Source organism: Peromyscus maniculatus, chromosome 4 (assembly GCF_049852395.1).
Source record: "Peromyscus maniculatus bairdii isolate BWxNUB_F1_BW_parent chromosome 4, HU_Pman_BW_mat_3.1, whole genome shotgun sequence".
Lineage (NCBI taxonomy): Eukaryota > Metazoa > Chordata > Mammalia > Rodentia > Cricetidae > Peromyscus > Peromyscus maniculatus.
The window spans coordinates 17,924,443-17,996,531 of NC_134855.1; the positions used below are offsets into that span (position 1 = coordinate 17,924,443).

Sequence of the window (72,089 nt, forward strand, 5' to 3'; positions counted from 1 at the left end):
TAAATACAACCCAGAACATAAATGGACATAAGGACAGAAACTACATCATTTTTTTTTTTTTTCAGAAAAGGTCTTTGACTAAACAGAACACATCTCCATTGTTAGGATCCTGCTCTTTTCTGTTTCCTCCCTGCTGTCTGCTCTGCCCCGCCAGGCCTGGCTTCTCCCTCCTTTCCCCTCTTCTTTCTAATAGAGCCCATTCTAACTCTGGTAGCCATGGCCGTGACTTTTCCACCGACCAACCAGCGCCATTCATCCTTTCATCCATGAAATAAGTCATGGAGAATCTAGGAGTACAGAGAGAATACTACAATTAATAAATGCATTATATGACAACACGCCCCCCCGGAAACATACTAAACAAAGAAAAACTCAGAAGTTTTGCACTTTTAAAGAATTAGATTTTAAAGAGAGAACTTGGAGTTAAAATGCTGAAACTCTTAAAAGCTGTGGGATTTATAAAGTTAAAGTTTTTTGAGTGCAGGTGAAAGCAGAACTGGCCCCAGTCCTTGCTGTCTGCTACACGGGGTGAGCTAGCTGGGGCAGTGCTAGAGAGCTCATCTGGGTAGTGATGATGAGGGAAAGCTGGCAGGCTAAACAATCCAGCTACCACCCAGGCCCAGACCAGGACTATGAGGTAGCCAACCCCAACACCCACCTTATCTGTGAACTGCTGGAGCACATGAAGGGGCCAGACCTGCAGGTCCAAAGCTACAGGACCTCCATGACACAGGACAACAATAGGCTATCTAAGAGAAGTCCCAGTGTGGGCCCGGTATTAATAGTGTAGCAGAAGCCAGAGGCCTCAAACCAAAACAATGACTCATTGCAATAAACGTTTCCAAGTAAAGATGTAGCCAGAATATTTCCTGTGTGCTGGCCTTCAGGTGGTTGGGACAACTGTCTCCTACTGCATCCCCCAGGTAAACACATAGAGGCTTGTATTAATTATAACTGCATGGCCATGGCTCAAGCCTTTTGCTAGCTAGCTCTTATATCTTAAATTAGCCCATAACTATTAATCTATGTATTGCCACATGTTCCGAGGCTTTACCTGAGTCCCATTACATGTTGCTCCTTTTGGCGGCTCGCTGACATCTCTCCCAGCCTTCTTCCTGTCTCTCTCTTTGAATTTCCCGCCTGCCATTAAGCTGCCTTCCCATAGGCAAAACGGCTTTATTTGTCAACCAATCAGAGCAACTCATATTCACAACATACAAAGGACATTCCCCTGTCATAAAGATGTATGGACTAATGGGTGTACTGTGTGACTCATTGGGCCACACTATAGCTTTCACGCTGATATTTTGTTTGTTTTTGTATTCTTTTGTGTTTTGTTTGTTTTAACATTTAAATTTTGTTTTGGCAGAGAGGTTGCAAGGGCAAAAGGCAGAAATGAGGAGACAGGGAGATGAGTCGGATTCGGATGAGTGATGAGAAATCTACAAAGAATTAATAAAAAATTTTAAAAAGATTGATTTTATTCTGATGCTTTGTAGTACTTACAGAGTATATAACAAAAAGCCATAATTCATTGTTTGTTTTAAATCACTACAGATTTGTTTCCCTTTCCAATGAAAGCATAGATGTCTCATATTATATTTGTTTAGATATTTATTCTATCTTTTAATACATATAAAAAGGGCAAGTAGTGATGTTAATATTAATGGTAATGGTTACTTTTGATTATCAGTTTGATTGGATTAGAAAACCTCTACATTATTAGCAAAATGTACCTCTGGATATATCTGTGATCATGAGTGCTTTCCCAATGAATAGATTAATTCCTTGAGAAATTTCTAATATGATGAAGCTGGTAAAAGACAGAGGGAAGTAAGTGGTCGGGGCCTGCTTTCATGGGCAATGACGACTTCTACCTATATTTGTCATTTCTCTGCTTTCTGGCTATCATGAGGGGAACATCCATTCCCTGCCCCATATGCATAGCACCGGGATGTTCTGTACAAGTTTTTGGGGTCAAGTGACCATAGGTAAACCAAATAAAAATTTCCTTCCCATTATGGTTTGAATGTGAAATATCCCCACAGACACACATATTTGAATGCTTGGTCCCCAGCTGGTGCTACTGTTTTGGGAAGCTGTGGAACATTTCAGAGGTGGAACATTGCTGAAGAAGATGAGTCACTGGAGGCAGTCCTTGATGTGTAGTGTCTGTCCCTAGTTCTGGTTTCCTGTTTTGTGCATGTGTAAGGTGACGAGGCCTAGACATTCTCCTGCTGCTATAGAGTTGCCTGCCACCATGCCATCTCTGCCAACATGAATGGCATCCTTCCTTCCAATATTAGTTACTTTTCTCATGTGTTTTACCAAACACTGGGCAGGAAAGGGGTGTTTTTGGCCAAATATAATATTGTAGACATTTGAATATTGTTAGGATGTTATTTGGCTATGTCTGCAAAAATGTTTAAATGTTTCTTGGAGTAGTAGTATGAATTTAAGTGACTAGGAAATGAAAAAGTAGGGCAGGCAATTACAGTCAAATCAAAGAATGAGGTGGGAAGTAACTATGAGATGGAGCTGAATCTGACAGGACAGTTCAGAGAACTATCAGGAAATACTGTAGTTCTGAGATTTGGATGTTCTTGGCTATAAATTACTCCATACTGTAATAACTGTTTTTCAGACTGTATTTGCCCTTAGAGAGACTTCGTTTTTGAAGATGGAAGATGACAAGGCACTTTGATGTACATATGAAAGGAAACATCTGTCGCGCACAATTCACATGGCCCAGACTGATAAATGACTTATTCCTGGAAGTACAAAGGATGCCATCCTGCAAATTTACCAGAGTAAATTGGTATTGTGGAAGCACATGGATATATTGAAAGAATACCTGGGATCTAGGCCCAAGAACTTAACAGACATACCAGAGTGAGGAAAAGGTAAAACTCCCTCATCATTACATAGAGAGGTAGACACCTACTACTATGATGGTGATACCTCCACTGATTCTTCATCTGACCTCCCATCAAGGGGTTGATAGGCAGAGAACACCTAACTATACCATGAACTTCAGCTTGGCTTATACTCTGTTGTTGACTTCATCTATTTCAATTGTCTTCCATCTTCTTCTTTGGCCATCTGTATGTACTGTCCATTCATATAAATCTGCCAATTAATTCTACTAGATCTGGTCCTACATTTCACCTCACCATACCCCTGAAGCTGAACTCTAATTTTATAGCCTGCCTCTTTGTCCAACAATCATATCTTCTCCAGCTTCTGCATCTGTATGTGGTCTGTAGCTCCATTCCCCTGAAGATCCAGTTGTGTATGCATCTGCTTACCAGCTCTGGTGCCTGAGGCTTTTGGAAAAATATATTTTATTTTTTATTATTTAAAATTTTTAAATATATTTTATCATATTCCTCCCCATCCTCACATCCTTCCAGATCCTCTCCTGCTTCCTAACCACCTAACTTGGAGTTCTTTCTCAAAAAATAAATAAAACCTTAACAACAAAAACGCCTTGCCGGGCGGTGGTGGCGCACGCCTTTAATCCCAGCACTCGGGAGGCAGAGCCAGGTGGATCTCTGTGAGTTCGAGGCCAGCCTGGACTACCAAGTGAGTCCCAGGAAAGGCGCAAAGCTACACAGAGAAACCCTGTCTCGAAAAACCAAAAAAAAAAAAAAAAAAAAAAACGCCTCAAGACCAAGAAAACAAAATAAAACCATGCCCCAAACCAAAACAAACCACCAAATTATAACTAAATAAAAGCAGGTACACCCACAGACACCACACACACACACACACACACACACACACACACAGAGAGAGAGAGAGAGAGAGAGAGAGAGAGAGAGAGAATTAAAAAAAGAAAAAAACCCAAAATAACCTTGGGGTCTATTATATGTTAGTCAACTACTCCTAAATATGAGGCCAGTGTCATTCTATTGGAGAAAATTGATTTTTTCTTGTCCCAGCAGGTGTAATGACAGTTCAATTACCAACATTTACCCTAGTGCCTAGGTATTCATTCATTCATTCATTCATTCATTCATTCAAAAATATAACAAAATAAAATATAAAACATTACCTAGCAGTGGGACAAGATAAACAGAAGGAAAAGAGCCCAAGAGAAGAACAAAATCAGAAACCCATTTATTTCCTCAGTTAGGGATCCCATAAAAACTAAACTTGAAGATATAATATATATGCAGTGGATCTGGTGCTGACCCATGCATGTAACTGTTTGTCATGACATGGGTGTGTGGGTTCATGCCGATCTGTGGAAAGAAGACTCAGAGGCATCTTAAGAGTGAATCTAGCCTTTCATGGCTGCAGGAGTGGGGGGCAGCCTCAAAGGACTGAAGCACTTTCCCTTCCCCTCAGGCATTTTTATTTCTCTTCATTACAATTTAGCTAGTTAATTTCCATATGCTCAAAACAACCTGAAAGGAGCTCCCAAAAATACAATGCCAAGTGCAAATTCTCCCATTTCTCAGGCACCACAGTTTTCTGGGTTTCCTGAACCAAGTTTTGCATACGGCTTTGTATCCTTGGGAGACTCCGAGAGAAGATTCATATAGAGGGCAAAAAGAGGAACAAAAGGTGTCTGCTAAACAAAAGATGGATTAGGGCTGGATGCTACTCTTTGCAGCCAGGCCAGGTGCAGCTCATCAGGAATGCAGCCACATGTGCAGGCTCTGTACATGCACTTCAGTTTCTGTGAGTTTATATGAGCTTCTGTAAGACTATAGGAAGCAAAAGGTACCTAATGGCCACCATCTACTGCTGGCCTTGTGGAATCATAGAGACAATAGCTAGTTGGAGTTTGCCTAAGCCATCTCCAGCTCATAGAACAGAGTTAAGAAATTCCACATACAAAGAGAACTGGGAGTTGACAAAAGAATAGGACAGGTAAAAACCAACATGGAGTATTTGCTGTGGGATGGTCTGTATGTCAAATTGCTCTGATTGGTCAATAAATAAAACACTGATTGGCCAGTGGCCAGGCAGGAAGTATAGGGTGGGACTAACAGAGAGGAGAAAAGAAAGGACAGGAAGGCAGAAGGAGACACTGCCAGCTGCCACCATGACAAGCAGCATGTGAAGATGCCAGAAAGCCATGAGCCACGTGGCAAGGTATAGATTTATGGGAATGGATTAATTTAAGATATAAGAACAGTTAGCAAGAAGCCTGCCTCGGCCATACAGTTTGTAAGCAATATAAGTCTCTGTGTTTACTTGGTTGGGTCTGAGCAGCTGTGGGACTGGCAGGTGATAGAGATTTGTCCTGACTGTGGGCAAGGCAGGAAAACTAAAGCTACAAGTATTGCTCAGACTAAGTCCAAGGAGACAAAGCAGTGGATCCACCCAAGATATGAAAACATCGTTCAGAGGCCAATGATTTAATTTCTTGTATTTTCAACAGTTCTCCTTTTCCACTACAGCTGCTTCTATCTATGTAATACCATCGGTTAATATAGCATATTAACAATGTTCATTGGTGTTTATACTTTTTGCCATTCCATCCCCTCTTTACTTCTCTTCTTTCTCTTTGTCTTCTATCTATTCTTTCCTTTTTCTTTCCTCCTACTTTTGCCTATCTCTTTCCCATATCCTTTTCTCCCTTACTCTTACACCTCTCAAAGTCCAAATCATAATATGTTTCCCATCTATGCTTTCTGCTTACCTTACTTCCCAGAGTCAGACATACAGAACCTCTATCTCTCCAAGGTCTGATTCCACCAAAGTTCACTCTGGAGAATCCAGTCAGTCCATTGGGCTTACTTACACAGGTTAGATGACGGATTACTGAGAGTGGCATCAGAGAGAGAGAGAGAGAGAGAGAGAGAGAGAGAGAGAGAGAGAGCGCTACACAGCATCCTTCCTACCCCCAACCATGCCTTACTGCATCAGTGACCACTGACCACTGGAGCCATAGGTCCCACTTGCAATGATTGTAGGAAGACCACTAGAGACTGAGAGCAGCTTACCACCGCCTCCCCCCCAGCAACTCCCCAGGCCTCAGCAACCCCTGAAGCTACAGGCCCCACCTGCACTGACTGTAGGAAGAGGAACCCTGGAGGCACAGTCTTTACCTGCACCAATTGGAGGAAGAGATGGGTGGATGGCAGTGCAAGAATACATTCAACAACATAAAGAATATTAAGATACCAGAAACTAGTGGTTCTGCAACAGCAAGACTTGAATATACTAATGTAGATGAAGTAGAAGAAAACAAACTTAAAAATAACTTTGTGAAGATAATAGAGGCCCTTAAAGAGGAAATGAAAAATCTCCTTAAAGAAATGGAGGAAAAGACAAATAAAAAACAATTGGAAGAATTCAATAAATCCCTTAAAGAAAGCCAAGGAAAAACAATCAAACAGGTGAAGAAAACAGTTCAAGACAAACTGAGGGAATTCTGGAAATGAAAAAAAGAGATGCACAGAAAAGTTTTTACTCAAGAGGAATATCCAATAACTTTCCCATAGCTTCACTGATCGAGCCCCCCACCCCACCCCACAAGTCTTCCTTGAGTCTCTATACCTCTCAAAGTGTTCCCTGAGCCTACGAAGTCTAGCCTGTCCCCAAAAGCCACATGAAATTTAGGGCTCAATTGCTTACAGCAGGTGGAATGCATTTGTGAGATAAATATGCCCAGCTGGGATGATTTTACAAGGAGGCACAAATGAACTCCCAAACATGAGAGGTGTATGCCTCAGAAGACAGTAATTCACAACAATGGGCACATACCTTTATCTTATCTTTTCAACCTACATTTAACTATCCTCCCACATCTCCATCTCAAATTTTCATTCTCCTCTATAATTCCCATAACTATGCATGGCCCTTTCCTGCTTATGTCAGAACATCGTATTAATCACTAATTTCACCATGACTGCTTAATGTTTCCTTTTATACCCATATGCTTACTTATACCCATATATCCCAGAGTAACACATAAAGAACCTCTACCTTTCCAAGATATGAGTCCAGCAAAGTTCACTCTAGAGAACCAATGAGTTTATTGGATTACTTACATAGCATAGATGAAGGGCTGCTGGTAGTGGTGTGGGTGCTCTGTATACATCATTATACAGAGGATTCTATCAGGTCACCATGTTCCCTGAGCAGAAGACATAGAAAACATTTTTAATTAAATCATAGAAGAAAAATTACAAAATCTAAAGTAAAACAAGACAATCTGAAACAAGAGGTACGCAGAAAACGAAGGACATTGGGCCAGAAAATAAAAATCCCCACATCATATTATAGAGAAAACACTGGATGTAAAGAACAAAGACAGTATTTTGGAAACTACAGAGGAATTGGGCCAAGTCACCTAGAAAGGCAGAACCATCAGAATAACTGCTGACATTTCAACTGAAACCAAAAAAGCAAGAAAGGCTTGAGCTGTTGTCTTTCAAAGTAAAAAATCACAATAACCAACCCAGTCAATGTATGTGACAAAACCCTCTATTATAGTTGAAGAAAAAATAAAAAGTTTTCATGATAAAAGCAGGCTAAAGAAATTTGTGACTACCAGGCTAGCCCTACAGAGAACACTGGAAGAAGTACTTGATTCTTTAGAGAAAGATAAACAGACTCAAGAAACAACAGGAACAAATAACAAATGATGGTAAGATACTCATTAAACAAAAGAGAACTAAAGAACTATCAAATACTACAAAGTCCAATAGTCCTAATAGGAATTATTCGAATGTAAATGCTTCTATTAATGTTAATATATGGATTGAAAAACAAAATTCTTCTGTTTTACTGCCTTCAGGAAGCACACCTTATGAACAAAGATAAATACTATCTAAGGATGGACAAAGTTATTCCAAGGAAATGGAACTGGGAAATAAGATATTCTAAAATTTGACAAAATCAAATTCAAACCAAATCTAGTCAGAAGACATAAAGTGCCCTGCTTCATAGCAATCAATGGAACAATACATCAGTAATAAATTAGAATTCTAAATATTTAGTCATTAAATACAGGCTTAACCAATTTCATAAGTGAATACTATTATATTTAAAATCACTGATTAACTCCAATATAGTAATAGAGGTGATTTCAAATACCGTAGTCTCACAAATAAGGTAGGTCAACTGGGTAAAAGTATAATAAAGATATATTGGACTTAAATAACATCAACTGACCCATCGACTATCTACAGAACATTTCACCCAAATACTAACCAATACATGTTCTTCTTAGCATCCCAGGGAATCGTCTCTAAACTACATCACATATAGGACACAAAGCAGAGAGTCTCAAGAAATATAACAAAATCCTGTGTTTGATCTGACCCTAATGGAATAAAGCTAAAAAAAGCAAGAGAAAATACAGAAAACTTACAACCCCATGAAGAATAAACAATGCACTATTAAATATTTGAGTTAACAAAGAAATTGAGACTATAATAAAAAAATCTTCTGGAATTAAATGAAAATGAAAATACAACATATCAAAATCCATGGAATACAAAAATTTAACCAAGATTAAGCAAATAGTTTAAACAGATTGGTAATAAGAAACAATACAGAAGAAATAATTAAAGATCCCCAAACAAATAAAAGGCCAGAGCCACGTGAATTCAACATAGAATTCTACCAGAACTTCAAAGAACTTACATCATTACCTCTCAAAGTACACTAAAGTTAAAAAGGAAGAAATATTTCCAATCTCATTTTATAAACCCAGCATTGTTCTAATACCAAAACCAGATAAAGACACAACAAAAAGATGAATTATAGACCAATTTGAACACAGACAACAATAAATGCAAACCAAGTCCAAGAACACATTCAAAAGAGCATACATTGTGATTAAATGAGCTTCATTTCAAAGATGGGGGGATGGTTAAATATAGACAAATCAGTAAACATTCCTCATTACATATCATGGAGAGAAAGCACATCATCATTTCAATTGACATAGACAATTGTCTTTGACAAATTCCAAGACACCTTCTTGATGAAATCTCTGGAGGGATTAGTGATAGAAAGAACATACCTCAAAATAATAAACACAATAAAACAGTATGAAATACTAAAACACAATAAAAATAAATTAAAGGCTATACATGACAAACCTAAATCCACTGTCATATGGCCCAGTAGTTAAGAGCGCTTGTTACTGTAATACTTCCCAGTAACCACATGGTGGCTCACAATCACCTGTACTTCTAGTTCCAGGGGATCTGATGCCTTCTAACCTTTATAGATATCAGATATACACGTGGTACATATGCATACATACAGGAAAAACACTTCAAGATACAAAAGTAAACAAATAAAGTTAAAAATTAGTAGCTTTCCTATATACCTGCATAATATTTCACTGTGTATGTGTACCACATTTTCATTATCCACTCATCTATTAAAGGACATTTAGGTTGTTTCCATGTCTTAGCTATTATGAAAAGAGCAGCAATGAACATGGTTGAGTAAATGTCTGTAGAATAGGATGCCAAATTCTTTCAGGCAATGCTGAAAGGTGGGATAGCTGGACCATATGATAGAGATATCTTTAGGTTTTTGAAGATTCACCACACTGATGTCTTAGTCACTGTACGAGTTTGCAATCTCAACAGTGCTGAGGGTTCCCTTTTTCTCAGCTTCTCTCTAGCATTTGTTGTCAGTTGTTTTCTTATCCTAACCATTCTGCTGGGGTTAGATGAAGTCTCAAAGTTGTTTTAATTTGATTTCCCCCAATTGGTAAGGATGAAGAACACTTTTGGAGCTATATTTTAATCTTTTTTTGTTACTTATTTGGAGAACTCTTTATTCATACCCATCACCCATTTTTTTCACTGAATTTTTTTTTACTCGCGGTTTTATGAGTTTGCTATAGATTCTAGATATTAATCCTCAGTTAGATATACACCTGGCAAAAAATGTCTCCCATTCTATGGGCTTCCTAATCACTCAACTGATTATTTCTTTAATTGTACAGAATGTTTTTAATTTTATGAAGTCCTACTTGTCCATTTTTTGGCCTTAAGTCTTGGGAAAATGGAGTCTCATTTAAAAAGTCCTTTCCTACATCTGTATCATGTAGGGTATTGCCTGGGTTTTCTTTTAGCAGTTTTACCATTTTAAGTTTCATATTGAAAATTTTTATAGTATTTTATTTTATAATTAACTTAATTTCACATATCAGCCACAGATTCCGCCATCCTCCCTCCTCCCACTCCCCAGTCCTCTCCGCCCCCCGAATCCACTGCTGTGGGATGTTCTGTATGTTAAGTGTGTTGCTCTGCTTGGTTAATAAATAAAACACTGATTGGCCAGTAGCCAGGCAGGAAGTATAGGTGGGACAAGGAGAGAGGAGAATTCTGGGATAGTGGAAGGTTGAGTCAGAGAGAAGCTGCCCACCGCTGCTATGAAAAGCGAGATGTAAGGTACTGGTAAGCCACGAACCATGTGGGAACTTATAGATTAATAGAAATGGGTTAATTTAAGATAGAAGAATTAGATAGCAAGAAGCCTGCCACGGCCATACAGTTTGTAAGCAATATAAGTCTCTGTGTGTTTACTCAGTTGGGTCTGAGCAGCTGTGGGACTGGTGGGTGAGAGAGATTTGTCCTGACCGTAGACCAGGCAGGACTGGAGAAAACTCCAGCTATAATCCACCCCCCATTCCCACTTCCTCCAAGGCAAGGTCTCCCCTGGGGAGTCAGCCCAGCCTGGTAGACTCAACTGAGGCAGGTCCAGTCCCCTCCTCCCTACACCAAAGCTGAGCAAAGTGTCCCAGCATGGGTCCCAGGCTCCAAAAAGCCAGTCCATGCACCAAGGACAGGTGCTGGTTCCACTGCCTTGGGGCCTCCCATCCAGAATCGTTTCAAGGCAACTGGCTCAGAAGATACAGCCTCACGGACTACTCCATGATCCTAAAATTTTCTTTGTGTCCCCATAAGATACAGCGCCCCCCTCCAGCAGGAAGTAGTAAGAGAAGCTACGCCCAAATTCCCAAATATACTAAGCTGATTTTGGAGATGTGTAAAAGTTAAAACCTTCCTTTTAAAAAAAAAGAAAGGGGAAGTGCTGTGGGATGGTCTGTATGTCAAATTGCTCTGATTGGTCAATAAATAAAACACTGATTGGCCAGTGGCCAGGCAGGAAGTAGGTGGGACAAGGAGAGAGGAGAATTCTGGGAAGTGGAAGGCTGAGGCGGAGAGACACTGCCAGACGCCCAACGTGACAAGAATCCATTAAAAACTGCTTGGCTTGGCGGCAGGTCCGCTTTCCCGCAAGGGCGGCAGGCGGCCCGCGGCGGCGGCGGCGGCGGCGGCGGCAGCAGCGGCAGCACACGGCGGCCGGCAGCGATCGGCTTCTTAGTCCGAGCTGCCGGCGTCCTAGTCCGGGTAGCAACTTCTAGCCCGAGCCTAGGTCTGTGAGCAGCTTGCCTAAAGCCGGTGCTACAAACAACTCAGACCTGCCCTGCCGAACAGGGCCCTGCCTGTAAAGCACGTGGTCGGAGCTTAAGGAAGCCAGACCCAAGCCTTGACTCGGCACAAGAGGGAACACGTGGCTGCATTTAAGCTTTAGCCGGCTACGCTTTCTTGTGCGTTCTCTCTCTCTCTCTCTCTCTCTCTCTCTCTCTCTCTCTGGATTTACACCTGGGACACTAGGTGGCTGCTTTGAAAATCCCCTCGGATTTCTACTGTTCTACGCAGATTTGGTAAGTCATAATATATCAGATATTTTAAAGGAAACTATCTAAAAGAGAATTTTTTTCCACATTAAAAAACAAATGGGTTTTATGTGTACATTGGAAGAAAATTGGTTTTTGTTCGAAATTTTAGGCAGTCTGGCAATGGAACAACTATATAATATTAGTATTGGTGGAATTATGCACCTTATCACTATAATAATCCACATTTTAATATTTAAAAAGATAGTCAATTTAAGTGCCAGGATAACAGCTTTAGAAGAACTTGTTAAACCTGTAAAAATTCAGACAGAAGAAATTAACAGTGAAGTTGTTTCAAGTCGGGATCATAAGGTTGCAGAAAGAAAGCCTGTTTTCACACAGTCACCCTTAATTTATCCTGTAACCGTACAGCAGATGCCTGATCAAATGGCTACACAAAATACTTGGGCTCCAATTGAAATGTTGGATTTAAAAAGGTTTAAGGAGGCAATAGTATCTTATGGCATGCATTCCCCATATGTAAAGCAAATGTTAAACACTTGGTCAACATATAATAGGATAGTACCACAGGACTGGCGGGACCTCGCACAAGGTGTTCTGGAACCCAGCCAGAGACTTCAATTTCTTACTTGGTTTAAGGAGGAGGCTAAAAACATAGAAAAACAATGGAGGGATAAAGGAGTACAAGTTTGCCAGGATCAGCTTATGGGCGAAGGCCAATATGCTTCAGCACAAGCACAATGTTTATATGATGTCCAAACCCTAATTTTATGTCGAACGGCAGCCTTGAATGCATGGGACAAAGTTGAGGAACCAGGAAAAAAATCTGAGTCATTTACAAAGGTGAAGCAAGGCCCAAAAGAGTCTTTTACAGATTTTTTACAAAGACTGGCTTCAGCAGTAAAGAGAACGGTCTCCGATTCAGACGCTGGTAAGGCAATAATTGAATCTTTGGCCTTTGAGAATGCGAATGCAGCATGCAAAAGAATAATCAGGCCATTAAGGGCAAGATCTGCACCTATGGAAGATTGGATTAGAGAAACAATTAATGTTGAAGCTGATGAGCATGATGATACATGGGTAGGAGAAGTAATTTCAAAAGGTTTGAGGAGTGTTAGATGTTTTGGATGTGGAAAGCAAGGACATTTGAAAAGGGACTGTAGACAGGTCATTTCCAGAAACAATGTTTCTTCAAGGAACAATGGCAACAGAATGCCCCTTCCTTCTGGAGTATGCAGAAGGTGTGGTAAGGGAAAACACTGGACCAACGAATGTAGATCAACAAAGGACAGACAGGGTAATCCTTTGCCTCAGTCTTCGGGAAACTCCCAGAGGGGCCTCAGGCAGGCCCCCAGTGCAAATCCAGTTCAAACCTTTCCGGCAGCCATAGAGGAAATGCCTGCTCTGGAGAGCGATTAAATAACCAAATGCCTATTGGAATAAATCATGCTGGTCAGGATGATGAAACAGAGAGAATAGAAAATTCAGGAGAAAACATAAAGAAAATTTTTTGGCAAACTTCTATTAATGAACAAAGACCAAAATTAACAATAAAAATAAATGGTGTTTTGTTGTCTGGTCTGGTAGACACAGGTGCGGACGTTACCATAATTGCACCAGAATTTTGGCATCCAACTTGGCCTCTTCAGGAGGTAAACGTTCAACTGTTAGGAATTGGGACATTATCTCAGGTGAAACAGAGTGCAAGATGGCTCGAATGTATAGGTCCAGAAGGACAGAGAGGAAAATTAAAACCATATGTGGCTAACATAACTATGAACCTGTGGGGTCGAGACTTGTTGCAACAATGGAATACTCAGATTAACATCCCTCCAATCTCAGAAACAAATCATAAACTAGCACATGTTACTGAGAGAAATATTAGAAGATATTGTTCTAATGAGTGGTCACCAGCCATCCATATTATACAAGAACAGGGCACAATAACTGATGATCTTCCAAAGACACCAACAGCTCTACCTTTAAAATGGTTAACAGACAAGCCTGTATGGGTCCAGCAATGGCCTTTAACAACAGAGAAACTCCAGGCTTTAGAAGAGCTGGTAGAAGAACAGTTAAATGCTCAGCATATTGAAGAATCAACCAGCCCTTGGAATTCTCCTGTATTTGTTATTAAAAAGAAATCTGGTAAATGGAGAATGGTAACAGACCTTAGGGCAATTAACAAAGTAATTCAGCCAATGGGTTCTCTACAATCTGGGATGCCTTTGCCTACTCTGTTACCAAAAGGATGGCCTCTCATAGTTATTGATTTAAAAGACTGTTTCTTTTCAATACCCTTACAAGAAAAAGACAGAGAAAGATTTGCTTTTACAGTGCCTACTTATAATAATTCTCAACCGGTTAAAAGATTTCAATGGAGGGTCCTCCCACAGGGAATGTTGAATAGCCCAACTCTGTGCCAATATTTTGTACAACAGCCATTGGAAGTGATACGTAAAAAATTTCCTAAATCTATAATTTATCATTATATGGACGATATTTTACTAGCTGACTCAAATGCAGATACTTTAGAAATAATGTTTGAAGAAGTAAAGAAAATTTTGCCTCGCTGGGGATTACAAATTGCTCCTGAAAAGATACAAAGAGGAGATTCTATTAATTATTTAGGATATAAAATAGAGCTACAAAAAATTAGACCCCAAAAGGTGCAAATTCGGAGAGATAGACTACAGACTCTTAATGACTTTCAAAGATTATTTGGAGATATTTCTCATCTACGAACTATTGTTGGGGTAAAAAATGATGAACTGACTAATTTGTTCAAAACCTTAGAAGGTGACAAGGACTTAAATAGTCCAAGAGAATTATCACCTGAAGCTGAGAAAGAATTAGCCTTGGTAGAAAAGAAAGTGCATGAAGGACACGTGAATCGTATTGATCCAAAGCTGGATTGCATTTTGGTTATCTTACCTTCTAGGCGTTCTCCTACTGGAATATTAATGCAGAGGGAAGATATTATATTGGAATGGATATTTTTACCAAATAAACCAAATAAAAAATTAAAAACTTATGTGGAAAAAATCTCTGACTTGATTTACAAAGGAAAACTGAGACTTCGTCAATTAGCAGGCATAGACCCAGCAGAAATTGTCGTACCATTAACTAAGGAGGACATTGAAAAATTATGGACAGAAAGTGAACCTTGGCAAAGAGCTTGCAGTAATTTTTTGGGAGAAATTAACAGCAAATATCCCAAAAGCAATAGAATTGATCTTATAAAGAGAGCTGAATGGATCTTGCCTCGAATTGTACGGCAAAAACCCATATCTGGAGTTCGTACATTTTATACAGATGCCAACAAAGAAGGAAAGGCAGGTTACAAATCAGAAAATTTAAGTAAAGTGGTTCAAAGTCCGTATAATTCAGTTCAAAAATCAGAATTGTATGCTATTCTGTTGGTATTAATGGATTTTTCAGAACCTCTCAACATAGTAACTGACTCTCAGTATGCTGAAAGAGTGGTGTTACATATTGAGACTGCAGAATTTATCCCTGATGCTTCAGAATTAACTTCACTATTTATTCAATTACAAGATACAATCAGGAAAAGGAATCATCCTTTATATATAACTCACATTCGATCCCATACTGGTCTGCCAGGCCCTCTAGCCCAAGGCAATGATGAAATTGATAAATTATTGATAGGAAATGTGCTGGAGGCCTCAGAATTTCATAAAAAACATCACGTTAATAGTAAAGGTTTAAAAAAGGATTTTTCCATAACCTGGCAACAAGCCAAAGAAATAGTAAAGAAATGTCCTACTTGTTCCTTCTACAATCAGACGCCATTACCAGCAGGATGTAACCCAAAGGGTACTCAGAGAAATGAAATCTGGCAGATGGACGTGTTTCACTTTGCAGAATTTGGAAAATTGAAATATGTACACCACACTATCGATACTTATTCAGGATTTCAATGGGCAACTGCTTTGAGTTCTGAAAAAGCTGATTCTGTAATCACTCATTTGCTAGAAGTTATGGCCATCATGGGTATACCTGCACAAATCAAAACTGACAATGCTCCATCATATGTCTCTGTTAAAATGAAACAGTTTTTTGCTTATTACAATATAAAGCATATTACAGGCATACCACATAATCCTACAGGTCAAGCAGTTATAGAAAGATCAAACAGAACTCTAAAGGATATGCTAAATAAACAGAAATGGGTAACAAAAACCCCCAGAAATAGACTGCATAATGCTCTTCTAACTTTGAATTTTCTGAATGCCAATGAGAAAGGAACAACAGCTGCAGAGAGACATTGGATAATAGAAAAAACTACAGAATTAAATCAGCCTATATACTTTAAGGATGTGCTGACCTCAGAATGGAAACCAGGGTATGTATTACATTGGGGACGTGGTTTTGCTTTTGTTTCTACAGGAGAAGATAAGCTGTGGGTACCATCAAAATTGATAAAGGTTCGATTTGAACAAGAGAGACCTCTTAATTAGAGGAGGTGATAGTTCATCAACCAGCATGAACATCCAATTTAAACTAACTTGTATCAATAAAACATGCCTTTTCATTTCATCAGATAATAACTTGCCAAAAAGGAACATCCCCAAAATTAGTCTTGGGGAAAGGTTTTTGTTTTTGTCTTTTAGGAGAATGAAGGTTAAGGAATCTGAAGAACACTGGACAAATGAGACAACTGAAGAAAAGGGACAAATCATCTATCCCAAGAAACAGAGTGAAACGGTGTATGGGTATATATTATCTAAAAAAATTTTATGTCTTCCTAAATGTTTGTTTCTGCTTTTCTCTAAAGATTTAACACTCTTGGTTTTCTAATAGTCCCAGTTCAATTAAAATTTAAAGCTGACTTTGGAGTTGGAGAATGGCTCTCTCCTTCTTTAAAATCAAGCATGTTGTTAAAAGGAAAATGCAAACTCCCTGTATCATGCCAGAATAAGAGCCATCTTCTGCTATGGTACAGGACAAAAGCAAAATTAATTAAGGGACTATTCTATTACTAATCTCAACTCTTTGATTCTATTCTGATTCTTTAAACTTTTCTCAAAGTATAAATTTTATATCAAAATTTATAAGATTAATATATATATATACATTTTAAACTTTGTTAAGATATGAATGGTCACATAGAGTACTAACTAATTCTAGAAAAAAGGCTAGCTGCATATATATGTTTTTGTGTTCGAGTCTCTTATCAGTTTTCTGCAGGAAATCACGGCCAGGCCTAACATCAACTGAAGTCTCCAGAAAGAAGATGGGGCCCCACAACAACAACAATTCCACGTGGACAATAATAATATCATTAAGCTGACAAACATCATCCATAGATCAGCTTTGAACTACAAGGTGCTCAGAGCAAATTTGAGATGACTAGCTGAGATGATCCAGTCTCAAAGACTACTTGAATAAGGACTTGAGATAAACCCTGAACTTTGGCATTATACACAGACTGGATAATGAAGGATATAGTTACCTCTCTTAGAATTTGACAATTAACCTAAAATTTTTCTTTCAGGATAAAGAAAACTTCGCCCATACCCAGCAGGAAGCAAATTTAAGAATACGACGCCCACATTCCCAAAGAGGTGGTGTGGGGCGGGTGGTTTTTTGGTCTTTTTAATGGGTTTTGGGTCTGGGATAATTTTCAGTATTTAGGGGGGTTGGTTACAAGTTATTGTCAAGGGTTAGGAAAAAGGCTAAGCAAAGGAGATTAGATTTAAAGTTCTTGTTTAAAAAAAAAAAAAAAAAAGAGAAAGAAAGAAAAGAAAAAGACAATTACTAGTTTTAAATACTTTACATTGGATTGAATTGTTTTATATTGTACACAAATTTGAAACTGATATTGTTAGAAAATGCTATATGTATATTTCTAATTGTATTTATACCATTCATTTAACAATGTAATACAAATTTCTGATCCTTGAATGTTATTATTATCAACTATTAGGATATAAAGAAATGAAAGTTAGTAGTTAGACATTACAATAGAACTTGTAGTCATATTAGATATGTTTTAAAAATTGAGCAGAGATGTTTTAGACAGGTCATCTTCAAACCCTTCAGAGATCTACAGAATATGGCATTTAAAATGTTTTAATAACTTAGAAAATTTTTCTTTTTTGAGACATGTCGGCTCCTGGCAGTACCAATCTACTTTAGAGAAAATATGGGCATTGAAGAAACTGCATATGGAGTCAACTTTCATTCTGGCAAAAGTTAGCCACTGGACAACAAAGTATCCTCGAATCAACAGGACAAAATGGACAAACAGATCACGAAACAAGGGACTACTGATTCTTGCCAAAACAAGTGTGGTTATGGCTTTATCAAAAGGCATCTTCTGAGGCCAGGACAATATGGCCCCATCCCTGAAGTGGCCTTCGCATCCGGAAAAGGTACGGTGCCCTTTTCTTCGAAGGCAGCTTAACAGGCAGAGGGCCGATGGATTCTGTTGTACAATGGAACAGCAACTGAAAGCTCATGCCTCTCAAAAGTAGACTGGCATTTAATAGAGGGATGTGGAGAAGAAGGGGATGCTGAGATGAAGCCATATATACACAGCCAAGAAGAATGGACAGCTGAATTAAAAAACTGTCAACAATTTCCAGAATTTAAAATCCTGAATCATGACAGGACACTAGTGGAATTCAGGTGTTTCTGGTACGTGGACTGCTCTCACCCAATGTGAGGTTGAACTGTTGACCTTGTGTACATCCTACTTCACAAATGAGTCTGTCAGATACACTAAGCCTATAGGCTGAAGATGATGCCCCAACACTGCGGAGAAACCTCAGGTGACTGCCCAGGCAGCTGGCTGTTTCTGTCAACTCACAAAATTTTTTTGGAAGTTGCTTGCATGCACTTCCTGTTTTTATTTTTGTTAGCTAATATTATTCCCTTCTTGGGTCTCTGAGGGAGTTGAAGATTAGTTAGTTATGGTTGAAGATTAGTTAGTTATAGTTGAACATTAATTAGGATAGAAAGTACATTAGATACATCTTGGAATTACCAAAATAGGATAGATAATGGAATTATTTTCTCTGATTCGTCAAATACCTGTTTAGGTATTTATTACTTGTATATATTGTATATAGTTATTGTACTTTTGTATATAGTTTTTCTTTTGTTAGTCATTACCTTTTGCTTTTTTTCTTTTTATTAAAATAGAAAAGGGGAAATGTGGTGGTAATCTAATTGTATTGAAATATTATTTTGATTTGTATTGAAATATTAATTTGATTGTATGTTAATAAATAAAGTTGTCTGGGGGTCAGAGCTATTAGAGCCATAGCAAGAGTGTGGCGGTGGTGGCACACGCCTTTAATCCCATAGATATCTGTGTGCTCAGGGTCAGAGCTATTAGAGCCATAGCAAGAGTGTGGCGGTGGTGGCACACGCCTTTAATCCCATAGATATCTGTGTGTTCAGGGTCAGAGCTATTAGAGCCATAGCAAGAGTGTGGCGGTGGTGGCACACGCCTTTAATCCCATAAGATCTCTGTGTGTTCAGGGATATAGTCAGCATTGGAGACATATGCCTTTAAGACCTAGGGGGCTGTACATTCAGACAGTGACGAGGCAGTCATGTGTTTGGGTTTACAACCAATGAGAAGGCAGAACAACATACTTTAAAAAAAACGAACCGACAGGAGGTAGCTCTCTTTTCGCGAAGCTGGGACAGCAGGAGGAAGGGTGAGATTTTAGCTCTGAGCTCTGACCTCTTGGCTTTCTCTTTTACATTGTTTCTGTGTTTCTTATTTAATAAGACGGTTGGTTACATCTACACAGTTCAAGCTAATCAACTGTCTCACTTATCCAGAGGGCCTGGTCCAGTTCCATGGGGGTTCCTCTGCCATTGGTTCACAGTTCATGCACTTCCACTAGTTTGGCTATTTGTCTCTGTGGTTCCTCCAACCATGGTCTCAACATCTCTTGCTCATACAATCCCTCCTCTCTCTCGCTGGTTAGATTCCCAGAGCTCCACTTGGGGCTCGCCATGGATCTCTGCATCCACTTCCATCAGACACTGGATGAGAGTTCTATCAAGACAGCCAGGGTGTTCAGCCATCTGATCACCAGAGCAGGTCAGCTCAGGCACTCTCTCAACCATTGCCAGCAGTCTAGAGTGGAGGTATCTTTGTGGATTTCTGGGGACCTCTCTAGCACTCTGCTTCTTCCTATTCCCCTGGGGTCTTCATTCATCATGGTATCATCCTGAGTGAGATAACCCAGACTCAGAAAGACAAACATGCTATGTACTCACTCATAAGTGGATACTAGATGTAAAGCAAAGGATAACCAGACTGCAACTCACAACTCCAGGGATGCTACCTAGTAAAGAGGATCCTAAGAAAGACACAGGGATCTCCCAGCGACAGAGAAATAGATGAGATCTCCATGAGCAAACTGGGGATGGGGGTGGGGTAATGGAGAGCAAAGGTTGGGGGAAAGAGAGCTTAGGGGAGAGGGAAGTCCCAGCTGGATCAGGAGCACAGTGAGAGAATGGAGAGGGAGATACCATGATGAATGAAGACCACATTGAAAATTTTGATTCATCCAGTGTTGATTTTGATGCAGAGGGATGAATACAGTTCTGATCCCATCTTCTACATACTGGCATCCAGTTTTCCCAGCACCATTTGGTGAAGATGCTAACTTTTGGCCTCTTTGCCAGGCATGAGTTGAGTGTAATTGAGTGAACTCATGGTTTTGTCTTCTGTTTTGTTCCACTAGGTTTATGTGTTTGACTTTTTGCCAATACACTACTGCTTTCATTATTACAGCTCTCTAGGTCTGGAATAGTAAAGCCTCCAGTGTTTTTTTTTTCCCCCCCTCTCAGGACTGATTGGCCAAGACAGTGTCTTTTGTGGTTCCTTGTGAATTTTAAGATGTTTCTATTTTTGTAAAGAATGTTTTGGGGGTTTGATTGGGATTGTGTTGAATCTGTAATTGCTTTTGGTAGACTGGTCATTTTAATGATATTAATTTTGCCAATCCATGAGCATGGGAGGCATTTCTTAATCTCTGTCTTCAGAGATCTGAAGTTTTCATTGCAGAGGTCTTTCACTTGTGTCCTAGGTCAGGTAGATTCATAGGTAGTGTATTTTCTTTGAAGCTGCTTGAATAGGAGTTTGTTTCCAAGCTCTTTGTCAGTGTACCATGTCTGCACATGCTCAGGCCAGACAAAATGCTAACATGGAGAGTAGAGGTTAGCACCAAGTTCCAATAGCACACTGAGAGTGTGTGATTGGCAATGGAGAGAAGCTGAAAAGGGAGAGTCAGTTTTTGTTAAGGTTGTGATCCCTGGTAGATCCACCTTCAGGGTAGAGCCCACAGCTAACAGCATTTAGGAAGTTCAAATTGATGGATAAAGCAAATATAAGGACACGAATGGGTTTGTAGGGATTTGGGGGTGAATGGAGGAGGAGATGGGGATAGGGGGTGAGTGTAATTAAAATGCCTTATGTGAATTCCTCTAAGAATTAAAATAAATATCATTTTTAAAGCATCTTTAAATTAAAAAACATATAGAAAGAGCTGGGCGGTGGTGATGTATGCTTTAATCCCAGCACTCAGGAGGCAGAGCCAAGCAGGTCTCTGTGAGTTCAAGGCCAGCCTAATATACTGATATATATATATATATATATATATATATATATATATATATATATATATATATTAGAGAGAGAGAGAGAGAGAGGGAGAGAGAGGGAGGGAGGGAGGGAGGGAGGGAGAGAGAGATTATTTATTATATGATACGTGCTGTCCAGCATCTAAGATAATCAAAGAGACTACTTATTTACTCAGTAACATCTTCCTGAATAGCATATAATTGCTTTGTATCCTTATCATGAAGTCTTGTGAGACTTAATTGAAAGCTGCTTGCATTTGAACAGAGCTTGGTGCTGTGAGGTGTCTCAAGATAAAGAGGGCTTTGAGTGAGGGAACTTTCTGGGAAAATTCCATCTCCTGGAAAAGGCTAAGTACATTTAAAAATAACAGCAAACCAAAGAGAGAGGCAAAGAACAGCATTTTGGAAAGATTCATCCTTACATTTCTGTTTTTCTAGAACCACTCTGATACCAAAATCTCTATTTGTCGGCATTCTCTAAAGTCACATAACTTATATAATGAATCTCTCTATATATATACAAATATAACGGAATTTATTGCAATGGAGTTACAGGCTGCAGTCCAACAATGTCTAGCTGTGAATGGAAAGTCCAAGAATCTAGTAGTTGCTCAGTTCCATGAGGCTGGGTGTCTCAGCTGGTCTTCTGTATATGCAGGAATCCGGAAGAAGTAGACTCCAATGTCTGTGCAGGAATGAATGTGTTGACAAGGTGATTGCAGGCAGGTAAAGAATAAATAATTCCCTTCCTTTTTCCATTGTCCTTATGAAAGCTTCCAGCAGAAGGTGTGGCCCAGATCAAAGGTGTGTCTTCCCACCTCAAGATCCAGATTCAAAGCCTGTATCTTTCAGACTTAAGATACGGATTGTAGACACTGTTACCTTCCTGCCTCAAGATCTGGATCACAAGTGAGCCCTCCATTTCTTGATTGTCTTACATTCCAGACATAGTCAAGTTGACCACTAAGAGTAGCCATCACAAGCTGTGTCAGCAGCATTTTTCTCTGATGCTCCCATCTTACTCTTCTTACTATTGGAGATCATCTCATCTCATCTTTCTATAAGGCATTCCCACCCTTCATTCTAACCTTTTTTTTTATTCTTCCTAACAATTAGTGGTATACCATATTGGAAATAGTGTTGCAGCTCTTCAAAAAATTTAACAATGATATATCATATGATCTAGTAATTCCATTTCAATGAATTGGAAAGTATACAATAATGGAAAGCAAGAACTCAATGCAGTTTTTTTGTGTGTCAACATTCATAGCTGAGTTAAATACAGTTGTGAAAATGTGTGTGAGGAAACCCTGCATTTGACCACCAATGGATAAAGGGCTAGGTATGTCTCTACCTAGCCAATGATCTATATAGCCAACATGAAATAACAATTTTAATACAATTAAAAAACAATAAAATAGTTTGAGCACAATGTGATTGGCTATGGCCTGGTCACATGGATTCAAGTAACCTTGTTTAGCCATAAATGAGATTATATGAACTTTTTAAGTTAAAGAACATCATAAAACTTTGTATTTAACAAATGCATCACTGAAGATTTTATGTAGGTGACCAAGATCAACGTAGGGAAATCCTTCCTATAATCATAAGGTGGCATAGCATTTTATGATGTTAGGCTTGTAAAGGTTGGAAGTCCACAGTATCAGTGAATCCTGAAGATATTATGCTAAGTGAAATAAAGCCAAATATGAAAAGATAAATATTATGCAATTCTATTCTTTTGAGATAGCCACAGAGGCAAACTTCAAATAGAAAGCAGAATGGTAACTTTCTAGGGCTGAGACAGGAGTGCAGAACTCCTGTTAGCTTCTGAAAAGCAAGAGGTTTGAAGAAAAGTCGTAGATATGGTTGCCCAAAAATATGTGTATTTTGAATACTATAGAACTATATAGTTAAAATATTGAGATGAAAATTTCTGAAGACCCAGTGGCCACTATAATCATTAATAATTATAATATTTACTTGAAGTTTAATGAGAGTAAATATTAAGTATTCTTACCATATTCACACAAGAAAACTATGATTAAATGATAATTAGCTGGGAAATTGTGAAAATAATATTTTTTTTCTATATTTCAACATAATAAGGTATATGTTTTCAAAAAAGAAACCATTTCTATGATTGAATGCTATATTACAGAAACAAGATAAACATTTAAATGTAGTTATCTTTATAGTAAAACACAAACATTATAGTAATAGACTTAAAGAATATTCTGTATTTTAATTTAATGCCATTTAAGCCAAATTTTAAGTTTTCTGCTATTCATTAATCAGCAGGTGTAATTAAAAGTAATTTTCGTCATATGTGCTGGAGTTATGTGCCGTAGCAAGGTCAGTGTACATAAAGGAGGAACACCTTTCTTTCTTAGCTAGTTGGTTCATATATATTTTCTGTTATTTCAAAATCTCAATGTCCAATGTTGTGCTCCTCTACACTTCTTTCATGGATTGTGTTAGCATTTGGGCAGCTGTGCTGGCCTGCCCTTAGGGTCCTGACAGGATATGTCTTCAGCTGCAGCCACTAAGAGCATCCCCTCTGCACATTTGCTACAGTTTCCTTATAAAAGGTCCTGTCTGTTTCTCTTTCTTTTCCTTCCCTCTCATCCCCAGGGATCAGTCTCTGCCCCCTTTTCTGCCTGTTCTCTCCCCTACCCCAATAAACCTCGCATGTGAACCCTGTTATATGGTGTGACTCCTGCCTGCCATTTTAAAAATACAGCAGAACGGACCTATGGCCAGCACAGCTGTCACTGACCCTCAGGCCATCCCTTTCAATGAGGCAATATCAATAGTTACAAGTGGCCTTCCACTTGTTCTGTGTCTTAGGATTCACATTCACTTAAAGTGGATGAAAAGGATTTACTTTCATAGTCATTTTACAGCAGGAAAAGAATCTATTGATTTTGATTTTGTAAATGCAATATAAAATTAAATATAGTCCTCCCTCAGTATCTTCAAGAAATTGGTTCCAGGACCCCTAATTGGATACCAAAGACCACGATGTTCAAGATGTTCAAGTCTCCTATAATGCAGCATAGTATTTGTGTATAAACTAGACACATCTTCCAATATGCTTAACTCAATTCAATTATTTAGAGTGCTTATACAATATTAATCTATGCAAATACTGACTGCACTGTGTTTTTGAAGACCAAAGACACGGGGAACTTTGTACATGCTCAATATAGCTATAAGTTTCAAATGACTATTTTCCATCCACAATTAATTGAATCTCAGGCTCTTCAGCAGTATGGACTGCGTTTCTGCAATCTGTTTTCCCCCAGGTCCTTCCAAATACTTTCCCAAACTACATGTTAGATTTTGTGATTTTTCCCTTCTGACAGATGAAACTCAAGCCCTATTCTCTTCAGCCCATTTGCCACAGCTGCCACAAAAAGGATTCCAGGTTCCTATGGTGTGAATGTAGCCAATTTCTCAAGAGATGTCTCAACTTGCTCATGCTTCCATTTCACTTTGCAAGTGCCTTTTTGATTATAGATAACGCTTGGCTTCTTTAATGTTCAATTCAAATGTGACCTCCTTTGTGACTTTCTTTCTCTTAAGTCATTCACAGCCTCTTTCATACCTTTCTTACAGTGCTTATGATTTTCCTGCTGTTGGTTGTGAAGCAAAATATTTTTCATTATTGGCTGACAAATTTTCAGTGTTCTTTTTTCCTTTTTGAGCAAATGGCAAAGTTTCCCAGAGCCTGATTCTTCGATAAAGTAATCCCCTCCCATTCAGTGTGTCTGTGATTTCAGCTATCTGCAGTCAACCATGGTCTGAAAACATTAAATGGAAAATTTTGAGAAATAATTCACAAATTCTTAAATTACCAGCCATTCTGTGTAGTATGTGTAGAAATCTCACTACATTCTACTTTGTCCCACTATGGATATATCGAATTAATCTTTTGTTCAGTGTGCCCTTGCTGGTAGCCATACATCTTATCAGAGCAGATTTCATGGTATCACAGTGCTTATATTCAAGCAGCCCTTATTTTATTTATTAATACCCTAAAGTAAAAGGGTAACATTACTGGAAATTGAAAAATGCCAAAAGAGAAGCTTCGCTCTTCTTGCTAAGTGAAAAAGTGAAAGTTGATAACTTATTTTAAAATAAAACTACATACTGATATTGCTAAGCTTTATGATTTGACCAAAACTACCCATGATACTGTAAAACAGAGGAAGAAAATTCACACTGACTTTATTTAAACTGCAAATAGTGTGGCCATAGTGCATGATGATAGCTTAGTTAGTTTCAAAAGTGAGGACTAAAGCATCACTGAAGTGCTTAGAACATCTCTGTGGCTAACGAGGAATTATTACAATATCCAAAGCAGCATCTAACAGTTAAAAGGTAAGAGTAAAGTTCAATAGCTGAAGATTAATCTCAATCATTCTAGCAAAAATTCCCTGTCGACAGCATTACCATCACAGCCACAGATCTTTATAAGGTGACTGCTGTGTAATGTACTGGTTTAACTAGTCACTAGTTCTCTGTCAGCTATACTTCCTGTGTCTACATCAAATGGAGAACTGTAAGATCCAGACACACAGTTATCAGGTTAGTTAATATTTTTATATTATTTTAGGAAGTCTGGTGATTATGTTATTAAAATAGGCTTCCAATTTCTGAAATGTAAGCTAAGAAAAAGTCATTTTATTTATTGTTTATAAGGTTTGGTACAGGATTGGTTACCCCAGGTTATAAATTGATTTGCACTACCTGAAACAAATTTGTTGAGGTCCTTCAGAGTTCTGAGATTATTAGCAGTGGATGTGGTGTGGTTTCATTATTGTTCATTTAAATATTTTTCATAGTAAAGACTTACCGATACTTTACATATTCTCATTTAATTGTAGGTATAATGCATTTTTGCTTAGTGCTTCATTTTAAGCATGGAATCTCCAAAATAAGTGACCTGCTAAGGTTCATAAAGCCAACTGCTAGAAAGTGTGGCTTAGCTTTAGAATTTCTTCTCTGTAAGGCTGATGGTTCACACTGCCTCTTACAAATGGCCTACAATTTTATATGTTCAATCCAGAGCAGTTCATAAATAGAAGCCATGTATCTATAGAAGACTCTGAAATTAAATCTTCAAAATAGAAGGTAGGTTAAGCACATGCTTTGAATTCATTTGCCACTTAGGAAATAAATACATGTGATGTTCTCAGCCCACGAACCACAATATTTCTATAACATAATAATAAAATTCACACTGTGGTCTAGTTCCTCATTCCATTTTCCCCCGTGGGTCCTCTCATCTCAGTCACTCATTTGAAGGCACTGGTGGCATGCATAGAGTTCCTTCCAACTAGCTTTCATTGGAGAATGTACCTTTGGCCATGAGGTAGTCAGCAAAAGATTTATTCCATTCCACAGAAGTCCTGAATCCAAAAGAAGAAAAAAAAATGCCATTTAAAAGCAATTGTTTAACAAGAAAGCAGAAAGAAGATGAACTGAAGAATGCATAAACTTTTACTTGGCAGATAAAACAGGAAACCCACATTGTTTAAGTGCAAAGGAGAAGATTGTAAATGAGGTTCTTAATGACTTAGGTTCTTTGGAATTTGGAACAGTTTGAGTTTAATTAGGTGAGAAAAAGAAGACAATCGTGGATGTGGTGAGAGGAATGGTATGGATTCCCAGGATGGAATTCAGAGCGAATGTTGCTCTTGTACCAAGGAATCTGTGCCTTAGGGAAGGCTGGGCACTGGTGGCAGAAGTCAGAAACCAGGAGCCCTGCAGTCCCAAGGAGTCCCTTAACCTTTCTTCTGCTGTGCATGCTTTATCTAGAAAGTACCGGAACCAAATTACACCCTTACAGCTCTTACATTCTGGGTTTGTAGATAATTTACCTTCTCCGTGTTTCACCTTACCAAATATTGTATAAAAGAAATTATACAGGTGGTGTTGCTTTTATTTTATTGGCCTCAAACTCTTCTACAGGTTTGTTTAAGCACTGAATTAATGAAAAGGAGGATGTGTGGTTCATAGAAGAGTCTGGAGTAACTTCTTTCCTATGGACTGGATGCTCATTACAGTGTGGAGATCTATGGAATCTATGAAAAGTAATTGTATTAAAAATGACTTTACTGAAATGTCACTAGTGATGGACCTTTGAAACGTATTATAGAGTTAACAGAGGTAAGTGATTCACAGTCCTAAAGACTTCAAGTGGCTGCCAAGATGGCTTAGAGGGCAGATCTAATGGCCTGGATTCATTTAGCAAGTTGTCAGGAGAGATATGATTCTCAAAAATTGATCTCTGATGTCCACATGTATACACTGACACACAAACACCTATACAGATACACACACACACACACACACACACACACACACACACACACACACACACACAGAATAACAGTAACAATAACACTAAAGTCTCCTACTAGTAACCCACACAGGACATTATTAAGGATCATCAACATTTCAGCTCGATTTTAAACTACAGGTCTAGAATTTGGAACTCTGCACAGATTCTAGTTGCAAAACTTTTTGGTAACACACACACACACACACACACACACACACACACACACACACACACACATATATATATAAAGTATAATAATTACTTAGGTGTTAGTGGTACAACATTAATACTACCTTGCTTTTGTGATGGTCTCTAGTGATTACTCTTGCTTGTCAATTATGAATTGCCATGAAATTATGAAATTCCCCCAGTGTTAAGTTTCAAAGTATATTCATAAGTTGTTCACCCATGGCCAAAGTATGAACAATTTCTAAAGGAAACATTCACAAAATTCCTGTAATTGGTTTTTACTTTGACAGTTCATTGGCAATTGGCTATCTCTGAGTTACCCTGCCACATACTATCAAATTATGTCTTATGAAAATATTCAGCTAGTCTTATATTCAAAGATCACTGTTATGATCAGCATTATAGCTCATGTGTGAGGTGCTGTCTCCAGAAGCTGATTACATGTTACATGTTAGCCTTCAGAAGTGCTTGCTGCAGACTCAACGTTGTCTTTGATTGTGGAATTGTGGCCTTGTTGATAAAATAATTTAAATTGGACATGGAAAAGAACTTGAAAACAATTTTATTAGAGTTAGAGAAAGGAGAAGGATAGGTAAGGAAGGGGGCTGTTGAGAGGACAGATATGGAAGAGGAGAAAGTTATGTTCTAAACTACAGTAAGACAACCAAACCAAACTAGTGGGAACTCATGAAATTTAGATCAACAGCTGTGGAGCCTACATGGGACTAGACTAGGCCCTCTGCATAGGGAGACAGTTGTGTAGCTTGATCTGCCTAAGGGCCCCCCTGGCAGTAGGATCAGGATCTATACCTGGTGCATGAGCAGGCTTTTTTGGAGCCTACTACCTATGATGGGACACCTTGCACAACCTTGAGGCAGGGAGAGGGCCTTGGACCTGCCTCTACTAAATGTGCTTCCCCATGGGAGGTCTTACCTTCTTGTAGGATGTAATTACGGGTGAATTGGGATGGGGAGGCTGGGGGGGGGGGAAGAGGGAAGAGGGGGATCTTGGATTGGTCTGTAAAATGAATAAAAAAAGAATAAAATGATACACAGTGGAGACAAGGTGGACACAAAAGGAAGAGAGAAAGAAACAGCGGCCCTGGGTTCTTATTCCTTGAAGTTGTTATTGAAGTCTAAAATTGCATTCTTCCCAGTTATGAAAACAGAGATGGAATCTGGTCAGGTCAGGTAGGCACCCTAAAGCATAGTTCTGAGGATGTCCTTGCTGGAAGCCAGGAAAGCCAGAAGAGAGTTCTGGTTCTTATTTCATTGTGGTCTCCTAAATGAGCACTCTTGCCTAAAGGTTGTGACTGAATCTCACAGGTGGCACATGGACACCTGGCTGGGCTTTCAGACTGACAGGCTCATTCTCCTGCTCCACCCCTTACCTCTGCTTTCTGAAGTCAGTACTTTAAAAAGAACACAGATTAGCAGATTAATGGTAGCCTATTTTGGGGACCCTTTCTACTAGACAGAAACTTTCTTTCTACTCCCCCATTAAACTCCTACCCTAGCCTCCCCCCCCACCCCAATTTGAGAAGCTGCTGCCTTGCTTGCCAACCTTGATTGGATGTCCTCCCTATGCTGATTCCCTGCCAGTTTCATTCTTCCTGAATGCTGATTCCCTGCCAGTTTCATTCTTCCTGAATGCTCACCGGAGGTTCTTTGTTCCTGTATCCTGCATTTGGTGTAAACAGCTTAGATGCAAGAATGTAGAACATTAGGTAGCATACTTCTGCCCTCTGGGGTTCCTCTATTGTGCTGTAAGCCTGTATATAAGGTTTCCTCCCTCTTTCAATAAATGGCATTCGGCATTCTGCTGGGGCAAATGACCCCGTCTTTTGTCTCTATTTTTTAATCCACAGCCCCTCGCTCAGACATGGTAAACGGGGTGGTGGTAGTGTGGGGTGCTACCGCAACACCTACCTATGAATCTATAATAATCTTCTCTCTAAAACTTGACCCTCTATGGTTTGTTAATTTCATTTTTTTAAATTTATGAGACATGAACCCAGAAGTCACTGGTTCAGGTTAGCTTTCATGGCAAACAGTGTCCAGGGCCCTCTTCCCCCTAGAAAGACTCAGCTGTTCTCAAAGATGTTCTCAAGGAATATTTGGGTCAATATTTGATTATAATCAGGATGATATTAGCTGTGGTACAAAACAATGCTTCACCATTATTTATCCTTAGTATTATTTTGTTTAAGTTTTTAGGCAACTGAAAGTTGGTGCATGTAACCTGGAAATCAGCATGTCTCTAAGGAAAGAAGAATCAACTAACTATTCCTTGTTGTTAATTTATTTTTTGCTGTGTGGCCAGGAATGGATAATGACTGGCATTTGTTGCTATGAATTTACCTTTTAGATTTGTAGTTTCAGACCAGGAAAGAGGAACTAGTACAGTCACTGTCAACAGGCTCCCACTGTTTCTGGCTCATTTCAAGCACTTGCTCTATTGGGTCTTCTTTAGCCTTGACATTTGATGCAAGCAGCTTGTGGATCTTTGCACTTCATCACTTCATGAAAGCTCAGTGCTGGTTCTTTTTTTTTTTTTTTTTTTTTTTGGTTTTTTCGAGACAGGGTTTCTCTGTGTAGCTTTGTGCCTTTACTGGAACTCACTTGGTAGCCCAGGCTGGCCTCCAACTCACAGAAATCCGCCTGGCTCTGCCTCCCAAGTGCTGGGATTAAAGGCGTGTGCGACCACCACCCGGCTCAGTGCTGGTTCTTTTGTTGTTGTTGTTGTTTTCAGCAATAGAAAACCAGTGCTTGGAAATGAGTCATAACAAACTGCCTGGAAATTCTCTATTACAGCAATTGGAATCTGATGAATTTAAATTGTTTAATTATCTATTTGCTAGAGTAATACTGTCTACCATTCATGCCGTTTGTCTCAGATGAAGATGACATGAACAGTTGTGTTTCTAATGGTGGTTTGAAAGCCATGGCTGTAGAAAACCTTGGTATTTCATTTCTCCTTACCTACCAACTCCTAGAAACTAGGTCACAAGAGTTATGCCTTCATCCATTCAAGAACTCAAAAATTATTGGCATTGTTGGGAGGTAGGGAGGACTTAGGAAATAGGGGATTGGTTAGAATAACTATGTCACTGGGGCTGTTTGCTTATTCATTTATTAATGGGAATCTAGTCTGATTAATTTCCTTTCTACTGTAGATGAAACAGCAATAACATGGATGTTCAAGTATCTCTGTGACATGTTGAGTTGGAAACCTTTGAGTAAATATCTAGAAGTGGTATAACCAGTCACATAGTAGTCCTATTTTTTTTAAATTCCACACTAATTTTCTTAGTAGCTGCATACTAGTTCAGATTTCCATGATACTCTATAAAAGTTTCTATTTTTCCACATCTTCTCCAGCATTTTTCTTTTCATCAATGATAGTCACTCTGATGTGTAAGACAGAATTTCAAAGTTCCTTTAATTTGTATTTATTTGATGGATAAGGATGGTTGGAATTTTTCAAGATACTGGCCATTTTTTATTTGTTACTTTGAGATAAATACAAATTATCTGTATTTATCTCTCCATTTCATTTCCTTATTTCTTGACAATTTTGTTTTTCCGGCATTTTATTTTTAAATTCATTATAAAGATATAATTTATTACAAATTAATGCCTGTCTGAAATATGACTGTCAAACACTTTATCCAATTCCACAGGTTGCCTATTCATTATGCATACAGTTTGTTTTGCTGTGCAGAAGGTTTTTAATTGCATATAATCCCATTTGCCAATTATGGAAGCTATTTTCTGTGATGGACTCCTATTCAGAAAGTTCTTGCCTATACTTGTATCTTAAGTATTCCCCTATGTTTTTCTGTGGTAATTTATTATTTCAAGCACATGGGAAACAATGCACTGGATGAGAGGAAGAGATGAACAAAAGAGAGCCAGGAAGGCATCAATGATGTTCATCATAGAAAAAAAGCTGGGCCTAGTATTACGATCATAGTAGGAATAAAAATACTAGCAATTCAATCAATTGGAATATCACCTATCAAAACAACCTCTCCCACTACCATATACAAATCAGTTCATCAACACAAAGATCCAGACTAGTTGACAAGATTAAAATACAAAATCTGACTACCTATTATCTCCAAGAAACTCACTTATTTTGTAGAACCATGCAATAACAGTATCAAGAGAGAAATCAACCTACCATGTACACAGAAGTTGTAACCAACCTGGTGTAATATTCTTAAATCTGAAAAAGGAGAATCCAAACAAAAGTTAGTCATGAGGGATAAAGAGGAACAGTGAATGAATATTGACAAGGGAACAAATCATTGACAAGATGTAATAAATTGGGCTTGAGAGATGGCTCAGAGGTTAAGAGAACTTGTTGCTCTTACAGAACACAGGTTTTGTTCTCAATACCATGTATCAGCTGATTACAATTAAAAACTCCAGTCACAGAGGATCCATCACCCTTTTCAGGGCTCTGTGAGCATCAGGCACACATGTGGTACACAGATAAACATTTAGGCAAAACATACACACACACACACACACACACACACACACACACACACACACATTATATATATATTTACAAAGGAAGATGTAATAATTGCAATTATTTATACACCAAAACTTGGGCTTCTAATTTGGCAGGGCAAACACTAAAAGACCTAAATTTTCATATAGGTGCAGTATAACAGTGGGAGACTTTAGTACATACTCTCATATTTAGATAGGTCTTCCAAAGTAAACATCACCAAAGACTTCAAAGCTAAATTATACCTTAGATAAAATAGATATAACAAATATGTCTCCTCCTTGCATCTTGGCTGGTGTCCTAGTTAGATTTCTATTGCAGTGAAAGAACACTCTGATCAAGAGTAATTTGGGTAGGAAAGAGTATTTCATCTTATACTTCTAGCCAGTCACCGTGGGAAGTCAGGGCAAGCACTCAAGGAGAAGAGAAAATATAAGACAGGAACTAAAGCAACAGACATATAGGAGTGCTGCTACTGACTTGTTTTTCATGGCTTGCTCAGCCTACTCTCTTCCATAACCCAAAGGTGGCACCATTCACATGAACTGATCCTACATTAATTACCAATTAAGGATATGTCCCATGGACTCACTTACAGGCAATCTAATTTAATGTTTTTCTCAGTTAAGGATTTTTTTTTTCCAAGATAACTCTAGCTCATGTCCATTTTACAAAAAAATAACCATCACACCCCCATGACATAAATGGTATAGTCTTTCACCATGATACCTTGGCATGGATTTTATGTATTGGAGACAGCCCATGGAACCTTAGAAACAGTTACTCAAAATAATTCCTTCCTCCATTAAAACTGTTAATGTCAATTATATTTCACAGTGTGAAAAGTCTAACTAACACAATAAATATAGTTCATAGTATTATACCTTTTTTTAAGGCAGGGGTAGACAAATTCTTTTTTAAAAAAAGTCCTCTTATAAGTGGTTTAGGCTGTTAAGCCACATGGTTTACTACCATTATTAACTATTTATGTTCTACAAAAGCCATAGGACATATTTAAATATATCTTAACAATTTAAGACAAATGTACATGATTTGTTTGTGTGTTTTGTAGAGTTTGAGATTGGTCTAAGGTCTTCTATCACTACCAAGTGCTCTACCACTGAGATTTATCTTCCATACCTTGAAATGAATATTAAAAATAACCCTCTGCCGGGCGGTGGTGCCTCACGCTTTTAATCCCAGCACTTGGGAGGCAGAGGCAGGTGGATCTCTGTGAGTTCGAGGCCAGCCTGGACTACCAAGTGAGTTCCAGGAAAGGCACAAAGCTACACAGAGAAACCCTGTCTTGAAAAACCAAAAAAAAAAAAAAAATATATAAAAATAACCCTCAAATATTGATGATCCATTGGGTTTACAAAAATAGAATATGCCATGAGGTAATGGCACATACACCTTTAATCCCAGCACTTATGAGGCAGAGGCAGGCAGATCTCTGTGAGTTTGAGGCCAGCCTGGTCTACAGAATGATCTCCAGGATAGCCAAAGCTTTTACACAGAGAAAACTTGTCCTATACATGTATGTCATATACATATATATATATATATGTATATATAAATATAAATAAGATGGACTAGATGATTTTTGTCCTAAGTCATCTACATTTAAAAAAACAAATGCAGGAACTGATAACATGCAAAAAATCAAGATAGAATGGTTAATACTCTACAAAAAGCCAACTTTATTCTTTAATTGGAATTGGAGGCTGCTTTTGTAAAATCCGCAAAAGCATTGGTTTATGTGGTTTTGTGGGGGAACCAGAAATACAAAGGTGGGAAGCTGAAAACTGGGCAAATACCAAAACAATCAAATCTCAGTCATCTATATCTGAATACAGTAGAGTAATCTAATTGCTACTAAAATGTCTTTGTTTTATTTTTATTAATTTATTTTCTTTTTAATAAATTATAATGTATATCATTTCCCCATCCTGTTTATCACTCCATTTCTTCCCATGTCCTAAACTCTCTTCCAAATTCATATAACCCATTTTCTTTATCACATATACATATTATTTTGTATTTTATGTTTTTTTTATTTCTGAACCCACTGTTACTTTTATATATGTTTTAGGGTTGACTACTTGGCATTGGATAACAAGTTGGTTGACTTATCCCTTGGGAAGACTAATTCTCCCTTTCTCAACAGTTGTTAATTGCCTATACTTCTTATCTAGGGGTGGAGTCCTATGATATTTAACCCACCCACATTGTTATGTTAACTGGTATTGTCATTTTTCAGGTCTTGCTTGAGCAGCCATATTGTTGAAGTATTACGGGTTTAGCTTCTCTATTATATTTAGAAAAAAAGAGCCTCAGAAGAGATTTTCTTGTCCTCTGGCTCTTAAAATATTTTCAGTTTCTCTTCTAGTGTGTTCCCTGAGCATTAGATGTTAGGGATTGTGTTGTGTTGTGGTGTATCAATTGGGGCTGGATACCCTACAGTCAGTTATCTGTATTTTGACCAGTTGTAGCTTTCTGTATTTGGTTTTTATTTTCTACAAAAAGAATTTTTTGATGACAGGGTGATACTTATCTGTGAGATTAAGAATAAGTGGTTAGAATGAAGTTAGAAATTATACTGGTTTAGGAAAATGTCATACTAGCTCTCCTCTAAGATCCTTCACTTCATTAGCTGTGGGCAGTTAGCTAGGTTTCCAGTACCAGGAATGATTACTTTCTGGTTGAGAAGGCCTTAAGTCAAATTAGACAGTGGTTGGTTATTGCCAAGATATAAGTGCAACTATCTTTAGAGTATCTTGCCATGATGGTCATTGCTGTGATTCATAGGCATTGCAGCTGGGTAAGACTATTAATTGTTCTCCTTCCTTGGCAGATTACATATCACCTTCTAGTTCCATGAAAGCTAGTCTTCAAGAATGGAGTCTTTATATCAGTTCCAGATCAAGTCCTGTCCAAAAGTTTGTGGTGTCTTCAACAGTAGATATTTCAATTTCTGGGAGACAATGAGTAGTAATAGCAATAGTATATATAGTTTTAGAATTCTCTTGGCTTCCCTTGGCCAACAATTCCAAAGATGTATCTCATGTCTAGTAATTTTTTGTTGTTGTTGTTGTTTGCTTTTTTTTTTTTTTTTAGCATATGGCTCTTGGGTAGCAGATATCGCTCTAGGTGGTGTAACTTTATTAATACATAAATAAATATAGTGCAATTTTAAGTAAAATAAAATAAAACATTTCACTATGGCTTTTTAAAAGATTCTTAATTTTATTTATTCTTCCTTTCTCCCTCCATAATTGGAAGGTTGCTCAGGTCCCGCCCCCAGGCCTGCAGTCCCACAGCCATGTAGCTTGATTTTTCCGCCTCGCCCACAGTCAGGACAAACCTCTGTCACCCGCCAGTCCCACAGCCGCTCAGACCCAACCAAATAAACACAGACACTTATATTGCTTTCAAACCGCATGGCCGTGGCAGGCTTCCTGCTAACTGTCCTTATCTTGACTGGCGTCTTCACATGCTGCTGGTCATGGCGGCGGCTGCAGTGTCTCTGATCATGGCGGCGGCTGCAGCCTCTCTGGTCATTGCGGCGGCTGCAGCGTCTCCTTCTGCCTTTCTGTCCTTTTATCCTGCCTAGCCACGGCCGATCAGGTTTTATTTATTAACCAATCAGAGCAACTTGACATACAGACCATCCCCCAGCACAGCCAAGTGCAGACCATCTCAAACACCTGCACTCAGGCCCATGGTCCCAATCATCCTCTATACGGACCTGCTGGGTAACGCCACAAGGAACCTGAGAATGGGCTCCCACAGGACATACAGAACATCCCACAGCACAGCCACTTATAAAATAATCACTCAGAGGCTTAATATTATTTACAAACTGTATGGTATATGGCAGGCCTCTTGCTAGCTAGCTCTTATATCTTAAATTAACCAATTTCTATTAATCTATGTTTTGTCATGTAGTCCATGGTTTATCAGTCTGCTGGTATGTTGTTCCTTGGGTGGCAGGCTAGGATCTCTTTGTCTCTGCCTTTCTTCTTCCTGTCTCTCTCCTGGATTTCCTGCCTGGCTATAACCTGATTTGCCACAGGCCAGAGTAGCTCCTTTATTAACCAATGAGAACAGCATATATTCATAGTATATAGAAAGGCATCCCACAGCATCCTTCTCCTTGTCTTTCTTCTCCTTTCCCAGGTAAAGCCCTCTCTTATTTTCCTCATTTTCCCCTTCATATTATTTATACCCTGTTATTCCCCAGGGATTGGCAGTATTAGAGGGTGTGGCTTTGTTGGAGTAGGTATAACCTTGTTGGAGAAAAGGTGTCTCTGTGAGAATGGGCTTTGAGGTTTCCTATGCTTAGGATACCACCCAGTGTCTCAGTTGACTTCCTGTTGCCTATAAGATGTAGGACTCTCAGCTACTACTCCAACACCATGTCTGCCTGCATAACTCCATGCTTCCCACAATGTTCCCTGCCATGATGGACTGAACCTCTGAAATTGTAAGCAAGCCACTCCAATTAAATGTTTTCCATTATAAGATTTGCCCTAGTCATGGTGTCTTTTCACAGCAATAGAAACCCTAACTAAGACAATGACCAAAGAAACTTTGAGAGGAAAAGTTTTTTTCAGCTTATGCTTCCACATCATAGTTCATCATTAAATGAAATCAGTACAGGAAATTAAGCAGGTCTGGACTGTGGAGGCAGGGGCTGATGCAGAGGCCATAAAGTAGTGTTGTTTACTGGCTTGTTTCTTATAGGTTTCTCAGCCTGATTTTTTTTTATATAACCCAGGGCCACCAGCCCAGAGATGGCACTACCCATTATGGGTTGGGACCTCCCCAGTCACTATTTAAGAAAATGCCTTATAGGCTTGCCTACCACCTAATCTTATGGAGGCATTTTCTTCATTGAGCTTCCTTTGTCTCAGATGATATTAGCTTATATCAAATTAACATAAAACCACCTAGCACAACACATAGTAATCAAAACACTAATATAGAACAAATAAAGAATAGTTAAAGTTAAAATGTGAAGTAATATATAAGACAGGCCTAAAAGAATAACACCTTATTTTTCAATGGAGACTCTTTTAGATACAAGGGCATGGACGTATGTTCTACAAACTCTGAGAGAACACACATGTCCTAACAGAATACTATATCCAGCAAACCTATCACCAACAATAGACAGAGGAGTGAAGGGAACATTCCATAGTAAAATCAAATTTAATAAGTATCTATAAATCAAGCTCTACAGATCACACTAGAAGGAAAACTTCATTCTGAAGAGATTAACCATACAGAAGAAAATACAGGAATCAATAATGGTAGACCAGTAAATCAAAAGAGGGGAAAAAAATCAATACCACCACAACAAAATAATAGAAATCAATAAACACTTCTTGTTTACATCTTTCAATATGAATTGTTGCAATTTACTAGTAAAAAGATAGAGAATAACAGTGTACATGTGAAAACAGGTCCTTATTTCTGTTTAATACAAGAAACAACTTACTATGAAGGGTAGATATCTCATAATAAGAGGTTGCAAAAAAGTATTCTAAGCAAGTACACCTAAGAATAAAGCTTGTGTAGTTATTTAATGCCTTACAAATTAGACTTCAAACCAAAATGTGTAATGGGATGTATAGGTAAAGCCACAGAACATGTGGTGATACATAGATTAAGAGTTATGGGCTAATTTAAGATATAAGAGCTAGCTAGCAAAAGGCTTGAGCCATGGCCATGCAGTTATAATTAATGTAAACCTCTGTATGTTCATTTGGGTCTGAGTGGCTGCAGGATTGTGAGGCTGCAGGAGCCAGGTGGGCACAGGAAAACTTTCAGCTACACTGGAAAAATGACAACATCTTCTATGGGGCAGGGGGTTATCTCTCCAAACTCCATAGGCAGAAGAGTTTAGAGAAGGCAAGAAGGAAATTTGGTTCAACACAACTGAGTAGCCAATGTTTGTGGTGGTATTGTGTTCACCAAAATATTGTGTACCTTAATAAACTTACCTGGGGTCAGAGAACAGACAAGCCACTAGTTAGTCAGTGATAGCACACGCCTTTAATCCTAGCATTCCAGAGATAGAAATCCCTCTGGATCTCTGTGAGTTCAAGGCCACATTGGAAATAGCCAAGCATGGTGACACACGCCTTTAATCCCAGAAAGCCAGCCTTTAATCCCAGGGAGTGGTGGTAGAAAGTAGAAAGATATATAAGGCTTAAGGACCAGAAACTAGAGGCATTTGGCTGGTTAAACATTTGGCTGGTTAAGCACGTGGCTGATTAAGCATTCAGGGTTTTAAGCAGCAGTTCAGCTGAGAGCTATTGGGATGAGGACACAGAAGCCCCCAGTCTGAGGAGACAAGACCAGTTGAGGATCCGGTGAGAACTTTTAAGATTCCTGCTACAAATGTTGGTTTAAACTTTGAGAGTCTAGCAGTGGGTAGTTTATTATAGGCATATACAATTTGCAAAAAAAGATTTATGGTGATAACTCAATCCCATGTGCCCAACAATGCTTAAAACATAATTACATCAAAAGTCTTATAAAGTATGAGTAACATCTTTCATAAAGGCAGATACTATAGATCAGCTAAGGAGGCAGGGTCAAGGTAAACAATGCTGATGTTAAGGGTCTGGGAAGGATAGTACTGCCATAGATTGACTGATATAAACAGCCTCAAGATGTCTGGAGGAGATAGTGTGGCCTGGCCGCACAAGATAGCACAGAGGTTACCAGATTATTAACCATACCTGTTCCCCAACTTTCTGGATGGAATACAGGTTATACATCTCTCACTTTGAAGAGAGAACCTTGGAAACATTCCTGGTTTCCCTTATCTGTGAGCACAGGGCCTATATGCCTCCTACAATCTTCAAAAAAATCTTCTGGTCAAACTAGATTGTTGTATTTGGAAAAATATATATAGATCCATATTTACCATCCTGACCAAAACTTAATTCTATATGGATCAAGAACCTCAATGTAAGACCAGATACACTGAATCTTTCAAAAGAAAAAGTAGGAGAATAGTTTTGAACTCACTGACACAGCACAGGACTTTCTGAACAGAATACTGATAGGATAGACCCTATAACCAACAATTAATAAATGGGACCTAATGAAATTGAAAAGCTTCTATGCAGCACAGGACACTATTATTTAAACAAAATGACAGGCTACTTAATGGGGAAAATCTTTATTGATTTTACATAAGGGTTTATATCTAAAATTTTTAAAGAAAAAAGAAACCAAATAAAACTGGGAATCAAGAAAACAAAGAACCCAATTAAGAAATACAATAGGGTATATAATCCAAGTGTTCTCAAAAGATGAGACAAAAATGGCTTAGAAATACATACAGAAATGTTCAAGGTCCATAGTCACAAGGGGAATGAAAATCAAAACTAGTTTGAAATCATATTTTTAACTCAGTAAAAATAACCAAAATGAATAAAACAGATGACAGGATACAGAATAAGAGGAATAAATATTCACTGTTGTGGAGGGCAAACTTACACAGGCAGTATGAAAATCAGTATGGCAGTTCATCAGAAAGATGGAAATCGATCTATCTCAAGATCCATTTATTCTACTCTTGGGCATATACCCAAAGGAAAATGTGGTACATTTACATATCAGATTATTACTCAGCTGTTAAAAAATGAAATTATGAAATTCACAGCTAAATGGACGGAACAAACCCCCAAAATTATCCTGAGTGAGGTAACCCAGACCCTAAAAGACAAATATTATGTTTTCTCTTATATGTGGATGTTAAGTTTTATGGATTTGAAATATATGCTATAATTTCTAAAACCACAAGTTTTAGATATAGATTAAAGGACTATCAGGTGAGAACATAAGGAAATGGGAGGTTCAAGCTGGAACAGTGACAGAGTGGAAGAGCAAGGAAAGAGATACCATGATAAATGAAGACATCATGGGAAAAGGGAGAAACAGGGTGCTATGGAAGTTCCCAGGAATCCACAAGGATGACTCTACCTTAGATTACTAGCAATGGTCAAGAGGGTGCCTCAACTGGTCTACTCCAGTAACAAAATTAGTGAATACCCTAACTGTCATCATAGAGCCTTCATCCAGTTACTGATGGAAACAGATGCAGAGATCCACGGCCAGGCACCAGGCCAAGCTCCAGGAGTCCAATTGATGAGAGAGAGGAGGGATTCCATAAGCAAGAGACCTCAAGATCATGATGGGAAAATGTAGAGTCAGCCAGCCAAACTGGTCAAAACCCATGAACTGTGGACCAATAGTTGTGGAGCCCCCATGGGACTAGACTAGGGCCTCTGGATATGAGAGACAGTTGTTTAGTTTGAGCTGTTTGGGGCCCCCAGGTAGGGAGATCGGGATCCTTCCCTGGTGCATGAATGGACTTTTTGGAGCCTAGTGCCTAAGGTGTGACACTTTGTACAGCCTTGGTGCAGGGGGGGCTTGGACCTGCCTCAACTGAATGTACCAGGCTCTGCTGACTCCCCATGGGAGACCTTGACTTCAAGGAAGTAGGGATGGGGGTAGATTGGGGGGAAGGATGAGGGGTGGGAAGAGGGAGGAGGGGAGATCTGTGGTTGGTATATAAAATAAATAGAAAATTTCTTAATAATAAAAAAAAAGAAATTAAAAAAAAACTATCAGGGAGGGAAAATCTCCTAAGGAAGGGGAAATAGAATATATAGTTACTGAGAAATGTAGGGAAGACTATGGTGGAGTAGTAAATGGGGAGGAGGATGAAGGTGAGAGATACGAGAGGGAATATAGAGGTGGGCAACTAATGCTAAGTGTGTTAGTTCCATTTGAGGTATCACATGGATACCTGTATCTGTAGAAGTTTCTTAAAGTAAAACCAATGAAAACTTCTAGTACCAGGAAAGGGTTGCATCTAATTGAGTTGTTGGTGACAAGGATCTCATGGAAAACTCTAAACATCTCAGGCTACAACAAAGGATATTGTTTGCTCCCTACAAACTAATTACAGGACCTAATTACTAAAGACAACATTTACATATCTCATTAACAAGGAGAGTAGAGCTAGTATCAGCCTAGTCAAATCTACTGACTAGTGTTCATGCTTCTGGAAGGTACTCTATATGCTACTGGAGGAGAAAGGTAGCCATTAACACAACTACAAATGCTGAAATGTACAATAGTGACCTACCTGGAAGATAAGCTGGTACAAATGTTGTTGGAGTAACCAGCTACTATCTGGTTGCATTTAAGGCATACTCTATGAGATAGGACCCATGTTTGATACTACTCTGGTAGACAAGAAGCTGAGATTGGTAAAAAGCTATGGGCCTAGGGAAAAACTAAATACTATTGTTCTACTAGCAGAACATAGTAATAAAATGACTCCCAATGACATTTTTCTATACCCATAGAGGAGCGACTCACTCAGCCATCACAAGAGAAGCTGCTCTTCTTGAGAGATGTTTGAACAGCAAATCCAAAAAGGGATATCTTCATTAAACCCCTCCATTCAAGACTTAAGGAGTATGTGGAAAAGGAGGCAGAAAGATTGTATGAGCCAGAGAGGATGGGTAATTCCAAGGAAACAGTCTTCCAGACACAACAGGAATGATGCACTTATAAACTCACAAAGACTGTGACCATTTGCCAAGGGCCTACACAGATTCAAGACAAACAGAGTCCTAGTACTTCTCAGGGGAAGTGGACATTGGTGCCCACCCTTGACTGAGAAGCTATCTGCAATTGATACCAGTTTGCAAAGGGAAAATTAGTTTTCTCCACTGGGGTCTCTTTGGGTATATTAACTACACTTAAGGATAGGCCACATTCCCAGAACTTGATGGCCAATACAAAACAAACTCAATAGTATTTTTATATATTGTTTCTTTTGGGCATTTTTTTGCCTTGTCCTTTTCTCATACATTATGGTTTCTGATTTTGTCTTTTTGTGGATTTTGGTTTGTGTGTGTATGTGTGTTTCCTGTATTTTCCTCTGTTTTTGTTGTCATTGTTTTGTTTTCTTGTCTTTTTGTTATTTTATTTTCTCTTTTGCAAGCTTTTAAAATTATGTTATTAAAGAATATAGAAATTTTAAAAAGTCACATTCTGAAGTTAACCAAACCCAAAGGCTATACATGTTGTTGGTTGTTTTATTCTTTCGCCTCTTTACTCTATTTTTGGTGGGGACACCACCAAGTTCCAAAATAAATGCACACATGGAGGCTTATTCTTGATTGTAAATATTCAGCCTTAGCTTGGCTTATTGCTAGCCAGCTTTTTGTAACTTTTATAATCCCATCTACCTTTTGCCTCTGGGCTTTTACCTATAAATCTTACTTTCACTCTTAATCCATGACTGGCTGTGTAGCCAGAATCCCCCTCTCCTTGTTCTTTTGCTCCTTCTTTCTTCTTCCTCCACCTTTGATTTGTTCTCTCCTTCCCTTATAGCCCCACCTATGCTTTCTTCTGGCTCACTAATGGCCCTTCAGCTTTTTATTAGACAAGCAGATGTTTTAGACAGGCATAGTAACACAACTTCACAGAGGTAAAAAAATGTAACATAGACAAATGCAACACATCTTTGTGATGGGAGTGTCTTTTTGTATGCTGTGAAAATATGTTGCTCTGATTGGTTGATAAATAAAGCTGTTTGGCCAATGGTGAGGCAGAATAGGGTTAGGTGGGACATTCTAACTAGAGAGGAGGAAGGAGAAAGGCAGAGCAGAGAGATGCTGCCAGCTTTGCCATGAGAAGCAAGATGTAAAAATACTGATAAGCTATGAGCCACATGGAAAGGTATAGATTTATAGAAATGGGTTAATTTAAGATGTAAGATCTAGCTAGCAAGAAGCCTGAGCCATTAGGTCATACAGTTTTAATTAATATAAGCCTCTGTGTGTTTATTTGGATCTGAGCAGCTGCAGGCCCAGGCAGGATTGTAGAAAATTCCAGCTACATCTTTGCATCGTTAAAGAAATGTTCCAGAGCATAAATAAATGTAACACACCTTAAAATAATGTTCTTCAATATTTCTTCCTTTTTGCCTAAATAAAAAGAAAGGTTTTTAACTTTAACATAGTAAAACTATATACAACAGAAAACATTAATCATGTAAGAATTACATTTACAATATTCTGTCCATTTGTAGTTAGCATATTCAGAGAAAATAATGCATTATGTATCCTAACTTGGTGAATCCAAAGTTTTACCTAACTTACTTTGTATCATAACTAAGAAAAACCAAAATTCCTTAATTATTTAGTCTTTAACTCCATCAAACACCCCAGAAGGAAATAATATTACCTGACTAAACAGGAAGTGCTTGTAAGCAATTTCCAAAACTTTAGAAATGACAGAGACATATGACTGCCTGTACAGTTTCCCAAAGTTCCTCTGCAATATTGAAGCATCCATTTTCAGCCTATAGGCCTAGTATACCTGGCAGATATTTCAGTGAAGCAGGAGATTTGAAAGATTGTCTGTCCTGCCTTGTATTGGCAAAGTCATCGGTTCCTTTCCTCTGTATCCTACAGAATATCTGACAAACTCTTCTGTGAAGCAGGAATTTTGAAGGACTGATTTGCCTTGTTTAGACAATGTTCAACAGTCTTTTTCCTGTGTGCCCTGCATGTCCAGTCTGCACAGCACATTGTCAGCAGTCAAAGCAAAAGCAGTTTCTTTGCCCAATGAAAGCATACTCCATAAGGAGTTTCTTCAATGTCCATCATCTCTGAAGTAAATTGGTACTTTTAGGAGCAGATATATCTTATTGTCATAAAAAACCTTAGGAGACATTTTAAATTTCATATTTTGTAGGTCTTTGAGTATTTGAAGACCATTTATCTATCTAAAATATACCCATTTAACCTAGAAAAATGTATCTAATGTGACTACAAATTATAGATTTACTACTAACCTTATTTTTTATTTGTATATTGGTTACATATTGCATTTTTAAATTAACTGCATAAGCACAATACCACAAACAAGAGTAGAAACATATATACAGTGTAAAAAAAATTGAATTTGTATCAGTATTTCAAAATCCATGCTAATGCAATATTATCTGAGACTAATAGTTGTCTTTTTATCCTATATTCCTCTAAATTATAGCAAATATCCATAGCCCACAAGAGAACCAAAGACCACTCGCACCCCCCAACTCTTGGGAATGTGGGCATAGTTTTCTCCACATTGCTTCCTGCTGTCTGTGGATAAAATATTTTAAGGGTCCCAGAGAGAAAATTTGAGATAATGGCCAAGTCCTGGGAAGACCAGTATAACCTTTGTTGATAGACATCACCTGTCAAGGTTCAGGAGGTCTCTCTTGATCAGACTTGATCTGTATTCTGGATTGAATCCACAGCCTCTTGTTTCCTGTGGAAACAAAAGCAAAACCTGTAAAGAACAGCTTTTCCAGCTTTGACATGGAAGTACTACCTCCAATTGAGGCTTTGGTAACTGTCTACAGTTTGGTAACCTACAAGGCAGGGCCGAGACAGGAGCCTTTAAGAGCCGAGATCCAAATGTGCCGGCTCTCTTGTTTCCCTGGTCCTGGATGCTGGAGGCAGACCAAGCCAAGTTTTCCAGAGAACACTGCTGAAGTGTGCTACACCTTTCCTGGACCCTGTAACCTATCCCTTTACTTGTAAGTTACCCCACAAAATAAACCTCCTTTTTAACTATGTGGAGTTGCCTTAATACTACAACCAATAAAAACCTCTTCTCCAAAGCATTTTTGACTGCTATATTAAAGTTAAGGCATTCCTAAAATATCTAGGCTGGTTCAGTTTGGTAATCCAGTTCACAATCCCACATCTCTTAGCAGCTATTGCTTACTTGTCAGCATGCAAAATCAAGACAATACTATATAGGATCCAGACTCCCTGTGTACTTCCCAACTTATGCAGCTTTTAAAAATATATTACTTTAACTTTTTTTTTAGAGACTTCATTACTTTTTAAACTATTTCTTTCTATGACTGTCTATGCCCATATTCATTCTTTCTTAAGCCTTTGCACATTGTAAAACACAATGGAACCTGTTTAAAGGTTTTTTTCCATCTTGAACTCTTTCATTAAATATCTTTTAGCCTTTTTTTTTCTGCATGAGCAAAAAACTGCTAAGTGAAGTAGCTTATGACCTCTGCCTGTGTCTTTGGTGGCAGACTTCACCTGCTTCTTGGGTTGTGAAAGATAAGCCTAAAATTCACAGCCAGCTTGGAGGTGTCTGACCATGAACTCCACTCAACCTTCCCAGAGCTCTAGAATGCTGATGCTTGCAGTGTGGCAGGCATTTTTACTTAGTTTTTGGAACTACTTAATGTACTGGTGTCTCAAGGGCTGACCAGCAGGCAGAAACTCTTAAATGAGCCATGTCCTCTTTTTTTCCTCACCTTTTCTAAGCCCTACATGAAAACTTTGCCTGACATTGGACACCAAACTGTTGTTTGTTGTCTTTTTACTCTTACTCTTTTGCTCTTTTGGGGGGCCTGTCAACCAGTTCCCAAATAAATCAAACACAGAGGCTTATTCTTACTTAGGAATGTCTGGCCTTAGCTTGGCTGGGTTTTAGCCAGCTTTTCTTAATTTAAATTATCCTATCTACCTTTTGTCTCTGGACTTTTTTCTTTTCTTACTTCTGTATATCTTACTTTTACTCTTACTCCATTGCTGGCTCAGTGGCTTGCCCATAGCATCCTCATTATTCCTCTCTCTTTATTCTCTTGCTCCTTTTCTTTCTTCTTGCTCCTCCTTCTATTCATTCTCTCCTTCCTTGCCAGCCCTGCCTATCCTTTCTCCTGCCTTGCTATTTGCCATTCAGCTCTTCATTAGATCAGCAGGTGTTTTAGACAGGCATAGTAACAAAGCTTCACAGAGTTAAACAAATGCAACATAAACAATTGCAACACATCTTTGCATCATTAAACAAATGTTCAAGAGCATAAACAAATGTAACATACCTTAAAATAATATTCTACAACCGGAACTCCTGCAACAGATAAACCCTTGCACCTATCTGGCCGGACATAAAATTTATTAAAAAAAATCAATATCCCTCCTATATATAAATGACAACAGACTGAGAAAGAGATGGCAACAATGTTCTGAACAATAGCCACAAATAATACAAAACATCTTGAGGTAACTCTAACCAAGCAAGTGAAAGTATTATATGACAAATATTTCAAGTCTTTGAAGAAAAAAATTGAGGAAGATATCAGAAGATGGAAAGATCTCTCATGCTCATGGATCATTAGGATTAATGTAGTAAAACTGGACAACCTATCAAAAGCAATCTACAGATTAAAGGCAATTCTCATCAAAATTCCAACACAATTCTTTACAGACTTTGAAAGGAAAATACTGTTTCTTATGGAAAAACAAAAAGTAGGATAGCTAAAACAATCCTCAACAATAAAAGAACTGCAGTATGTCCTGCAGTATCACTGATTTCAAGCTGTTCTTAGTGCTGTAGTAATAAGCACTGCATAATGTTGGCATTAAAACAGACAGGTTGATCAATGGAATTAAATTGAAGAACCAGACATAAATCTACATACCTACAGACACCTGACTTTTTTTTAAATAAAAATGATTACAATGATGCTGGACTAATTAGAAGTCAGTAGAAGAATGCAAAAAAGATCCATATCCATCACCCTGAATGAAACTCAAGTCCAAGTGGATCAAGGACTACAGCATAAAACCAGATACACGAAACCTGGTAGAAGAGAAGTTGGGAAATAGCCTTGAATGCATTGGCACAGAAGACAACTTCCTGAATGGAACACCAACTGCACAAGCAACTAAGAGTGACAATTAATAAATGGTACGTCACAAAACTGAAAAGCTTCCATACGATAAAGGACACCACCAATAGGGAGAAATATCAGCTTACAGAATGGGCAAAGATTTTTTTTTTAACCAACTCCACATCAGAAAGAAGGCTAATATCCAAATTATATATAAAAATACTTAAAAATACTAGAATTAAGAAATCAAATAACCCATTTAAAAAGTGGGTACAGATCTAAACCGAGAATTCTCAATAGAGGAATTTCAAATGGCCTAGAAACACTTAAAGAAATGTTCAACATCCTTAGCCATCAGAGAAAGGCAAACCTCAACTACTTTGAGATTCTATCTTACATCTGTCAGAAAGATCACAAGTGTCAGCTTATGCTGGTGAGGATATGGAGCATGGGGAGCACTTATCAACTGCTGTTGGGCTTGAAAACTTGTACAGCCACTTTGGAAATCACTATGGCAGTTTCTCAGAAAATTGGGAATCTCTCTACCTCAAGAACCAGTTATACCACTCTTGGGCATATACCCAAAGGATGCTGCATTCTACCACCAGGACAATTGCTCAACTGTGTTCATCGCAGCTTTATTCATGAAAGCCAGAAACTGGAAACAATCAAGATGTCCTTCAACAGAAAAATGGATAAAGAAAATGTGGTATATTTGCCCAAGTATTTTAAGTTGTTAAAAAAAAAGATATCATGAAATTTGCAGGCAAATTGATGGTACTAGACAAAATCGTTCTGACTGTGGCAACCCAGACCCAGAAAGGCTAAGTAAATTATAATCTGCTAAGTAAATTATAATCATGCCACAATCTACAGACCCAGAAAGGCAAAGTAACAAGGATGGCTCTAGGAGGGAATGCACTTACCTCCCCAGTAAAGGGACATACAATAGATGAGAGTGACCCAAGTGAAGTCTCCTAGTAATGGGGGATACAGAACCTGAACTGGCCATCTTCTATTACCAGGCAAGGGCCCTAGCAGTGGGTCTGAGATGTCAACCCAGCTCCATAACCTTAGACCTACAATCTGTCCTGCCTGCAAGTTGTGCAAGGGCAATGGTGGCTCAGAGCTTGTGGGAGTGGCCAACCAATGACTGGTCTAACTTGAGTCCCATACTACTAGAGGGAACCCATGCCCAACACTGCTTGAATGGTCAGGAACTGGAAGTTGGATATCACAGAGACCTGGATATAATCAAACACAACTGGCCCAAAGTTGGGGGGGGGTCAATGAAATGATTCCTAATGATATTCTACTATATTCATAGATCAGTGCACAGCCTAGGAGTCATTAGAGAGGCCTTTGCTATCAGCTGATGGGAGTGGATGCAGAGATCCACAGCCAAATATTAGGTAGAAAAAGAGCTCAAATTGGAGATCTCCATAGGGTCTCTCCCCTTGAAGCTTGGGGAACATCAGAGTAGAGGGAGAGGAAGAATTGTAGGAGATAGATGGGTCAAGAACACAAGGAGAACACGGTCCATAGAATTAACCATTTAGGGCTCATAGGGGATTACAGAGACTCAAGCAACAATCACAGAGCCTGCATGGGTAAGTGCTAGGTCACTGCATATGTGTTATGGTTGTTTAGCTTTGGGTTTTTCTGTTTTCTTAACAGTGGTACTGAGGGTCTCTCTAACCCTTTTACCTTCTCTTGGGACCTTTTTCCTCATACTGGGTTGCCTTGTCCAGCCTTAATATGAGGGTTTGTGCCTAGTCTTATACTGCATCTTGCTATGCTGTGTTCAGTTGATATCCCTGGGAAGCCTGCTCATTTTTTGAAGGAAAATGGAACAGGAGTGGGTCTAGGTGAGAAAGGAGGTAGGGTGAGACTTGGAGGAAGGGAAGGAGGGGAAATTGTGGTCAGGATGTATTGTATGATAGAAGAATAAATAAAAAGAGAAAAGGAAAAAAGAAATACATATTACTGAAAAACTATTGAAAATATTTTTTCATAAACTATATTCTGTTATTCCTTTTTTTAAAATAACAATGAAGCCTGACTGACTCAGATGGAGATTTTATGTAGAGCATAGATAGCATATGGTGAATGAAAGAGCATAGTGCAATGGATATGCTCCTTTCCTCACAGAGGCAAGGAATAACATAGCCTTCCTGTATTGACTGAATGATCTCTAGAAAAGGAAAAGATGGGAACACACACATACATACACACACACACACACACACACACACACACACACACACACACACACACACACACGAACTTTCTAGCTCCCTCTTTGTTCCAAATTTCTTAAAGTATGGATAAGGACATAAAGGATAAAGATACAACTTAAGGCCAATGTGAGAACTTCAGAGCTATTGCCCTCCCAGAAAAGGCAAGTTGCTGAAACCAACAGGGTTACAAAGTGGGGGGGGGGCAAAACTATCAAGAAGAAAAGTCTTGTGTAACATGAATCTTTAATTGTCTTATTAATAATAAAAACACCCCAAAAAACCCAGAGTCAGATATTTGTGTTAATGCTGAAAGATCCAAGAAGCAGAACAAGCCACAGCCAACCTAACCTCAACTCCTCAGCCAATCCTGTTTCCACAAATCCTCAGACTGAAAGCATCTCTTTCAAGAGAGCAAGTGTTCCTGTTTCCTCTGACTGAAGGCTTCTTAGTCCTTACCTGGAAGAGATCTCAACTAAACTGCTGCTAAAAGCCTCCAGTTCCTGGTCCTCATACCTTAAGAGAAGGAGTTCCTGTTTCCTCACACCTTATATACCTTTCTGTGTCCTGCCATATTACTTCCTGGGATTAAAGGCATGTGTCATTCCCAAGCAGAGACATAAGATCTCAAGTGCTGGGATTAAAGGCATGTACCACCTTGCCTGGCTCTGTTCGCAGTGTGACCTTGAATTCACAGAGATCCAGATGAATCTGCCTCCTGAATGCTAGGATTAAAGGCATGTGTGCCACCATTGTCTGGCCTCTATGGCTAAATTAGTGGCTGGCTCTGTTCTCTGATCCCCAGCTAAGTTTTATTTGTTAGAGCACAAATAAAATATCACCACCGTCTTGGGCCATGTGCTCAACTTCCTATGGAATTTCTGTGCTTTTCCAACCATCCTTGCACTTTGGAGTGAGAACACACTGAAAATATTGAGTGTAGTGGGGTTTCCAAGATGTTAATGTAGACATATTGCTTACTTCTTGTATTCTAATTTTTCTTTGCAGGCAAAGAAAAACCTGCAGAGTTAAGAATTAACCTTCACCTTGAAATTAGATGTTCTCCCAAAGTCTATTTTCAAGTGAAGCATATCAGGATATTTTTAATTGTCAAATCTAAGTATGTGCCAGTATTTCAACCTGGGTTCTAGCAGATCTTTTAAAATCATGAGAGTACCTTAGGCAAGCCTGTTTCTTTTGTTCTGTCTATTGCTACTGAAGTGACTATGTGTTGACAGATGAGAAAAAATAGAATGTGAAGTTAGGAAAACTAGCACCAGCAAGGGTCAACTGGACCTTGAGGTCAAAGCAGAACTGCATCTGTCTCTACTGTGTCCATGTTTCATCATGTGGCTGAACAACAGAAGAAGCCACTAACTCCACCATGGATGTTAAAACTCAAAGTCAGCAAAAACTGTCTAGCACATATGAATTTGCTTGGATGAGTGCTTTCACCAAGGTACAATAAATCAAAGACCACACATGCACAGCATCATCCCATGAACTGAACTCCCAAGTATAAAGATGACTGCTTTCATTTTTCCCTTCCAAGTCTCAAAATTATTTTTCTGTGAGAAATTATAACTTATAACCACATATTCTAGAGACAACTGTGAAATATAATTCCTTCTGCCAGAAGCCATGGAATATGCACCAGATGACAACTGATACTCAACAGGTCAGATGAATAACCCTCTGATGTGAAGACATACTAAGCACAGATCATGGGGTTACTGACTACTAGGGATTATGGTTGCTTCTGTTTTATTTTTCTTATGATCTGTCACAATTACTCCTTGAAAAGAACAAGCTGTTGGGTTCTTTCCACAGCCTATTGGTGGTGTGTTTTGTACTGTTTGGGTGCATATATCTGTGTATGGTCAGAAAGATGATTTTTTTTTCTTAAGCTGTATAGTTTTGATGAATAGAATAAGACTGGGATGTTTTCCATGGCTCAGGCTTACATAGGAATATAGCAGTGTTCTCAGCTACAAAAATAGCTCTTTACACATTTGGCTGATTTAGGACCTCAAAACAAATTCTCTGCAGATGAAATGTTTAAGGACATATTCCCAGGTGTTTGCTTGTGGAACCAACATCAGGAATGAAGCAACTTCAGTAGATATAATTCTCTTAGCAATTGACTCTCTGCATGTACTCTTAAACCTCAGTTTTAAAATACAAGGCTCAAGGTTCAGCCAACTAACTGTTCATTGCATAGGTCCTATATTTCAATGTCACTCTCTGTTGGGAAACACTGGGCACTGGGTGTCTATATACCTCCTGACTTTTCTGTATAGACTACACATCAGAGAACCTGTCTGACAGCCAACAATTGCCAAGGTTATGGTCAATGTGACATTTCAGGCCTGTGAGAGGTGGTACGATTTCTCATGTGCTACCAGAATGGCTCTATATCTAATTGTTTACTCGTTATGCTTGCGACCTTAAAATAAATGCAGCTCATATATTATATAGAGTTTTCTGTTGAGAGAAAAAATTTTCTAGATGTATGAAGAGGGAAATTTAGAGAGATATTAGGGGAAAGGATGGGTAGAACAGAGCTATGTGAGAGAGCTGTGTGTGAGAGAGAGAGCTGTGTGAGTATAGAGAGAGCCATGTGGAGAATGTAGCTGTGTAGAGACAGAGAGATTTTCAGAGGAAGATTTTTCTAAAGATAAAGTAAAAGAAAGTTACCATCAGAACATACGTGTTTCCTTATAACCCCTCAGATAGAAAAATGAGGTCTTGCCTCATTCATGATTTTTTTTTTGCATATCCTGATATCTGGCACCTGATGAAAGAGTTCTGCAAATAATAATAATAATAATAATAATAATAATAATAATAATAATAATCAGAAAAGCTGTGTGGGAGACAGAGAGACAGATCATTTACTTGATTGGGCTACAGCTCTGGAAAATATGTATCGCTTGTATGAATCTTTGTTGTGGTAGGGCATGCACAAGTGGAAAAATGCCACACATGCTCAATGTGGGATGTTCTACAGGAAACAATGGGCCTGCAAGAATAGGGGACAAAAACAAGTCCAATCTCCAGAAATGGAAAAAGGCTTTTATGTGAAATGTTAACATGAAACACAACCTTCCCACACCCCCCCATAAAAGTAAAAAAAAAAAAATTAAGAAATGGGAAACTAGGGAAGACAAGTGAAGGGTCTCTTCTACTGCAGAGCTAAAGGTTCCTTCCAGTTCTCTGCTTGATACAGGGAGAAGGCAAGAAGGACCTTCCAAATGAACATTGTCACTTATAGAGTTGTAAGGCAGCACTTGATGATGGGATAACATCTAAGGACACTCAGTGCTGATAAGTTCACTGGCTTCACCCTCACAGCCTTCATTTACTTCTTTTAATAGAATTAGATATATATTTGGACTAAATATTCTTCTCAAAGTAAGAAAACTTCAGTAGTAGAATAGAAAACTTCTCATTTTACTTATAGTTCTTATAGAATAGAATGCCATTTATAGGTTTTATGCAACATTTATGGTAAATGTACTAGTGGAAAAAGTGGGCATGGATTCCTCTTTCTAAAGATACCTGTTTTTGCTGTGCCCTGCTATTTCAATTGGAAGAATTTACACCAAAGATGGGCAGTAGATTTGATAGTGGACCGGGCACCCAGCCCTTTTTCAACAAGGCAAGCATGTGGATGTGATCGCATGACACTTTTTTCTTCTCTCCACTTTTCGGGATGGCCCTGTTTTCCTCCCCAGCCACCTTGGCACTTTGTCTTTTGGCATAGATACTAGGCAAGAGTAAATTTATAGGAAGTAGCTCACAGAGTCCTCTGACTCATGGCCTTCCTTTAAAAGATTTGTAGTAACTTGCTTCCCTTTTTATTTTCCCTTTGCTATGATAAGCTCAGAGTCTGGTTCGTTAACAGAAACAGCTTTCTTTGTGTGTTCTCCTCCCTCTTCTCCAGTGCTTTCTGTTTAGAAAATTGCTGCTACTCGGTCCTGGGGAATTATTTCTCCGAGTCATACCTTTCTAACTCTTGTCTCCAAGCTCCTGAAAAGGTTAATGAGCTCTGGTGCTTCAATTTTCACAGTAGACCTTTGCCACTGAGCAGATACAGAATGCATGACAGCTGTCCAATATCAGAAAGCAGGCAGTGAGGAGGAAAAGGAAGTGATTTCTTTTCTGTGTGACACAATTACCTAGAGGTCTGTTTTAAAGACACTGTTGAACTTTAGGAAAAAGTTAGCTGTTATTAGGATGACTCATGAAGAGACTGAATTGTGAACATGTTATGAATGTCTTATAAATCATGTAGAAATAAATCTACGATCAAAAAGACACACAAAAAAATCAAAGTGTAAATATATGGTATACAGTCAGCTTAATTCCTTTTGTGAGAAGCCTTCTGTATACTCACCTAACTTATGTAGAGTTTTAATTTGTCTTTGTTCTGACTATTTTAGCTCACAGGAAAGAAGATTGGAAAGTGTATATGAGTTACTCTGTGTCTCTTATTTGGTAATTTCTTCTGCACAGACTTGACAGGTTATTTCTGCAGTCAGCTCCTCTCCAATCCTTATCTACACTGCTTTCTAACTCTACCAATCTGGTTTATGTGAATGATACCAGTGGTTGCCCACCCCTTATTTCACTGTCAGTTAGATTTGGTTAATGTGCAAGCTCCAGGATAAAGAAGGAGAGGAAAAGAGCAGCCATTTCCCTGGATTTTCTCTTAAGCTGGCTATAACTCTTGCTCTCTCACAGTAGCGACTTTGTAATTTTTTATTTTTGATTCCAGCAACCCCCTTCCCTGGTACTCAAATTACCTAGAAGTGATGACAAGTCCCCAGTGGCACAAAGGCACTAGTTAAAATGGTGTTTCTTGCAGTTTCCCTACCTTTACTTTCATAAGGTCTCCTTGTAAGTGTTGTATCCTCTGCAGTTACCTTATTTTGAGTGTGTCATCTGTATCTGTTTAAGACCTGACTAGCACATGTATCACTCAAAACAATGAAACCTACAAACAGAAGTTTCATTCATAGAAAATTGTGTTTAGTGTAATTTTAGAGGCTATAAAATATATCTAAAATAAACAAAGACATTGAAATATAGGTATTATGTGGTTGGTGGCAAAGACCTGAAAGTCATCCTGCTTACCTGTGATCCCCTCCAGGTTCTGGCAGATTTAGTCAGTTCATCTCCATATATACCTGGAATTTATTGAGTAATGTGTAATTACATAATTTTACTACTATTATAAAATACTATATTGCAAAATATGCACCTTTCCAGAGAACAGGAGAAGATTGACTTTTGGGGGGGACTAATGTATATAAATATAAATGTGTGAAAAAACACCATGAAATTAACAATATAAAGCACTGGACCAGCCCACTGTGTTAGACATTGTTCTATGAGTTACACAGCATCAATACATGTATCCTGTTCTCAAGATGCTAGTTAACTGGAAAAAAGTAGAGACTATCAGACAAAATGAGGAGAAATAAAAGAAACTTGGGTTTTATGAGAGAAGGTTTAGCAGAACCACTATCATCTACCAGTCATCTGTCATCTATCATTAATGTGAGAAATCCACAGAGTCTACTCAATGAGTAAAGGAATTTATTTGGGGGTTAACTCATTGCCACAGGAGATTTATTGTAGGGTCCAGGGAAACTGAACTATGTCCCATGTTGATTTACCTGGTCCAAGATCTCAGCATCCAATACTATGAGGAGGTGAAGAGAGCCACATACGTGAATCCTGGACCTTAAGGATCCCGAGTGGCTATGCCCCAGGGCATGTACTGAAAAGGTCATAGGCAGGTATAACAGTTACCTGCTACCTCCCTAGGGGTGATGCTTCAAGGTCATAGCTAGAACAGTTACCCACTACATATCCCCCTTTCGTCTAAATAAGAAAGTTCTAACCTAACACAAAACTATATACAATAGGAATGATTATTAAGTATTGTCCAGGAGAAATAAAGGGTAATTACCTAAGCAAAATGGAACTACAACTAACAAGAACAATAGTAAAAAAGAGACATATGCTAAAATTCAGAGATGTCCAGAATGTAGGTAAATGGCATGTTACAGAGATTATTCCAAAAGCTGTCCTATGCTGAAGAATCTGAATCTAGCACTTAATATGTTCTAGTTAAGATACAAGAAGATTGTAACTGTAACTATTAGTCTTTAACCCCGTCAAAGACTTGATGGAATATAATAATACCTGAGAAATGGGAAATGCATGCAAACAATTTCTGAAAATCTTGTGAGAATAGACAGAGACAGCTGGGAGCCTGGACAGTCACCTGAAGTTTCTCAGCACTGTTGGGGCATCCAATTTATCTACAGTCCTAGAATACCTGACAGACCATTTCCAGAAGCAGGAAATTTGAAAGACCATCTTACCCTGTCTTGGCAGAGTTCAATAGTCACTTTTCCTTGTGTCCTGCTCATTCAGAAAGGATAGCATTCATACTGTCAGCAGGCAAGGCAAGGGCAGTTCTTTGCCCAGCAGGCCATTATGTACCAAGAAGAAAACTTCCAAATGGAGTGTCTTAGAAACCCAACATTCTCTTGGGATCAGAATGGTGCTGCTAGGAACAATTATGTCTCACATCAACAGAATTCTGAGCTATCAAAACATTTAAATGCCATGTTCTCTAGGTTTGTGAAGATTACCTATCCATCTGACCTATATATCTATAAACCTGAACAACCTAACTAATATAACTATAGAAATGACTAGCATGGGTGACTATAAATCTCTAAGTCTCATCTACCTAAATAACCTAAGGACTAAGCCTTCACAAAAACAAGGCAAATAGTCTATAAGCAAATGTACAGTAAAAGGACAATGATCCCAAAATTGTGGCAATACACAAAATGTCTTAAACAGAGGTAGAAATGTATAGTGTAATATGCAATATGATAACAATCCTAAATATGTATCAATATATAAAATATGTTAACAGAGGTAGAACATACATACAGTATGACAAATACAATTTTATATTTGCATCAATATACAAGATATTTCAAATAGAAGTAGAAATATATATATATATATATATATATATATATATCAACAAATATAGTTTTGTATTTGTCTCAACATACAAATTATCTTAAATGGGAATATAAAAATAGTTTACATTTATATCATTATATAAGAATCCATAACCATGTAAATTATCTAAGACAGATATTTTACTAAATTAGTTTACTAGTACATACAATAATCTACCTTAATATTCTATACCTATCCATTCCCCTTTTTCTTTTCTTAAGAAGAATATTGAGTCTAATTTTTATTGTTCCACCCCAACCTTATAACCATTATCCATAATCTGGTGAAAATAAAACCTTTAGGAGAGGGCCATCAGTTTCTTAGAATTGCTTGCTGCTGTTTGGGGGCAAGAGTATCTCTGTGGAGTCCTGTAAGAAAGCTCAGATAGTTAAGTTTCAATAGGGCTAGCTGTAGATTCCACAGCCAGTCTCAGTGTAAGGGGTAAGGTTATCTGACATTCTGGCTAGAAGTGTAATATGATGGACCATCTATCTCATCTTAGAACTGCCTTGCAGAATTTCTAGTCCAAAATTATTCATCAAGTAATGTTCAAGGGTACCATAACATCATTCTGGATTGAGTAGGTCACTGTTGTGGGGCCCCATCTTCCTTCTGGAGATTTTAGAGCTTGCTATTAGAAAGGCCAATTGTGGAAAAGTTGAACATTATTAATAGCGAAATGGAAAGTTTGGATTTATACTGGATCCTCCGAAAGTGAGAACATGTGTGGAAAGAAATAGAATCTTGATGACAATGGTCCCTTTTTTATTGGTTTTCTTCTGTCTTCCCACCAGGTGGTGTGATATGAGACAGAATCTCTAAAAAAAAAAAAAAAAAATTAGCAACATTCTTGGGTTTAGAAAAGGAGAGAGCTATATTTCAATTCCAAAGCCATCTTGATTTATAATTCAAGGACCATAACATTTTTAGAGTTAAAGAGATATAGAGGTTAGGCAGTGAGATATTACTCTGTATATATTGGTACTAATAGGTTCTCTCCTTTTGTTGTAGATATCTGGGTATCCAAGGCCTTATGATTTTTGAAAGATGGATATTTTTATTATCCTGTAAAGATTAAAAACAGAGCCCTGCTCCAACTCTTGTTGGTTGAATTTTTTTACAACTTGTATAATAGTCATATCCATGGATAAGCTATTAATTCTCCTCATCAAGAAGTTTTTCCTGTTTGAAATTAATTTTTATTAATTTTTCAGTATCCATAGCTTTTTTTCTCCTGTAGAAACAAAAGCAAAATCCCTTCCCCAATGTAGGACATATCTTACAGTTTTTCTAATGAAAAATTTGAGGCTTCCAATAATTATTATCTATTAATAATGATCAATCTCATCATTATCTTTTGTTAGAGGACCAAGCAGACCCATATGGGATCTGATGTGTATTACGTATATAGGATGTTCCCTGTTTCTGATAATTTCCTGTAATTATATAAATAGTAAAGTTAACTTCATATTATCAGGAATAAATTCAGCAGTTTTCATATATAAAACAACTGTCTCTGACTATATTAAGGGGTTCCATGAAGTCCATTAGTACCATAAGAATGGCATACAGTTCTGTCTTTTGTATAGAATTGTAAGGGTGTAGATGTAACCAACCATCTTATTACATAAGAAACACAGAACTAATGCAAAGAAAAAAAGCCAAGAGATCAGAGCTAAGAGCCTTACCCATCTGCTGCATCTAGCCTCTTCAGCCAAGAGACCTGCTTCCTGTGTTTTTGTCTTTATATAGACTTTCTGTTCTGCCTTTTCATTGGTTGTAAACCCAGCCACATGACTGCCTAGTCACTGCCTGTCTGTACAGAACTCCAGGTCTTCTATGGTTGGTATTGAGATTAAAGGCATGTGTCTCCAATGCTGGCTGTATCCTTGAACACACAGATATCTACCTAGCTCTGCCTACCAAGTTCTAGGATTAAAGGTGTGCACCACCACTGCCCAGCTTTTGCTATGCTCTAATAGCTCTGACCCCCGGGCAACTTTATTTATTAACATACAAATCACATTTCAGTACAAATAAAATATCACTATATAGGGGCTTTGAATCATTTTATTTAAGTCTCTTGATTTATATCCTGCCTTTCCTGATTTATTTGCATCAATATAGAATGTGGGGATGCCAGAGATTGTCTTTTGCCATACAATGTGAGGAAGGACCCTTGCAGTTCTTTTTATGAATTCTATTCTCTTACTTTTGGGATAAGAATTGTTAATCTCTCCCAAAAAATTATTGTAGGCTCTTTAACAATATTTATTATCTTTCCACAATGAGTAAATCTCCTCATTATTTAAGGGTATTATAATTTTTTGCTGGGTCTATTTCTTGCAATTGACAAAGTCTTAATTTTCTTTCTAGAATTAAGTCAGAGATCTTTTCCATATAAGTTTTTAATTTTTATTTGGTTTACATGATAGAAATATCTATTCCAATATAATATCTTCCCTTAGCATCAAAATTCCCGTGGTTGTTTGTCTAGAAGGGAATATCATTAAAATGCAGTTAAGTTCTGGATTTACACGATCTATATGTGCTTCTCATATTTTCTTTTCTATTAGAGTTAATTCCTTTTCAGCTTCATCTAATAATTCTCTTGGACTATTTAAGTGTAGCATGAATCTTAAAATGTTGGAGACCAACCTTGGGCAACTGGGCAAACTGTGTCTTGAACTTTGTATAAGTTTTCTCTTGCTCCAGCCGGCCTTGAAAAAGACAAGATGCTCTAGCCAAAACCACGAGACATGCTTTAGATAAACTTCCTGGACGGGTGCTTATCAGCCACCTGCAAGGCCAGGGACCAAAGCAACCTCAAGAATTTTCCATTCTCCTCCCCTGTCTTCCCCTGCTCCCCCTCCCTGCCTGAAGCCCCTGCTCCCCCTCCCTGCCTGAAGCCCTGCTTTTAAGCCTCAAGCCCCAGCCAATAAACGAGACCTTTTGGCAACTCCGACTCTGTCTTTCTTCACACGCTTGGTCTCCTTTCCCTCTCGCCCCCATTGATTCCCAGGTGGTCCCTCCTCGAGACCCGCGAATAACCTGGCCTGCTGGATGGGTCATTAAAAGTTCTTATTAGTAAAAACAAACCTGGAGCCAGGTATTGGAGCAAACGCTGGAAGATCAGAGAAGCAGAAGAAGCCACAGCTACCTCACCTCACCAGTTCCTCAGCTGATCCTGTTTCCTCAGACTGGAAGCCTCTGGAGTCCTTATCCAAATGAATCTCAGCTGAACTACTTCTCGAAAGCCTGAATGCTTAGCCAGCCTAGTTCTTGGTTTTCATGCCTTATATACCTTTCTGCTTTCTGCCCTCACTTCCTGGGATTAAAGACTCACTTTCTGGGATTAAAGGCATGTGTCACCATGACTGAGTCATTTTCAATGTGGCCTTGAACTCACAGAGATCCAGAGATTTCTGCTTCTGGAGTGCTAGGATTAAAGGCATAAGTGCCACCATTTTCTAGCCTCTGTATCTAGTGGTTGTTCTGTTCTCTGACCCCAGATAAATTTATTAGGGTGCATGATATATCAGGGAAAAAATATCACCACAAACTATTTAAGTCCTTGAGCAAAAGAACTTATTTGGGGGTTAAGTCACTACTATGGAAGATTTATCATAGGGTCCAGGAAAGATGAGCTATGTCCCATGCTGATTTGCCTGGTCTAAGATCTCAACATCCAATACCATGAGGAAGTGAAGAGAGCTGCCTATGTGCATCCCAGTACATCCCAGATCTTAAGGGTCCTGAGCAGCCATGCCCCAGGGGCATGTACTTCAAGGTCATAGGCAGGTGTAGCAGTTACCTGCTACCTCACTAGGGGAGATGTTTCAAGGTCATAGATAGAACAGCTACCCACTACACATCATATCATCTATCTATCTATCTATCTATCTATCTATCTATCTATCTATCTATCATCTATCTCTATAATCTCTTTATCTATCATCTATCTAACTATCTCTATCATCTATCTATCTCTATCATCTATCATCTATCTACCTATTTATCTGTCATATCATCTATCTATTTATCTATCTATAATCTATATATCTATCTTCTGTCCATCCTTTATATCCACCTATCATTTATATCTATCATCTATTTATCTTCTATCATAGTTTGATTATTTTATCCTCTCAAAACTTGTGTTTTGAAATCCATTGTCCAATGTGATTGAAATGAGTCTTTGGAAAGGAGTTATATCATGACAACCTCACCACCAATAATGGCTTTCCAAGAGAAGCTTGAAGAAACCCCTGCCCTCTGTCCAATATGCAAACAGGAAAAAGCTGAAATTTATAACAATAAGTTCTTAACATACACTAGACCTATTGATTATTGGTTTAAATATTAAGGCAACTGCACATAGCTAAAAGGGAGGTTTATTTTGTGGGGTAACTTACAAGTGAAGGGATAGGTAACAGGGTCTGGGAAAGGTGAAGCACAGTCCAGTGGTGTTCTCCAGAGAACTCTGCTTGGTCTCCCTCCAGCATCCAGGATCCAGGAACCAAGAGAGCTGGCTCATCTGGATCTTGGGTCGTCAAGGGTCCTCTCTTGGCTCTGCCTTGTAGGCATGACAGTTACTGAAGTCTCAGTGGGGGTGGTAATTCCAGGTCAAAGCTGGAACAGCTACACACTACATCTCCCCCTTTTGTCTAAATAAGAAGGTTCTAACCTAATACAAGACTGTATACAATAGGAATGATTATCAAATATTATCCAGGAGTAATAAGGGATAATGACCTAGATAAGATGGAACTACAACCAGTGTGAACAATATCAAACAAGAGACACATACTAAAATCCAGAGAAGTCTGGAGCATAGGTAAATGGCATGTTACAAAGATCATTCCAAAAGGTATCCTATCCTAAAGAACCTAAATCTAATACTTACTATGTTCTAGCTAAGATATTACATATATACTAACTTGTAACTATAACTGCTAGTCTTCAATCCCATTAAAGACCTGAGAAGGAATATAATGATACCTGAGAAATTGAAGATGGATGCCAACAACTTTTGGGAGTCTTGCAAGAGTAGACAGAGACAGCTGGCAGCCTGGACAGTCACCTAATGTTTCTCAGCATTGTTGGTGCTTTCAAATTGGCTAAAGGCCTAGAGTATCTGACAGACCATTTTCAGAAGCAGGAATTCTGAAAGACCATCTTACCCTGTCTTGGCAGAGTTCAGAAGTCACTTTTCCTGTGTCCTGCTTGTCCAGAAAGGACAGCATTCGTACTGTCAGCAGTCGAGGCAAGAGCAGTTCTTTGCCCAGTAGGCATTTTGTGCCAAGAAGACAAACTACCAAATGGAAATGTCTTAGAAGCCCAACATTCTCTCAGGATCAAATTGGTGCTGCCAGGAGGAGTTGATGCCTTGATTTTAGGGGTTACAGCTCCAGAGCTATGAGCAACATACTTATGCTGATTATAAATTAACCATATTTTTGCATTTTGTTAGAACATTCTGAGTACTATATCTGCTTGTTGCTCTACCATGCATCTCTATAGACTTATGAGGCACTGACATTATAGAAGTGTAAAACTTGGTTAGATACACATTATGAGGCACTGCAACTCTGTGAGAACTCTATTATGATTTCAAGCTGTCTGGGAGAAATGACAGGAAATCATGAAGTTAGCTTGGCCTAAATCACTTGAAGAGGCATGCATTATAGGTATAAAAGTACACTGCGCCTTGGGCACAATGTGTCCTCCAGTTGCAGAGAGACAACCACACTCCCTCAGGCAGTGAAGCATTCAAGGCACTTTTTGTTTCTCTGTATGTTCCCCTGAAAGTCAAGGAAGTATGGAAGCTTGACAGGACAAGTGGTTTTAGACATTAATTAATTTTGTTTGTCCTATGAAGTTTGCAAATATCACTGTTCCAGCAAATACAGATGACCCTGACAATTGCCCTTATGTTTCTGATAAAGGTATAAAAAGTGTAATTGCTCCCAATAAAATTGTCACAACCTCAGTCTTGCTGTGGCCTTCTAACCTGACTGGTTTAATTCCTCTTGGCCCTTGCAGGTAACATGGCTGCTTATAGAAAGGTATGAACTAAGAGGAAAAAGGACAAAGTAAAACCAGGGAAGAAGAGGAGTCTTTAGTACAAATAACTGGGACTTTGTGTTTTATAATGGTGGCGTTGAGAAGATGCAGATCTGAAAGGAACTGGGATTGGTGTAAACTCAGATGCTGTCCTATGACAACAAAATGAGTCAGCAGTAAAAATAACCAGAAACTAAGAAACTGCCTTGTGGTCTGCTCTAAAATTTCCTAATATAATTATTTCACTCCATTATTAGTGAGAGATTGAATGAAAACTCAATGTTCTTCAGATGGAAAAGGATTATCTTCACTGTGTTTCCTGACTCCCCATTGTGCTGTTCTTGTTTCTTTAGAAAGGATGACTAAATCATTATCTTTTTGTTGTAGTTGTTTATTTATTTAGCTTTGTTTCTACATCTCAATCAAATTTCCCCTCCCTCCCCTCTTTCCTGTTCCCCCCTCTCCTCCATGTTCTCCTATTCACTCTTCCTACATTATTTCTCTTCAGATACAGGCCACCTCCCATGGATATCAGCCAGCCATAGTATATCAAGTTGCATTGAGACTAGGCACCTCCTCTTCTATTAAGACTGGATGAAGCAATCTGGTGGGAGGAATGGTTCCCTAAAACAAGCAACAGAGTCAGACACAGCTCCTGTTCCCACTGTTAGGAGTCTTACATAAAGACCAAGTTAAACAAGTCCGACATATATTAAGAGGGCCTAGGTCATTCCCATCCATGCAAGCTCCCTGGTTGTCAGTTCAGTCTCTGAGGGCCTATGAGCCCAAGCTAGTTGGTTCTGTGGGTTTTCTTGTGGTGCCCTTGATACCACTGGGTCCTATAATACTTCTTCTCTCTCTTCTGCAGGATTCCCCGAGCTCTATCTTCTGTTTAGCTGTGGGTCTCTGCATCTGTTTCCCTCAGCTGCTAGGTAAAGCCTCTCTGATGACAGTTGGGCTGGGCATCAATCTATGAGTATAGCAGAAAATCATTAGGGATCATTTCACTGACTTTTGTTTTGTCATTTTGCTAAAATATTAGAACTCAATGATGAAGTAGAGGGTCTAGACCAAGTAAGTACTGAATATAAAGAAAACCCCCTACAGGAAAGGGACATGAAGGAAATATGGGACACCAAGAAAATACCAAACCTTTAAATAATAGGAATAAATGAGAGACCAGAATTCCAGGTCAGTTGTATAGATCAACTTGTCAATGAGATTATAGAGGAAATCTTCCCAAACTAAGGAAAGACATATTTATACAAATTAAAGAGCCACACAGAACACCCAATAAACAACTCCAGAAAAGAAAATCTCCACAACATAACATAGGTAAACTACATAATATGTATAAGAAAGAATATTTAAAACTACAAGAGAAAAAACACAAATCACATACAAAGGAAAAGCCATCAGAATAAAAGCTAATTTTTAAGTGGAAAATTTAAAGGCTGAAAGAACTCAGCGTCATGCATTTCAAGTCCTAAAAGCCATAACAAACAACTCAGACTAATAAAGGCAGAAAAACTATTTTCCAACCATTCTGTAATATAAACAACCTAAAATATATATATAAGACAATAAACCTAAATACAATACAGAAAGCACTCTTTCAAACTGAAGAGAAAAATGAGCATAGCTAAGAGACTGTAGATAGAAAGAAGAAATCATTCAAAAATGAACACTGAATTCAAAATACCACTGAGAACACAAATAATGATATCCAAAACAAGAGTAAAAGCAATGACTGCAATCAACACACACCTTTCAAGAACAACTTTAAAAGATAACAGTCTCAGTTCTCCAATCAACAGACAGAGGTTGGCTGAATGAATTAATAAAATCCAGTTATTTGTTATGCAGAAGAAACATAGAAATCAACTTAGAGTAAAAGAATGGACAATCATACTCGAATCAAGCCAAGCAGCAAGCAAGTATGGTGATCCTATTATCTGCCAAAATAGACTTAAAACTAAAACTAGTCAGAAGAGATAAAGAAGAACACTTTCTTTGGAAGAATTAACCAAAACAGCATTACTGTCCAAACACATGTGCACAACACTCAGGTACATATAGTTTCATGGAAAAATGTATTCTTGGAATTAAAGAAACATATCAATGTCAATCAACCAATAATAGCTAATTTCAGTACTCTGCTTTTTCCAATAGACAGGTAATCTGAGCAACACCAACAAAAAGCAAAGAAACATCAGTGACAAATTACATTATAAACCAAATTGGACTTAATATTCCACCCAAATACAGAAGAATGTACATCTTATTTGGCATCCCACAGACTATTCATAAAATACACCACAACCTGGTAATCAGACAAATCATAACAAATCCAGAAAGACTGAAATAATTCCATGTATTTTATATGACCATAGTAAACTGAAAGTTAAAATCAATAGCAAACAAAACTCTAGTAAGTCCACAAAGACATGGGGATTAAAAACTCACTGCTGACTAATGAATGGATAGAAAACAAGCAAAAAAAAATCTTCCTGGAAGTAGATAAAAATGAAAAACCAATTTCTAAAGATGATTGTGATTCTTAAGGAGGAAATGAATAAATCCTTTAAAGAAATTCAGGAAAATGCTGGTTGGTAGTGGCACATATCTTTAATCCCAGCACTCAGGAGTTAGGTACATGGATCTCTGTGTGTTCTATGATAGCCTGGTCTACAAAGTGAGTTCCAGGACAGCCAGAGCAGTTACACAGAGAAACCCTGTCTATAAATAAATAAATAAATAAATAAATAAATAAATAAATAAATTCAAGAAAACACAAATAATTGGAAGAAATAGATAAATTCCCCAAAGAAAGCCAGTAAAAAACAAATATTTGAAAAAAATGAGTAAGGTTGTTCCAAACCTGAAATTGGAAATAGAAGTAATAAGAAAACACAAACTGTGGGGATTCTGGAAATGGAAAACATAGGTAAGTAATCAGGAACCACAGATGCAAGCATCACCAACAGAATGCAAGAGATGAAAGAAAATCTCAGGTATTGAAGATAAAAACATTAAATCTAAAAAAAAAAAAGTTCCTGACACAAAACATCCAGGATATTATGAAAAGATGACACTTAAGAATAATAAGCATAGAAGTAGGAAAATTCCAGATCAAAGCCCCAGAAAATGCTTTCAACAGAATCATAGAAGAAAATTTTCCTAACTTGAAGAGGGAGATGGAGATGCCTACAAAGGTATAAGAAGCATACAGAACACAGAATAAATTGGACAAGAAAAGAAGGTCTCCCTGCAATACAATAATCAAAACACTAAATATTCAGAGCAAAGAAAGAATATTAAAAGCTGCGAGGGAAAAGGAGCAAATAACATATAAAAACAGGCCTGTTAGAATTACACCTAACTTCTCGATGGAGACACTAAAAGACAGAAGGGCCTGGACAATTGTCCTACAGACTCTAAGAGACCATTGAATCCAGGCCATACTACTATACCCAGTAAAACTTTCAATCACCATAGAAGGAGAAAACAAGATATTCCATGATAAAGTTAAATTTAAACAATATATATCTACAAACCCAGATCTACAGAAAGTAACAGAAGGAAAAATCCCACCTAAGGAGGTTAATTACATCCATGATTCCTGCCCAAATATATGAGACACAATGAAAGCAGTGCTAAGAGGAAAGTCTATAGCACTAAATGACTACATAAAAAATTGGAGTGGTCTCATATTAGCAACTTATGATAACCTCTGAAAGCTCTAGAACAAAAAGAAGCAAGCAGACAACCCAACAGGACTAGATGGCAGTAAATAATAAAGCTAAGGGCTGAAATCAATAAAATAGAAACAAAGGGAAAAATAAAAAATTCAATAAAACAAAGACTTCTTTGAGAAAATTAACAAGATGGACAAACTGTTATCCAAACTAACTACAAGACACAGATAGAACATCCAAGTTAATAGAAACAGAAATGACAAGGGGGACATAACAACAAACACAAAAGAGATTCAAAGAATCATTAAGTCATACTTTAAAAACCTATGTTGCACAAAATTGGAAAATCTAGAAGTAATTGATAATTTTCTTGATAGATACAACTTACCAAAGTTAAATCAAGATCAGATAAACAATTTAAATAGGCCAATAACTGCTAAGGAAATAGAAACAGTCATTAAAATCTCCCACCCAAAAAAGCCCAGGGCCAGATGGTTTTAGTGCAGACAGAGTTCAACCAGACATTCAAAGAAGAGCTAATGTATACACTCCTCAAGTGATTCTACAAAGCAGAAACAGAAGGAACATTGCCAAATTTATTTTTATGAGAGAACAGTGACCCTGATACCCAAACCATGCAAACATTCATTAAAGAAAGAGAATTACAGACCAGTTTCTCCTATGAACATAGATACAAAAATACTCAAAAAATAAATCATTTACCTTGACCAAGTATGCTTTATCCCAGAAATGCAGTGATAGTTTTACACCTGAAAATCAATCAATATAATCCACCATATAAAGAAACTTAAAAAAAAAAACACAACATGATTATCTCATTAATTGCCAGAAAAGCATTTAACAAAATTGAACACTCCTTCATGATAAAAGTCATGGAAAGAGTAGGGGTACAAGGAACATCCTCTGCATATTAAAGGCAATTTACAGGAAGCCTATAGACAACATGAAATTGAATTGAGAGAAACACAAAGCCATCCACCTACAAATCAGGAAAAAGAAAACATCCACTCTCTCCATATTTATTCAATACAGTAATTGAAGTTCTAGCTAGAGCAATAAGAAAACCAAAGGAGATCAAAGGGATACAAATTAGAAAGGAAGAAGTCAAATTATTTCTATTCATAGACGATATGATTAAATACATAACTGACATCAAAAATTTTAACAGGGAATTCCTATAGCTGATATACACCTTCAGTGAAATGGTCAGATATAAGATAAACTAAAAAAAATCAGTATACACAAAAATGACAAATGAACTGGGAATGAAATCAGGGAAACAGCCCCTTCACAATAACCACAAAGCATATAATCAAGTAAAGACTTTTATGATAAAAAACTTCAAGCCTTTCAAGAAAGAAACTGCAGAAGGCATGAGAGGATGGAAAGATCTCCCATGCTCATAGATTGGATTGAACAACAGAGTAAAAATGACCCCAGCTCTGGTGGAAGCCTCCCAACTCTCAGAGGCCAGGCCAACCTCTTGAGTCCCAGGTAGAACTGTCTCTACTCTGCCTGTGCTCACTAAGCATAACTCCAACTGCCCCTCCTATCTTCATCACCATATTCATGCCCACACTTTTGGTGGAAGCCTTCTACCCGATCAGAGGCCAAGACAGAATCCTGGTCCCTAGAGGCCAGACCAGCATCCTGAACCTCAGAGACCAGGCAAACTCCCTGAAAACTAGGTAGAAGCCGCCTACTCTAACAGAAGCCAGATCAGCATCTGAACCCCAGAGGACCCTGGCTAGATCAGAAAGAATGCACACAAATAACCAGAATTTCAGCCCCAAACTTGGGTAGCCTCCAACATGGGCAGAGACTGTCTGTTCAATCACAGGCCAAGGGATCCAGAAAACCAGAGAGGAAACAGAAAATAAGGGAGAATGTGAGACCAAAATGAGCCATCTTAGAAATAAGACCAAAATGCTTTCACCCTAAAATTAAGGCCTAAGATTTCTCCTTTTGGGAATAGGCCATTAGTTACTGAAACCAGTCAGTTCAGATTCCAGAAACCAGGAAGTGTAAAAGTACAGAGTCACAAGATAGTCACGAGGTAATGCCTGCCAGACTATGGAATGTCCTCTCCCTGGTTTCCAGGGTAACTGACCACAGAAATGCCCCCATCTGAGGGCAGCCAATGAGAAATGGTGGTGGGCAACCACTCCCTTAGAAGTAATTTCTAGAAGTCCCTAGAAGCGAGCCAATCAGAATTGTATCCATACTAGTACCCCTAAATGATGTAACCTTGTGACTTTTCCCTTTAAAAACTGAGCTTGCAGACAGGTGGGCACTTCCTCCAGCCTCCACTGCATTGGATGTATTGGACTAAGTCCCTGCCTAGGCTTGTATTGCTTTTGGATATCCAGAAATAAACCTTGCTTTTGCATTCCGGCATGCTTGTCTTTGGTAGTCTCCCTGGGGGTCACGATCTGGGCACAACAAGAAAACACCCATCCAACAAATATTAATCCATAAATTTGTCCCTGGACCTTAATCACCCCAAATCCAGATGCCTAAACGTAAATGTAAGAATACAATCAACAAGAGCCAGGCCTTCCCACTACAGCAAGCCCTGAATAATCCAACACAGAGGAAGTACAAGAAAATGTTCTTAAAACCAGATTTAGGATCATGATAGAGGTCCTTAAGGAAGAGATGAAAGCTCCCTTAAAGAAATTGAGGAAAAGACAATCAAAAAATTGGAGGAAATCAACAAATCCTTACAGAATGCCAAGAAAGCCAAGAAAACAACAACAGCAACAACAACAACAAATAGATGAAGGAACTATTCAAGACATGAAAATCAAAATAGGAAGCAACAAAGAAAACACACACTGAGGGAATTCAGGAATTGGAAAAATCTGGGTAAGTGATCAGGAATGACAGATTCAAGCATTACGAACATAATTCAAGAGATGAAAGAGAGAATCTCAGGCACTGAAGATACAATAGAAGAAATAGATTCATTGGTTAAAGAAAAGGTGAGAGCTCAAAAACTCCTAACACAAAACATCCAGGCAATCTGGTACACCATGGAAAGCCCAAACCTAAGAATAACTGGAATAGAAGAAGGAGAAGAATCCCAGTACAAAGTCCAGAAAATATATTTAACAAAATCATAGAAGAAAATTTCCCTAATCACAAAACAAAAACCAACATACCTATAAAGGCACAAGAAGCTCAAAGAATAGACTGAATCAGAAAAGGAAGTCCCCTTGTCATATAATAATCAAAACACTAAATATGTACAACAAAGAATATTAAAAGCTGCAAGAGAAAGGCTAAGTACTATATAAGACAGACCTTTAAGAATTACACTTGACTTCTCAATAGAGACTTTAAAAGCCAAAAGGGCCCAGATAGATAAATTACAGCTCTTAAGAGACCATAGATGCTAGCATAGACTAATATGCCCCACAAAACTTTCAATCACCATAGATGTAGAAAACAAGTCAAATTTAAACACTATCCACAAATCCAGGCCTACAGAAGGGACTAGAAGGAGAACTTGAACTTAAGGAAGTTAACCACATCCACATAAACACAGACAGTAGATAATCTCACACCAACAAAATCAAAAGAAAGGAAATAGATAGGGGTGCTTGCATGTGTGTGCACGTGTGCATGTACACACACACACATACACACACACTACCATCACCATCACCACTAACAATAACAGGCACAAAAAATGAGTGCTTATTAGTATATCTCAATATCAATGGACCCAATTCACCAATAAGAAGACCCAGGCTAATGGAATCAATATGAAAAAAGGATCCATCCTTCTGCTGCATACAATAAACATACCTCACCATCAAAGATAGATATTACTTCAGAGTAAAGGATTGAAAAAAGATATTCTATTTAAATGGACCTAACAAGCAAGTAGGTGTAGCTATCCTAATATTTAACAAAATAGACCCTAAACCAAAAATAATAAAAAGAGGTGGAGAAGGATATTTCATATTCATCAAAGGAAAAATCCATCAAGATGATGTTTCAATTCTGAACAACTTGCCTCAAACACAAGGGCACCCACATTTGTAAAAGACACACTACTAAAGCTTAAATCATACATCGAACCCCACACATTAATAGTGGGAGACTTCAATGCCACACTCTCACCAATAGACAGGTCAGCCAAACAGGAACTAAACAGAGAAATAATGAAACAAACCAAAGTTATGACACAAATGGACCTAAAATATATCTATAGAACATTTCACCCAAATACAAAAGAATATACTTCCTTCTCAGCACCTCATGGAACCTTCTCCAAAACTGACCATATACTTAATCACAAAACAAATCTCAATAGATAGAAATAAAATTGAAATAATGCCCTGTATTCTATCAAAGCACCAGGGATTAAAAGTGGATTTCAACAATAGAAACAACAGAAATTTTATGTAGTCATGGACACTGAATAACTCTCTACTGAATGACTGCTGGGTCAAGGCAGAAATAAAGATATTAACAACTTCCTGGAATTCAACAAATACAAATGCTCAACATACTCAAATTTATGGAACATAGTGTAAGCAGTACTAAGATGAAAGCTCATAGGACTAAGCACCTACATGTAGAAACGGGAGAGATATCATACTGGCAATTTAACAGGACAGGTGAAAACTGTAGAACAAAAAGAAGCAAGCTCAATCAAAAAGTAATTGAAAGTCTCACAATCAAAAAAAAAAAGAAAAAGAAAAAGAAAAAGAAAAAGCCCAGGGCCATATCATTTCAGGGCAGAATTTTACCACACTTTCAAAGAAGATCTAATACCTATACTCTTCAAATTATTCCACCAAATAGAAATATACTGAACATTGCCAAATTCCTTTATGAGGCCATAGTGACCCTGATACCCAAACCACACAAAGATTCAATAAAGAAATAGAATTACACACCAGTCTCCCTTATAAACATAAATGCAAAAATACTCAGCAAAGTACTCACAGACCGAATTTGAGAACACATAAAAAAGATCATCCACCACTGTTAAGTAAACTTCATCCCAGAGATGCAAGGATGGGTCAGTGTATGAAAACTGTCAATGCAATCCATCATATAAACAAACTCAAACAAACAAACAAAAACACATGTTCATTTTATTAGATGCTGAAAAGCTTTTGAAAATCCAACACACCTTCATGATAAAAATCTTGGAGTTATCAGGATAAAAGGGGCATACTTAAACATAATAAAAGCAATATATAGCAAGCTGATAGCCAAGATCAAATTAAAAGGAGAAAAACTAAAAGCAATTATACTAAAATCAGGTACAAGACAGACAGAGCTGTCCATTCTCTCCATACCTGGTCAATATAGTACTTGAAGTTCTAGCTAGAGCAATAAGATAACAAAGAACATCAAGGGGATACAAATTTGAAAGCAAGAAGTTAAAATATCATTATTCATGTAACCGAAAAGCTTCTGTAAAGCAAAGGATACTGTCAATAGGAAAAACAACAGTCTACAGAATGGGAAAAGATTTTCACCTGGCTATGAAACACTGAAAGAAATGTTCAACATCCTTAGCCATCAGGGAAATGCAAATTAAAACTACTTTGAGATTCTGTCTTATACCTCTCAGGTCAATAACACAAGTAATAGCTCATGCTGGTGAGGATGTAGACCAAGGGGACAATTCCTCCATTGCTGGTATGAGTGCAAACTCACACAACTACTTTGGAAATCAATATGGTGATTCCTCAGAAAACTGGGAATCAATCTGCCTCATGATCCAGCTATACCACTCTTGGGCATTTACCCAAAGGATGTTCCATCCTATCACAAGGACACTTGCTCAACTCTGTTCTTAGTGGATCTATTCATAATAGCCAAAAACTGAAAACTGCTGTGGAATAATCCTTTTGTACACTGTCAAGATTTGTCACTCTAATTGGTTTAATAAAAAACCTAATAAGG

The 72,089-nt window shown here is 38.2% G+C and overlaps 1 long non-coding RNA gene across 2 annotated transcripts; it reads right to left on the reverse strand.

Moving 5' to 3' along the window:
- Positions 1-21,661: 21,661 nt before the first annotated feature.
- Positions 21,662-55,836, reverse strand: LOC121828623 (uncharacterized). 2 transcript variants are annotated; one of them, XR_013050442.1, is made up of 8 exons: positions 55,710-55,836; positions 54,451-54,503; positions 44,624-44,697; positions 43,328-43,364; positions 31,996-32,040; positions 26,636-26,685; positions 24,879-25,074; positions 21,662-21,953 (listed from the first exon to the last, which is right to left on the reverse strand). It is a non-coding gene; the product is annotated as an uncharacterized LOC121828623 (long non-coding RNA). The 2 variants fall into 2 exon arrangements; XR_006071056.2 differs by lacking the exon at positions 21,662-21,953 and having other exon boundaries at positions 21,964-25,074.
- Positions 55,837-72,089: the final 16,253 nt, after the last annotated feature.